The sequence below is a fragment of the Tachyglossus aculeatus genome, chromosome 22 (genome assembly GCF_015852505.1).
Source record: "Tachyglossus aculeatus isolate mTacAcu1 chromosome 22, mTacAcu1.pri, whole genome shotgun sequence".
Lineage (NCBI taxonomy): Eukaryota > Metazoa > Chordata > Mammalia > Monotremata > Tachyglossidae > Tachyglossus > Tachyglossus aculeatus.
The window spans coordinates 31,138,712-31,210,800 of record NC_052087.1 but is presented as its reverse complement, the minus strand read 5'-3'; the positions used below and the strand labels follow the sequence as shown (position 1 = coordinate 31,210,800).

At 42.7% G+C, this 72,089-nt stretch overlaps 3 protein-coding genes and 2 pseudogenes across 3 annotated transcripts; all 5 read right to left on the bottom strand.

Annotated features, from left to right (window-relative positions):
- Window positions 1-9,961: 9,961 nt before the first annotated feature.
- LOC119943886 (olfactory receptor 4C11-like) lies at window positions 9,962-10,918 on the bottom strand. The gene has a single exon (XM_038765071.1). The coding sequence runs from the start codon at window positions 10,901-10,903 to the stop codon at window positions 9,962-9,964; it is 942 nt and encodes a 313-aa protein (XP_038620999.1). The 5' UTR covers window positions 10,904-10,918.
- An 11,570-nt stretch (window positions 10,919-22,488) lies between these two features.
- Window positions 22,489-23,375, bottom strand: LOC119943285 (annotated as a pseudogene).
- An 11,048-nt stretch (window positions 23,376-34,423) lies between these two features.
- Window positions 34,424-35,350, bottom strand: LOC119943842 (olfactory receptor 4S2-like). Its single transcript, XM_038765020.1, has one exon. It carries the CDS (start codon window positions 35,348-35,350, stop codon window positions 34,424-34,426), a length of 927 nt encoding a protein of 308 aa, XP_038620948.1.
- Window positions 35,351-50,278: 14,928 nt separating this feature from the next.
- On the bottom strand, window positions 50,279-51,235 carry LOC119943880 (olfactory receptor 4C11-like). Its single transcript, XM_038765066.1, has one exon. It carries the CDS (start codon window positions 51,218-51,220, stop codon window positions 50,279-50,281), a length of 942 nt encoding a protein of 313 aa, XP_038620994.1. The 5' UTR covers window positions 51,221-51,235.
- An 11,941-nt stretch (window positions 51,236-63,176) lies between these two features.
- On the bottom strand, window positions 63,177-64,063 carry LOC119943286 (annotated as a pseudogene).
- Between the last annotated feature and the right edge of the window lie 8,026 nt (window positions 64,064-72,089).

Here is a 72,089-nt window from a genome sequence, read left to right as displayed (position 1 = left end):
TCCTTGCTGGTTCTGTCTCTCACCCTATCCCGACTGGTTTACTGCATCAGCCTCCTCTTTCATCGCCTACCTTCCTGTCTCTCCCCACTTAAGTCTACACTTCACTCTGCTGTCCAGATTATCTCTGTGCAGAAATGCTCTGGGCATCTTACTCCCCTCTGCAAAAACCTCCAGTGGCTGCCTGTCAACCTACAAATCAAGCAAAAACTCCTCACTCTCGTCTTCATGGCTCTCCACCAACTGGCCCCCTTCTAACTCACCTCCCTTCTCTCCTTCTACAGCCCAGCCCGCACCCTCTGCTCCTCTGCCACAAACCTCCTCACTGTACCTCCTTCTCTCCTGTCCCGCCGTCGACCCCCGGCCCACGTCCTTCCCCTGGCCTGGAATGCCCTCCCTCCACACATCTGGCAAACTAGCCTTCTTCCTCACTTCAAAGCCATACTGAGAGCTCATCTCCTCCAGGAGGCCTTCCCAGACTGAGCTCCCTTTTTCTTCTGCTCCTGCCCATTCCCCTGGCCCTACCTCCTTCCCCTTCCCACAGCACATGTATATATTTGTAGAGATTTATTACTCTATTTTACTTATACAAATTTACTATTCTATTCATTTTGTTAATGATGGGCACATGCTTTAATTCTATTTGTTCTGACAATTTTGACACTTACCTATATGTTTTGCTTGGTTGTCTTTCTCCCCCTTCTAGACTGTGAGCCCATTGTTGGGTAGGGACTGTCTCTATATGTTGCTGTCTTGTACTTCCCAAGTGCTTAGTACAGAGCTCTGCACATAGTAAGGGCCCAATAAATACAATTAAATGAATGAATAAAAGTATGTAACCCAGCATAAAATCAAGCCTGGATTTGACTGCTCCAATTTTTCCCCTTGTTATAAACTTTGGGTTATAAGTGGAGAATGTATTTCTAGGACCTCAACAGCCATTTCCATTATTTCAAACATACATCAGCAGACCTTGTGCTGAACCACATTCAACTGCAAAGAAATGAGCAGGGAGTGTGTCCACTATTCTGTTGTACTGTACTCTCCATAGCATTTAGTACAGTGCTCTGCACATAGTAAGTACTCAATAAAACCATCAATTGATTGATTGATTGTGTCTTTGGTTCTTGTATTCTCTGCCTCCCTCTAGGGCCTCATACTAAACTACAAGAGACCATTTTCAGAACCTATAAATACATTTCTTAAAGCCCCCATTTTAGCAAAGTTAGTTCTTTGAAAATCTCACCTGGAATCCTTGTTTCAAGGAATGGGTTTTCAGCTTTTCCACTGCTCCTTTCTGAGAATCTGAGGCTCTTTGGAAAACTGGAAAAGAAAGTTCTCTTAGCAAATGCAAGTGATATTCTGAGATCCTTTCCCCCCGATCTCAGAAAGAAGCAAACACTGTAGTTATATACTTGCCCCTCACTCTTAAAATCTAAGCTATAACAGCGTCTTGGGGAAAACATCCCCTCTGTTATCCCCAATCACCACAAACATATTTAAAGTGAATGATGTAAAGTGTTATGAACCTGGGAAATTTTGTCCCAAAGGAATCCCAGTCCCAGAGTTAGAAATGTTTCCCAAACAAGTCAATAATCTTGGTTTAGGTTGAACTAAATGTTAAGACCTGAAATTTTCAGGAAATGAAAAATTAGGCCTATTTTTTGCCAACTTCAGAAGTCAAAAATGCATGATTAAATAGATGCAAAATAATTGTTTACTTCTTCCCTAATGAATACTCTTCAATATATGTAACTCCCATTTTGTTGTAGTGTTCGGGAACCCAGGAGTTTTAAGCAAGCAAAGTGACATTTGTCATATTCGAGAATAAAGACCCCATCCTATCAGATTGTGAGTTTCCAATTCAGACTTCCACCAGGGATCAATGCTTCCATCGTAAAATCATACAAGTCTACAGGCAGAAGTGCTACAGAAAAAGATTTCACCACCATCTCAGTCCACATCCAATCCTACAGATGCCCAAAGCCTCATTAAATGACAATAATAATAACAATAATAATAATAATAATAACAACAACGGCATTTGTTAAGCACTTACTACATGCCAAACACTGTTCTAAACACTGGATTTGACAGATGTTAATCAGGTTGGACATGGTCCACATCCTACACAGGATTTCCAGTCTAAGTAGGAGGGAGAACAGGTATTTCATTCCCATTTTACAGTTGAGGAACCTGAGGCACAGACAAATTAAGTGACTTGCCTAACATCAAACAGAAGCAAGTGGCCCAAGCAAAATTAGAATCCAGGACCTCTGACTCCCAGGCCCTAACTCTTTCCCCTAGGCCATGCTACTGTGAGTTTAGTCCCATATTACTTTCTGCTCAGTTTACAATCTCCTAAATAACCTAAGACAGTGTTGATCCCAGTTGAAAAGTAATCAATGCACTGAGAGTTAGAAGAGAGCAAAGTAGCCTTGTGTAGTACTACATTATAATCCATCAGCTAAACAGAAAAAAGCAAATTGCTTAAAGACCCCTGCTTGGTAAGAGAGTAATTCAGTTCACTACACACCACAACAAAGAAGGCCTTATTTCAATGTTTGGTGTATCTCATAAAAGTATATCTGTTGCACGAAAATGGTGTAAAAATGTATAGTAGAGTTAAAACATATTCTATTGTACCTAAAATGTTCTAATGACTATCTAGGTGTGGTGGAAAGAATGGGGGTTGGAGTAGTTACTGGAAACAGTGTCAGAGGCAACCATCAGCAACTCCAGGACTTATGATTCCAGTTTCAAAAAATTCGGAGTCAGTGACTTTATGTAACAAAGCAGAAAATCAAGTCTGGATTTGATTGCTCGAATTCTTCCCCTTGTTATAAACTTTTGGGTTGTAAGTGGAGAATGTATTTCTAGACCACAGCAGCCATTTTCGTTATTTCAAACATACATCAACAGACCTTGTGCTGAACCGCATTCAACTGCAAAGAAATGAGCAGGGAGCATGTCCACTATTCTGTTGGACTGTACTCTCCCCAGCATTTAGTACAGTGCTCTGAACACAGTAAGTGCTCAGTAAAAATTACTGACTGATTGATTGATTGACTGTGTCTTTGGTTCTTGTAATCTTGCTTCCCTCTATGGCCTCATACTAAACTACAAAGAGACCATTTTCAAAACCTATAAATGCATTTTTTTAAAGTCCCCATTTTAGCAAAGTTAGTTCCTCGAAAATCTCACCTGGAAACCTTGTTTCAAGGAATGGGTTTTCAGCTTTTCCACTGCTCCTTTCTGAGATCATTCGGGGCTCTTTAGAAAGCTGGAAAAGAAAGTTCTCTCAGCAAATGCAAGTGATATTCTGAGATCCTTTTCTCCCTGATCTCAGAAAGAAGCAAACACTATAGTTATATACTTGCCCCTCACTGCTAAAGGTTAAGCTATGACAGCATCTTTGGGGAAAACATCACCTTTGTTATCCCCAATCACCACAGACATATTTCAAGTGGATGATATAAAGTGTTATGAACCTGGGGAATTTTGTCCCAAAAGAATCACAATCCCCCAGTTAGAAATGCTTCCCAAACAAGCCAATAATCTTGGCTTAGGTAGAAATAAATGTTGAAGACTGAAATTTTCAGGAAAGGAAAAATTAGGCCCATTCCCTGTCAACTTCACAAGCCTAAAATGCATGATTAAATGGATGGAAAATAATTGTTTTCTTCTTCCCAAATAAATGCCCTTCAACTTATATCACTCCCATCTTGTTGTAGTGTTCAGAACACAGGGGGTTTAAGGGCGGAAAGATGCTCTGCAGTTTACTACATAGTTTTCAAAATGAAGAAGCGATTCAGGCTGCAAACTGTCACAAAGCCAAAAAAACGTAATGACTATCAACATGCCTGATCGCCAGACATAAAATTACCAACTAGCCAAGCAGTAACAAAACTAATTCATCAACAGGACAGGGCAAGAATCAATCTGATGCATAGTTGGTCATCAATTATCATTACCTCCTATTCAGTGGAGCTTAGGGAACCCCAAAGAGGCCAAGAAAATTTCCTTTTGATCAGGAATTTCTCCTCTTGCATAGAAGAGAGAAAAAGAAGGTCCACCTTCTGAGAATTTCATGTTTCTTGTTTAGGACCATACTCCAGGAGCTTGACACTCAGAAGGGTTAGTCTAGGGGTTGAGGTCAGATACCCTATTCCCTATTTCTCATACCTAGGACTTGTGGTACAAGAAAGGTAGTTTGAAAAAGTGAATTCAAGAACAATAAACTCTTGTTTATTGGAGTCAGAGGTCATAGGTTCAAATCTCGGCTCCACCAATTGTCAGCTGTGTGACTCTTGTTTATTGTGGGCAGGGAATATGACTGTTTATTGTTATATTGTTCTCTCCCAAGCATCATGTGCAGTGCTATACATACATTAAGCTCTCAATAAACAGGATTAAAGGAAGGAATGAGGGAGGGAGGTAAGGAAGGAAGGAATGGAGGAAAGGAGAATAGGAGGAAAGGCGGGAGTGAGGAAGAGAAGGAAGGAGGAGGGAAGGGAAGGGAAGGAATGAGGGAGTGAGAGAAGGAAGGAAGGAATTTTCTACACTCTTGAAAATAGCCACTCAAATACTCACCCTGGGGGAGTAGAAAAAAATTATGACCTTCCCCAACAAATCCCTCATTTCCACTACTCTCTCTCCCTTCTGTGTCACCCTCACACTTGGATGTGTACCCTTTATTCACCTACCTTCTAGTTCCACAAGCACATAATTTACCTTAATGTCTATTTCTCCAACTAAAGTGTAAATTCCTGGTGGGCATGGGTTGTGTCTATCAACTCTGTTGTACTGTACTCTTATACAAGTGCTTAGTGCAGTGCTCTGCATGGGTGTTCATTCAATAAATTCCACTGTTTGATCAGAGATCATCTATGACAGGACACAGATAACCCATATTCATACAGATTCCATCTGATGAGATCTTTCCTGAAGAGATTAACCTGTTCCTTCACCAAAATCAGGCTAAGGTTTGATGTTCCCTGGACTCCTGGATCTGGATCCTGAGGCAGGGACAGAATCTGAGCTTGTATCTGTGCCTGTGCTTAGCTCAGTACTTAGCTCAGAGAAAGTGCTTTATAAATACCATAAGCCCAATAGTAAATTGGAGTCCTTTCAAAGATCATATTTTTGATACTGAGGAATCCTAGATTACATCCCGCTTTCATGTTGGCTACATCTCTCTCTCCATCAAACGGGATTAGTCTTGCAAAATCCCAGGTTTGGAGGTGGAAACTGATTTGGGAAGAGATCTGTTGCTTCAGATCAAGGCACTTTTTGTTTTGTTTTTGTTTATTTTATGGTATTTGTTAACATATATCAGGCACCGATCTAAGCGCTGGGGTAGATACAAGATAGTCAGGTGGACACAGTTCCTGTGCCATACAGGGCTCACAGACTTACTCTCCATTTTACAGATGAGGTAACTGAGGCACAGAGAAGTGAAGTGACTTGTCCAAGGTCATCTGGGAATAGAACCCAGGTCGCCTGATTCATAGGCTCATGCTCTTTCCAGGTTGCTCTACTTGGATTACTGATCCAGACAGAGCCCCAGATATCTGAACCCAACAAAATCAGAACTTCTATCAGCACAGATGGACAGAGCATAAGCCTGAAAAAGGATTGTTGTTCAGGATGATCTAGTGATCTCAAAAAATATGTTTTTGTAGGAATTTGCATTAATTGAGTTTACGAGAATTCACCCCTCACATCCAAGCCGTCACCAAAACCTGCTGGTCTCAGCTCCGCAACATTCCCAAGATCCACCCTTTCCTCTCCATCCAAACCACTACCCTGCTCGTTCAAGCTCTCATCCTTTCCCATATGGACTACTGCATCAGCCTTCTCTCTGATCTCCCATCCCCGTGTCTCTCTCCACTTCAATCCATACTTCATGCTGCTGCCCGGATTGTCTTTGTCCAGAAATGCTCTGGGCATGTTACTCCCCTCCTCAAAAATCTCCAGTGGCTACCAATGAATCTGTGCATCAGGCAGAAACTCCTCACCCTCGGCTTCAAGGCTGTCCAACACCTCGCCCCCTCCTACCTTACCTCCCTTCTCTTCTTCTACAGCCCACCCCGCACCCTCCGCTCCTCTGCCGCTAATCTCCTCATTGTGCCACATTCCCGCCTGTCCCGCTGTCGACGCCCGGCCCACGTCAACCCCCAGCCCTGGAATGCCCTCCCTCTGCACATTCGCCAAGCTAGCTCTCTTCCTCCCTTCAAGGCCCTACTGAGAGCTCACCTCCTCCAGGAAGCCTTCCCAGACTGAGCTCCCTCCTTCCTCTCCCCGTCACCTACCCCTTCCATACCCCCATCTTACCTCCTTCCCTTCCCCACAGCACCTGTATATATGTATATATGTTTGTACATGTTTATTACTCTATTTATTTATTTATTTTACTTGTACCTATCTATTCTATTTATTTTCTTTTGTTAATATGTTTGGTTTTGTTCTCTGTCTCCCCCTTCTAGACTGTGAGCCCATCGTTGGGTAGGGACTGTCTCTATACGTTGCCAACTCGTACTTCCCAAGCGCTTAGTACAGTGCTTTGCACACAGTAAGCGCTCAATAAATATGATTGATTGATTGATTGATTAAGAAACTGAATTTCAATTTTTGAGATTGCTGATGAATTTGACAATGGACCATTAGTTAGTTCCCATCAACAATGCATCATTCTACAAACAGTAGAGTAATCATTCAGATAATTGGCCAGGAAAATCCTGGCTTAAATGTCCTGTTTTTCCTCTCAAATGTTGTTTGGGTTACTGATTTAATCACTTTGCCAAACTCAAGGTGAAATAGAGAACAGTCACTTGGTGGATTCAAGCAGTTCAAAACAAAGCAATCCACTTTTCTATCCATGTCCCTGAACAGTTCAGACAAAACCTAAGTTTGGAGGGTTTCCATCTGAATTATCTCGATAACTCTGTGGACCTCTCTGAATAATACAAGAGAATTTATCTCTGACCTGAAAACACGAATTTATTTTGGTATGGCTCTACATGGAAAATTCAAAATCAAATTTACTAAACTTCCTACATTTCTCAAAAGAGTTTGTGATTTTGCACAAATGATTCAGTAATCAATAACAATATTAATTGAGCATCTAGAAATGCATGAATTATATTATTAAGCTCAGGAAGAAGACATAGATAATTTCAGACTCTGACTCTCCCTCTCAAAAGACTCAGAATCTAAACAAAGGAGTTAATGTATTTTAGTGTCTGTCTCTCCCTGTAGACAGTGAATTTGCTGTGGGCAAGAATTATGTCTACCAATGCTGTTGCACTGTACTTGCCCAAGTGCTTAGAATGATGCTCTGCATACAAGAAGCATTCAGTAAATGTCATTGATTGATTTATTGAAAGACACAGATGGAAAAAATGAAAAACCAAGACCAACAGTAAAAGATTACTTTTCATGCCTCATCATCTCACCACTCCTCTCTGAGCCACCCAGTCCCAAATGCCACAGTCTTTCCAATATTCTCTATGTTGAAAAGACAGAAATCATTCCTGGGGAGAGGAGGGAGAGGAGAATAACCAGCATTGTCTAGAGGAAAGAGCATGAGCCTGGGAGTCAGAAGGACCTGAATTCTAATGTTGCCTCCACCAGTTGTCTGCTATGTGACTTTGGGTAAGTTGCTTCACTTCTCTGTGTTTTAGTTTTCTCAGCTGTATAATGGGTATTAAGACTGTGAGCACCATGTGGGACATGGACTGTGTCCAACCTGATTAGCTGGGATCTACCCCAGCTCTTAGTACAGTGCCTGGAACATAGCAAGCACTTAACAAAGAGCATTTTAAAAAAGAAGAACCTTGGTATCTAGCTGAAGAGTGGCAGGTCCCTGGACTATCCCAGTGAACCCAGGAATTTTGGTAGTGGGGGAGTGCCAAGCCCCCTGTGGAAAAGCAATTTGAAAGACAAAATGTCACTGCAATGCAATTGATTTTATCAAATAAATTTGAATCTGGCTTATGCTGCTCTATTGCCCAGTGTAAATATAGTAGTTCTCATAGTTGCCAATTATAATGATCATATAGTGCCAGAGCATCAAGGAAGCCACCTAATAACATCTCAGTCCCAGCAAAGAACAAATTGGAAAGAAGCAGTCATCCATTGAATGACATGCTTCTCTTCTCATGGAACAAGCCTGAAAGAGAAGCAGTGTGGGGACCTGGGCTCCAATCCTGGGTCCATCAATCCCTGCTTTGTGAACTTGAACAAGTCACTCAACTTCTCTGGGCCTCTGTTATCTCATCCGTTAAACGGGGATTAAGACTGTGAGCCCTGTGTGGAACAGGGACTATGTCCAACCCAACTATCTTGTATCTACTCAGGTGCTTATTATAGTGTCTGGAAGGTAGTAACCACATAAAAAATACTATGTTTTTTTTTTAAGATCTTTCAACTAAGAAACAGAAGTCTACGAATGAGATACAGGTGAGAAACAATTATGTGGAAAGACAATACTACAGCATGTGGTGAGGTGATACAAATGAGCAGTTTCCCCTGACAAATCCAGGTTTGGACGTGACAAATAATGATTTTGGTAGCTTCAGAAATCAGGAAAATCGCCGAAGGTTGGACTCAGTTCCATGGCTGACAACTTCTTCTGAAGAGCAAGAGTGGAAAGAGGAGGAGGATTTTAGCAGATAAGCAAGAAGACTGGGTTTTGAGAATGGCAAGCACATTTAGAAGAACTAACGTGTCAAAAAGATGATGGACATTTTAAGCCCTACTCAAAAATTCTGGGTTCTTTTCAATACTGCTTATGAGGAGTCAGGACTTGTCGGAGACCCAGGTTGGGGGAACCTAAAAGTCAAGCCCCAAAGAGTTGTGCAGCTGGATATCACCACAGCTGAAACTCCATCAGCCCCCTTCCCTTCCCCCAGTATCTACGTTCAAGGTCATGAATGAAAATGCTAATTTCTATTTTAAAACCAATTAACAAAATTTCATGAACAAACCACAAAAGTGGCATTTATCGCATTCTAGATTAATTACCCCATCCTATCTGATTGTAACTTCCAACAGGAATCAACCCCACCAGCACAAAATCATAAAGGTCTACAGGCAAAAGAACTACCGGAGAAGAATTGCAGAAGAACTACTGGAGAAGCAGCGTGGCTCAGTGGAAAGAGCATGGGCTTTGGAGTCAGAGGTCATAGGTTCAAATCTCGGCTCCACCAATTGTCAGCTGTGTGACTTTGGGCAAGTCACTTAACTTCTCTGGGCCTCAGTTACCTCATCTGTAAAATGGGGATTAAGACTCTGAGCCCCTGTGGGACAATCTGATCACCTTGCAACCTCCCCAGCGCTTAGAACAGTGCTTTGCACATAGTAAGTGCTTAATAAATGTCATTATTATTATTATTATTATTATTTCCGAAAATGATTTCACATCCATCTCAACCCAAATCCAACAGATGCCCAAAGTGAAACGTAATTTTACCTGGAAAACATCAGCCCCATTTCCCACCTACACAGTTGAGTCCAGATAAGCCTAGCAATCTCACAAACTGTCCCTTTGAAGATGTCCCAGGAGGTCTTTCCTGGGTCAAAACATTTGGAGAAAGGATTGGAGCAAAGAACCCACATGACAGGTAACACTTCTCGCCATGGCATATTCATTCCAAATCCACTCAAACATTGGCAAACGTTATGTCAAACGAGTTTCACTTGGAACCATCAGTTTCATTTGGATTCACCATTCTACACAAAGGTTTCTATGTCATGGTCTTTTTACCAGTTCAGAAAATCATTATTTGTGTTTAACTTTGAATCCATTAAGTGACAATTTCCTTTTAATGATAAAGTTACTGGAGGAAACAAACACGCAGGAGCACCAAAAAGGCCCCTTCTCCAACCCCTTATTCTATCTGGTCCCTACCTGAAGTTCCCTCCCCCTTTAAAACACACCAAGGCACACCTCTTCCCATTTTCAAAATCTTCCTAATAACTCCCCAGGAATCAATTTTCGGTTCCATAGCTTTCCCATCGCAGTTTTCACCTCTGCGGTCCTCAGAGTGTAGATCAAAGGGTTTAACAAGGAAGTAACGATCGTATAAAAGACTGACACAAATTTATCCACAAAGAAGGTGGTCTGGGGCCGGGTGTATATGAATATGCAGGGACCAAAGCATAAGGTGGCCACAAGAATGTGGGAGCTGCAGGTGGAGAGGGCCTTACGTCTTCCTTCAGCCCCCTTAGACCTCAGAGAGGACAAGATGACCACATAGGATGCCATAAGCACTACAAAACACGAGGTACAGACGACCCCACTGTTGGAAACAAACAGCAGGTTCACCAAGTGAGTGTTGGAGCAGGCGAGTTTCATCAAGGGTTGCACATCACAGAAATAATGATCAATCACATTAGGACCACAGAATGATAGGCTCAGGGTGAGGAAAACCTGGGAGGAAGAATGCAAGAAAGACCCTACCCAAGCTAAGTCCACCAGAAATCCACACAGATGCTGATTCATGATGGTGGTGTAGAGGAGGGGCTTGCAGATGGCCACATACCGGTCGTAGGCCATCAAAATGAGGACCAGGATTCCCATGCAGCCAAAGAAATGGACTGCAAAGAGTTGTGTCATGCAGCCCCCAAAAGTGATGACCTTCTTGTCTGAGAGAGAGTCTACAATCAGTTTGGGGGCTGTGCTAGAGGATAGACAGGCATATGAAAATGACAAATAGGTCAGGAAATAGTACATAGGGGATTCAAGAGTCGGGCTAGTCTTGATGGTCACCACAATGAGGAAGTTTCCAAACAGGGTAGCCAAGTAAAATATCAAGAAGACAGCAAAGATGACCTTCTGCTTCTCTGGATCCTGGGTCAGCCCCAATAGAACAAATTCTGTAACATTGTTTGGGATAGCCATGAGGTCAGTGTCCACGGAGCACCCCTGGTGAAAACTGGTGTTCCTACAAAAAATAAGAAACAAATTCTCATGAGCTCTACCTTGTGGTTGAGGCAGGATCTTATTCCAGCAAGCAGAGACTGGTTCCCCACTATCCCGGAGAGATGGTGAACCTGAAGAGAACAGCATTGTCATGACTTTGAAAAGTGGAAGTTTTTCCTTGAGACTGTTTTCATTTTCATTCCAATCTGACTTTTCCATTGGAGAGTGTTTGGAGATAATAATAATAATGATAATGTTGGTATTTGTTAAGTGCTTACTATGTGCCAAGCACTGTTCTAAGCACTGGGTGGATACAAGGCAATTGAGTTGTTCCACCTAGGCATCACAGTCTTCATCCCCATTTTACAGATGATGCAACCCAGAGAAGTGAAGTGACTAGCCCAAGGTCACACAGCTGACAAGGGGTAGAGCCGGAATCAGAACCCACGATCTCCGACTCCCAAGTCTGGGCTCTTTCCACTGAGCCAAGACTTACCATGAGACATAAATCTAGTTATAGACATGACTAAATCTGCAGGCCACGGGTACAATCTCTTCTACACCTGCAGATCTGTTTCTTGGCAAATTGGTTCATGTTATTCTCTCAGTTCAAACCATTCTTGAGACTTTATTCATGCCCCCCCCCCCCCCCATTTTAATTTATGACTAATGAGCATGGCTTAATGATTAGAGCTTGGGCCTGGGCGTCAGAAGGACCTAGGCGCTAATCCCAGTTCAGCCACGTGTCTGCTGTGTGACCTTAGTCAAGTCATTCAACTTCTCTGTGTCTCAGTTACCTCACCTATAAACTGGGGATTAAGACTGTGAGTCCCATGTGGGACATGGACTGTGTCCAACCTAATTAGCTTGTCTCTACCCCAGCACTTACTACAGTGCCTGGCATTCCGTAAGCATTTAAATATCATTTGAAAAAAAACAGTAGGAAGGTTCTAACCCTGGCTTCACCACATACCTGTTGTATGACCTTGGGCAAGTCATTTAACTTCTCTTTGCCTCAGTTCCCTTATCTGCAAAATGAGGACTTAATACCTGTTCTCTCTCCTAGTTAGACTCTGAGCCTTATGTGGGACCAGATTAGCTTATATCTACCTTGGTACTTAGTACAGTACTTAGCACACAGTAAGCATTTAACAAATACCACAGTTGTTATTATTATTATTATTATTATTGTTATTATTATCACTATTATTAAGGCCACCTGTCTACTTGCTTTGTTCTATTGTTTGTCTCCCCCTTCTAGACTGTGAGCCAGTTGTTGGGTAGGGACCGTCTTGTTATGTTGCCAACTTGTACTACCCAAGCGCTTAGTGCAGTGCTCTGCACACAGTAAGTGCTCAATAAATATGATTGAATGAATGAATGAAGGCAGAAGAATGGATGAGATGAATGACCTGCAGAGATTTTTCATATTTTGATTCTACAACTCTACAATTTATTCTTCAGTTAGTATAACTCCTGAACACATTTTGATCATTCATTCAGTCAGTCAGTCGTATTTAGTCATTCAATCATATTTATTGAGTGTTTACTGTGTGCAGAGCACTGTACTAAGCACTTGGGAAGTACAAGTTGGCAACATATAGAGATGGTCCGGTCCCTACCCAACAGCGGGATCACAGTCTAAAAGGGGGAGACAGACAACAAAACAAAACATATTAACAAGATAAAATAAATAGAATAAATATGTGCAAATAAAATAACTAAATAAATAGAGTAATAAATACATACAAACATATATACATATATACAGGTGCTGTGGGGAGGGTAAGGAGGTAAGGTGGGGGGATGGGGAGGGGGAAAAGGGGGAGAAGAAGGAGGTGGCGCAGTCTGGGAACGCCTCCTGGAGGAGGTGAGCTCTCAGTAGGGCTTTGAGCTCTGAGTAGGGCTTTGATCAATTTGCTTTTGTATAATTATATCATTATCGGAATTGATATTTCCCCACCCATTCTGCTTGGGAAATTCTCTTAATTTCCCAGATTGCCATTCATCACCCAAACAACTGTTTACAGTACCTGTACTGAAAGAGCCCAAAAAGAACTGAAGGAAAAGATCTTATCAAAACTGAGTTCAGAAAGAGTTTCAAATGTGCTCTACTTATAAAATGAAAAAATAAAAAAAAAAATAGACAACCTGGAAAACTGACTTAGGGAATTAAAATCAGATCAGCCATACACCTAATGTAGAATTCTGTTTCCATTATTAACACCAAAGGAGGCTTAGAAATATAGTGTTAAGATTGCCTTCCTTGGCATCCATTCTTATGGTTACATTTCCCTCTAATGGAAACATCATGGATCCATCAATGATTGCTCTAATCAATCAATAGAACTTAGTGAGTACTTACTCTGTAGAGAGTCTGTACTGAGCACTTGGGAGAGTGCAATCAAGTTAGCAGACACAATCTCTGCCCTCAAGGAGTTTGCAATCTATTGGGGGAGACTGACACTAAAATAAATTACAAGTAGGGGGAAGCAAACCTCTCAGGGTAACACCTTGAGAGTTTCCAGTACTCTACCTGTCTTGACTGTGGGAGGGAGAGTTAAGCAGAGGTACATCCATCCCATTTCTAGTCTAGACAGTGGCTAGCGAGTGGAAGGCAAACTGCTACAAAACTCACCTGTCCTGGGCAGCAGTGGCATGGGAGACCGTCGAGGGTGAAGGCTCAGGTTTAAAGTGAAGAAGGAGGCAATGGTAAACTGCTTCCATATTTTTACCGAGAAAACTTTATGGATACACTACCAGAATAACGGCAGACAGAGGTGGGGAGTTCTGGGAGAGATGTGTCCATGGTGTCGCTATGAGTTGGACACGAATCGGCAGCATAAGACAGCAACAACAGGGGGAAGCCACACAGCTTGAAGACACGCATGTGATTGGTCAGATACACAAGAAGGAATATCCAAGTGCTTGGGTAAATTTGGAAGTGTTGAAGTGGCTGTTGGTGGAGAAGTAGGTTGAGGAGGTGAGAGATTCATCAGGGAAGGCCTCCTGGAGGAGAGATTTCAGATCTTTGAAGATGGGAAGAGCAGTGACATGCAATATATGAAAGGGGAGTGAGTTCTAGCCTAAAGGGAGATCATTAGCAAAATATCAGCAGTGAGAAGCTTATGCAATCTTAATCCTTCTTGAGCTTTCAAATACGCTGACTTTCCCTCTAATAATAATGATGGCATTTGTTAAGCGCTTATTAACTGTTCTAAGCGCTGAAGTAGACAGAAGTTAATCAGATCAGAAACAGTCCCTGTCCCACATGGAGCTCACAGTCTAAATATGCAGGACGACAGGTTAGAATCCTCAAATTGCAGTTGAGAAAACTGAGGCACAGAGAAGTTAAGTGAATTGTCTGAGGTCACACAGCAGAGCTGAGGTTAGAACCTAGGTCCTCTGTCTCCCAGGACAGTGTTCTTTCCACTCAGTCATGTTGCTCATCTGCTTCTCTAACAATGAGTAAACTCCTATCACCCATCATTTTTCTGGAACTTTCTGATTGCTTTTGGTACTTTCTGCCTGCACAACTTCCTTTAGTAACAAATTCCATATCCTTACAGCTGCTCTGTGCAGTTTCTGTTTTAAAAGCAAGTGATCATGCCTAAAATATTCTTCCGCTGTTTCAATTCCACTGTGCTCTCTACAGTTCAAAACCTCTGAATGATACAGAATGAGATTATAGATAAGAGTTCCAAATCTTACCTTAGACTCTGTCCTCACCAGTCTCCATGCACAAGAAACCCATGCAAGAAATATTCAGCAGTCAGACAAATAAAAATTCAGGGTGGTTTCCCAATTCTCATTGTGAAATAGAGAGAAGAAAAGAAAATTTCTGCTCTGAGAAGCAGCATGGCCTAGAGGAAAGAGCTCCAGGCCTGAGAGCCAAAAGGGACCTGGATTTAATTTTGATTCCACCAGTTGTCTGCTCTGTGACTTTGGGCAAGTCACACAACTTCTCTGTACCTCAGTTTCAATCAGTCCACTCTGTTCATTCTTTCATTGTATTCAATTGTATTTATTGCATAGCACTGTACTAAGCGCTTGGAAAATATAAATGAGCAATGAAGTACAGTATAGCAAGCACTGTATTAAACACTTGGGAGAGTACAATACAACAGAATTAGCAGACACGTTCCCTAACCATACCAAGCTCATTTATTAAATATGGATTCAATACCTGTGCTCTCTCCTGAGCCTCATGTGGGATTGGTACTGTATCATTGGTACTGTGTCTGATTTGATTCTCTTCTATCTCTTCTAGTGCTTAATACAGTGTCTGGCACATAGAAAGGACTTAACAAATGTCACAGGTATTATTGTTATTCTTATTGGTGGTGGTGGCAAAAAGCCTCTCAATAACTAGTCCTCTGCCACCTTGGAGAGGCTTGCAGATGGCGACATAGCAATCGTAACCCATGGCCACCGGGATGAATATCTCGGCACAGCCAAAGAAGTGAACACCAAAGAGCTGGACCATGCAGGAGTTGTAGGAGATAGTTTTTCTTTCTACCAGTAGGTCTGCTATCATCTTAGGAGCTACTGTGGAGGTGAAGCAGAGGTCCATGATGGACAAGGAACAGAGGAAAATGTACATAGGCTGCTGACTGAGATGGTTACTTCTGATGGTGATGAGGATAAGAAGATTGCCCAACAAGATGGTTAGGTAACAGAGTAAGAACAGCATGCAACAAGTTACCTTCCCCTCTTGGTATGGGAACAGAACCCTGAAGACAAACTCGGTGATGTTGTTTGAATTCTCCATCAGGATGACCAAGGTGATAAGTGTAGAGCAGATGGACATTTACCTGAATCAGCCAAATTGAGAAATATCAAGTATTACTAATTTTGAAGCACTAGCTCAGAACACAGGTCCTCGCTCTGAACAGAAATGGAGGGACTTCTGTACTATTAAGAATTCATTAAAATATAATGATAATGATGATCATGATGATTGTGAAGGTAGTGAGGAAGGCACTAGGAAGTTTCCAGTGCTATACTAAACATTAGCATAGACACGAGGTAATCAAATCAGACACAGCCCAGATTTGTACTAAGCGCTTAGTACAGTGCTCTGTACACAGTAAGGGCTCAATAAATATGATTGAATGAATGAATGAATTTGGGCAAGTCCCTTAGCTTCTCGGTGCCTCAATTTCTTCAATTGCACAATGGGGATAGAATACCTATACCCCCTTCCTCTTAGACTGTAAGCCTCCAGGGGATACAGGTATTTTATCCCCATTGTACAGATGAAGAAACTGAGGCACCGAGAAGTTAGGAAACTTGCCCAGGGTCTCACAGCCAGCAAATGGCAGAAATAGGACTAAAAGCCAGAGTCCTGGACTCCTTCTACTAATTAATACCTCATTCCTTAATATGTGCTGAGATCACTTCTCTAGGTGTAAACATCCTGGAAAAGCCATTGGATCCCCCACAATTCATGAAGTTCAAACACTCATTGCTTAGAACCTTCAAATTTACTATAAATATTTCAAGATATAAATTGAAGTTTATAACATTTCTCATCCCCACTATCACTAAGTATTTTCAGGATACATTTTTTACCAGGTAATTATACTGTAGAGGCAAGTAAAACAATTCTTGGTAGTTATACAGAGTTTCTCCTAGGATTTTCACATATGAGGAGATCTGAGGAGCAGGTTAGATGCCAGGGCCAAAAAGAAAGAGAGTTGAAGAGAGATGCATAAGCAGTCATAAAGACACAAAAATACAGAGACAGAGATAAAGGACGCATGACAGGAGAGAGTTGTCTGATAAACTTAAGTTCATCCTCAAAAGAGTCCAATTAGTAAGACTCTTCAAGTTGAGCCTTACATTAATACAAAAAAAAAAACTTCTTCAACAAGTGAAGAGCTGTGGGTAGAACATGCCAAAATGATCTGGGAAACAGAGTAAAGTATTGATCGGAGGAAAGAGAGAATGGAGGCTGGGAGATCTATGAGGAATCTGGTACAGTAGTTATGACAGGAGAAGACAAGTGCCTAGACCAATGTGGTGGCCATTTTGGTGAAGAGGAAGAGGCTGGATCTGGGAATGCTGTAATAGTAAAACCAAAGCATTTGGCAGCAGCCTGAATATTAGGGTTGAAAGAGAGGGAGAAGTTGAAGATATTGCTTATGTTGCATTGTTCTCACACAGAGAATTCATCCAAAAACATGATTTCAGCTACTACCTGGTAGCTCCAAACTATCTCTGTACCCCTGACCTCCCATACACTAGCCAGTCCCCCATCTCCTCCTGCTTCCACGTCATATTCATTTGTCCAAGTCTAAAATTGAATTTCTCAGCTTACCTTCCTCTTCTCTTCCAAACTGCCCATCTACAATCAATCAATCAATCAATCAATCAATCAATCAGAGGTATTTACTGAACACTTACTGTGGGTGAAAAAACTGTACTAAACGTTTAGGAAAGTACAGTAGAGTTGGTGAGCAGGATCCTTGACCTCGAGGAGTTAACAGTACAGTACAGGAAACAGACATTCAAATAATCTACAGGTAGGGGGTGCAACGGAATATAAGGATATGTGCAATAAGTGTGGGGGTGAAGATTGGATGAGGATCAAAGTGCTTAAACCTCCACTGACAACATCACTCTCCTCCCTGGACCTGAAAGTAACCCTTGGTACCTTCTTCAGTTTCAGCCCTTATGCCACGTTGTTTCCCAGGTTGTCTTCCTCTTTACTGTAAGCTCACTGTAGACAGGGAACATGTCTTCCAACTCTCTTACATTTTATACACCCAAACACAGGAAGTGGCCTATAAATACCATTGACTGATTGATTGATCGAGCTTCCTGAAGCAGAGCACTTTTCCCCTCTCCTCAAAACCCTCCAATGTTTGCCCACTTCTCCTTGCATCAGACAATAAACTCCTACCATTGGTGATCTCCATTTTACACATTGGCCCTTGTAACTTGCTACATTACAGGGTTTTTTGTTTAGTTTTCTTATTTATGGTATTTGTTAAGTACTTAACATATGCCATGCACTGTACTAAGCATTGGGGGAGATACAAGTTGATCAGGTTGGACACAGTCCATGTCCCACATGGGGCTCACAGTCTTAATCCCCATTTTACAGAAGAGATAACTGAGACACAGGGAAGTGAAGTGACTCACCCAAGGTCACCAAGCAGACAAGTGGTGGAGCTAGGATTAGAAGCCAGGTTCTCTCACTCCCAGGTCCGCACTCTATCAACAAATCTATGCTACTTGTCAATTGGTACTCTTTGCTCATCTAGAATCCTCGCCCTTCTCCCATCTATCAATCAGTTGTGTTTATTGAAAACCCCTAACTCTCGCTGTCGTTGTCCCCATAGCTTGAAACTTCTATCCTCCACAAATCCTTCAGAGCTCAACAATCTGCATGTTAATAGCCTGCCTAAAATCCCACCTTCTCCAAAACATAAACCTCACAGCCAACTCTAACACTTTTGCATTTATTTCTAAACCATCCTCAGCGTGATAGAAATCTTCTAACCCATCTTCAGCTTTTTAATGTGATATTCAAATATTTTGCTTTGATTCCCCAGTTTGTAAATATCATAATGCCTGTTTCCCTTAGAGGGGTGGCAGTTCCTGTGGACAAGGAATGTGTCTTCTGCTCCTGTCATACTTAAAGTGCTTAGCACTGTGCATTGTTCTCAGCAGGATCTCAGTAAACACCATTACTACTACAACTACTATTGCTACTACTACTACTCCTAAATGAGACACAGATATTTCAGACAACTTACAGTTTTTGAATCTGACAACTCCAAGTCGTTTACTTGGCTTCCCCAACTCTGTCCTGAAGGCAGGTTAAATCTTCTATTTCAGCATGAAAAACAGCACCAGAAAAAATGTCTGGACATTACAGCCATATTCATCACAAGACAAACATTTACATTGTTTGATCTCAACAACTGTCCCTTTAATTCAGGCAGTAAATCAGTAAGTGTTTATTGGGCACTTACTGTGTGCAGACCACTGTACTAATCTCTTGGGATAGTACAACAATTGGCCCTTGCATTTGATTTCCAGGCATTCCTTGTTGAGAGGCAGATCTTAGAGGGGAACAAAGGTTTGAGCCTTTTGAGCTAATGTTGGTCATACACTTACCTCTTCACTCCCAAAGCAGCAATGGCTACTCATAACAACAGTCAGTATGCCTCAGAACCCACAGAGTTTGGAGTTTCTGAGAAAGCCTGTTCTAAATGGATAGAGAGGAATATTTAAGTATTCCTTTAAGGGATCTTGGGAGTTATGCCCGAGGGTATTTCACACCTGTTTCTTCAGAAAAGTTGGATAAAGCATTGTACCGTGTATCAATTAGATACTGTATGGAACTAATCTTTGATTCACGGAGGATCTTAACTTAGCTTTTCAGCTTTCCTTACTCATTCTCCCAGTCCACTTCACATACACAGTAGTGATAATAGTATTTAAGTTCTTACTGTGTACTGAACTACTGTACAGTACTGAACTAAGTCCTAGGAGAGGTAGGAATTAGACAAGGTTCCTGTCCCTTTTGGGGCTCATAAAGCACCAATTGTATGCATCATGCTGTTTCATTAAACTTTCATAGACATTCCTTGATAAAAACATTAATATAACATTAATAATAATACCTGTGAGATGTGTTTAAACACTTACTACATGCCAGGCACTGTGGTAAGCACTTGCGTAGATTCAAGGTAATCATTCTCCTGAGGTATATTCAACTTTAATACTAATCTCAGTAAGTATAATTTGGAATGCAATGACATATATTGGTGATTATTATTTTGGAAATTACAAGTAATTTTTTAAGGTAAAAGTCTCTTAGAAAGAATCTTTCTAGTCAGTCTTCCCATTTCAAAGATGAGAAAATGGAATTACAGAGAAGTTAAATGTCATACTGAGCATGAAACAGTGGAGTTCTTTTCAATTTGGAATTAGAATGCAGGTTTCTGGCCCCAAAGGCCATGTTGTCACTATGCTCAGTACCTGTTCTCCAAAAAAAGTGGTTTGCTAATCTTGAACCTCATTGCACTTCAGTGGGTGGCCCCTCATTCTAGTATTTAATCACTGGTATTTTGTGAGTGCTCCCTCTGTGGCTTAGTGGAAAGAGCACGGGCTTCGGAGACCGAGGTCATGGGCTCTAGTCCTGCCTCCTCTGCTTGTCAGCTGTGTGACTTTGGGAAAGTCACTTCACTTCACTGTGTCTCAGTTACCTGATCTGTAAAATGGGGTTTAAGACTGTGAGCCCCACGTGAGACAACCTGATTACCTTGTATCTACGCTAGCGCTTAGAACAGTGCCTGGTACATAGTAAGCACTTAACAAATGTCATTACTATTATTATTATTAGTAGTAGTATTATTAGGCATGATCCCTGCCCTCAGATTGCTGATATTCTAGTGGAGGAGACTAAAATAAATCATGGTAGGGGGAACCAATGTAGTGCATTGGGACTTTTTTTACTGTTCAAACCTGTCATGATATGGGTGGAGCATCAGGCCTCACCAGTGATGATTCAATGACAGCATTTCAGGCTAACTTTCATGGGGTTGGGCATCATTCAAAAAAACTCTAAACCATCTCACCTCCACAACATCACCAAGATCCTCCCATTCCTCTCCATCCAAACATCTACCTTGCTGGTTCAATCTCCCATCCTATCCCGCCTGGATTACTGCATCAGCCTACTTTCTGATCTCCCATCCTCTGTGTCTCCCTGCTACACTTTATACTTCACTCTGCTGCCCAGATTAGCTTTCAACAGGAATGCTCTGGCCATGTCACTCCCCTCCTCAAAAATCTCCACTGGTTGCCAATCAACCTATGATTCAAGCAAAAATTCCTCACTATTGGCTTCAGACCTCTAGATCACCTTGCCCCCTCCTACTTCACCTCCCTTCTCTCCTTCTACAGCCCAGCCCATACACTCCACTCCTCTGCCACTAAACTCATCGCTGGGCCTCGTTCATGCCTGTCCCACCGTCAACCCCCGGCCCACGTCCTACCCCTGGCCTGGAGTGCCCTCCCTCCACACATCCACCAAACTAGCTCTCTTTCTCCCTTCAAAGCCCTAGTGAGAGCTCATGTCCTCCAGGAACCCTTCCCAGACTGAGCCCCCCTCTTAACTCTGCTCCTCTTCCCCTCACCATCAGCCCCACTCTCTCCCTCTGCCCTACCCCCTTACACTCCTGAAAGCACTTGTATATATTTGTACATATTTATTACTCTGTTTTATTAATGTTGCGTATATAGCTATAATTCTATTTATCTATTCTAATGGTATTGACACCTTTTTACTTCTTTTGTTTTGTTGTCAGCCTCCCCCTTCTAGACTGTGAGCCCATTGTTGGGTAGGAACTGTCTCTATCTGTTGCCAAATTGTACTTTCCAAGTGCTCAGTACAGTGCTCTGCACACAGTTAGAGCTCAATAAATATGATTAAATAAATGAATGAATGAATGAATGCTGTCAGAAGCCTGGGAACCCAGGAATTACCTGAACCTGCTAGGGGACAAAGTTTATCTGTTCTACTTTGCTTCAGAAATAGACACATGAAGTCTGGACACTATTTCTTTAATTCGTATTCTGAGACAGTCAGCAGTAATATCAAATATCGTCAGCAGTGAGAATCAGAAGGAGCAAGTGAGAAGAAGGAAAGGCAAAAAAGGAAGGCTGTTGATGAGTGACAGGAAAAATAAGGTGTGACCTGTGTTTCCTGTTGTTCCATTTTTCTCTCAACTTTCCAGTCTAATGAATTGGAAACCTCTGGAAGATTGCAGGACTAAGCTATCCCCCCGAGAGTCCTCTGGACCACTGGGACCAACTGTAGACTAGTTCTCTTGGCATGACCCTGGGTTACCATTCTGGCAACTCCAGAAATGATTCAGCCTCAAGACAAGAAAGCAGGTGCCTTAAGAGACCCATTGTTTAACCGAATGGCTACAAGCTGCGATGGGAAGATCTCCTTTTGGTACACTGCCATATCAGTTTAGGGAACACTGCAATGGTCCTCGCAGGGACAATAGAGCAGCAGTTAAAACCATTAAAATTCCTTCAGAAACAAAAAAAACACGTGCCCTGCAGATTGTAGGGAGTGGACAGGGTTGGTTTTTTTAGTGCTTATGTGTGCCAGAGACTGTTTTAAGCACTGGTCTATAAACAAGCTAATCTAGTTGGACACAGTCCATATCCCTCATGGGGCTCACAATCTTAATCCCCATTTTACAGAAGAGGTAACTGAGGCCCAGAGAAGTTAAGTGACTTGCCCAAGGTCCCACAGCAGACAAGTGGTGGATTCAGAATTAGAACCCAGGTCCTCCTAACTTAAAGGCTGGTGCTCTAGCCATTAGGCCATGCTGCTTTGGTGTGACCAAAGAGATTAGGGATGCTGAAGGATATTCTAGCTGGTGAGCCTGTTGTGGGCAGGGACTGTCTCTTTTTGTTGCTGAATTGTACTTGCCAAGTGCTTAATACAGTGCTCTGCACACAGTAAGCACTCAATAAACAGGATTGAATGAGGGAATGTGCCATGTGAATCAGAAGCAAGAAAACGTTTATTTCCCTCCAGAAATCACCCTCCTGCACCACACCTTCCTGATGGCAGTTTTCATCTCTGTGTTTCTCAGCGAGTAAATGAGAGGGTTGAACATGGGGACGATTATAGTGTAAAACAAAGCAAGCACTTTCTCCACCATGAAGGTGGTAGCTGGACGTACATATGGGAACTGCAGGTGGACCGCACTTTGTGCCAACTGTGAGGGAAGCATGTTCTTAGGGAAACTAATATGACTATGTAAGAAATAAGCAACACCACAAAGGTGAGCATGGCGATCATGCCTGTGTTAGCCACCACCTAGGGGCCTACAACATAGGTGTCAGTGTAGGTGAGTTTTGGCAGGGGGTTCACATCACAAAAATAGTGATCGATCTGATTGGGCCTACAGAAGGGCAACTGGGGGGTGAGGAGTAAATGAGCCATCGAATACATGAATGCCACGACACAGATGAGAATGAGCATGCTGTTACATGCCTGCCGGTTCATGATGACCGTTTAGTGCAGTGGCTTGCAGATGGCCACGAAACGATCATAAGCCATCCACACCAGGATGAAGATCTCAACACTGCCAAAGAAGTGAGAAGCAAAATGCTGGGTCTTACAGTTGGGGAAGGGAATGGTCCTCCTCCCCACCATCAAGTCAGCGATGAGTTTAGGGGAAATGGTAGAGGTGTAGCAAAGAACCACAAGGGACAGGTAACTGAGGAAGAAATACATCAACTGATTGATTAGGTGGCTGAACTGGATGGTGAGGGGAATGAGCAGATTTCCCATCACGATGCCAATATAAAGGAGCAGAAACAGCCCCAAACAGATAACCTGCACCATAGGATTTGGAGAAAGTCCCAAGAGAATAAATTCTGAAATATTGTTCTGGTTTTCCATGAAGTCAGCAAAGGCTCTTCCTGGAAGCTGTGACTTTGCCTGAAATGATAAAATACTGAAACACAATTAATAAGACAAAACATCCATATCTTCATGGTCTCTTTCTAGAGTTCTCTCAAATGAACCAAACCTGATCATACTTTTTGACTCTTGAAGTCTGCCCTTTTGTTTGTGATCTTTAAATCGGTCTCGAAGACATTGATAGGCATGGTTTTCTTCAGTCAGGCAAGCAACTTAGGAAGGAGTTTGAAGTAGAAATAAAGGAGCAGAATTTCCCAATCAAGCAGGATTGCTTCACCTGTTCACAGAAGACACTGTTAAAAAGAAAGAACAGATGTCTCTAGGCTCGGGACCCCTGGTTCGAGTCCCATATAACTAGGGCTTAATATATCGCCTAGCATTCAGTAAGTGCTCAATAAATACCATTGAATAATAACACTAATAATAATAATAATAATGGCATTTATTAAGTGCTTACTTTGTGCAAAGCACTGTTCTAAGCACTGGGGAAGTTACAAGGTGATCAGGTTGTTCCATGGGGGGCTCACAGTCTTAATCTCCATTTTCCAGAAGAGGTAACTGAGGCACAGAGAAGTGAAGTGACTTGCCCAAAGTTACACAGATGACAATGGGCAGAACCAGAATTTGAACCCATGACCTCTGACTCCAAAGCCCACGTTCTTTCCACTAAGCCATGCTGCTTCTCTAACAGAAGGCTCCAGACAGATATTCAGCTACAGATGGGGAAATGGACTACTCCAAAATTACATTTCGCCAGGCCATGGAGACTAAATGAAACAGGTTCCCTAAATTCTTAGACAACTGCTCAGTTAGTTCATCTGAACCAGGACTCCACAAAATGAAAATCAAGGGTAACAGTTGAGCCTTCAGGGACTCTTGACCTTTTCTTACTGTGTGAACATTGGGCAGAGTGAAAAATAATCATCCTTGGGAAAGGATTTGTGCCCAGGTAGTGATTACATATTAGGTAAACTCAGATCCTTTTGACATGGTATTCGTCTCTTTGCATACGAAGCATGAGTCGTCTGCACTTGCTGCCTCGAATTCCACAACTCCAACTCTCACCTAGACCCCCTCCAATCTGGCTTCTGTCCCTTACAGTCCACTGAAACTGCCCTTTCAAAGGTCACCAATGACCTCATTCATGCCAAATCCAATGGCTCCTACTCTATCCTAATCCTCCTCGACAGCTCAGCTGCCTTTTACACTGTGGACCACCCCCATCTCCTCAACACACTATAAAACCTTGGCTTCACAGACTCCGTCCTCTCCTGGTTCTCTTCTTATCTCTCCAGTCATTCATTCTCAGTCTCCTTTGTGGGCTCCTCCTCCTTCTCCCATCCATTTACTGTAGGAGTTCCTTATGGGTCAGTTCTTGGTCCCCTTCTGTTCTCTATCTACACTCACTCCCTTGGGGAACTCATTCGCTCTCATGGCTTCAACTATCATCTCTATGCTGATAACACCTCAATCTACATCTCTGCCCATGCTCTCTCACCCTCTCTCGAGGCTCGTATCTCCTCCTGGCTTCAGGACATCTCCATCTGGATGTCTGCCTGCCATCTAAAACTCAGTATGTACAAGACTGAACTCCTTACCTTCCCTCCCAAACCCTGTTCTCTCCCTGACTTTTCTGTCCCTGTGGATGGCACTACCATCCTTCCCATCTCACAAGCTCGCAACCTTGGTGTCATCCTCAACTCTGTTCTCTCGTTCACTCCACATATCCAATCCATCACCAAAACCTGCCGGTCTCACCTCCACAAAATGGCCAAGATCTGCTCCTTCCTCTCCTTGCTGGTTCAAACTCTCATCCTATCCCGACTGGATTACTGCATCAGTCTCCTCTCGCATCTCCCGTCCTCCTGACTCTCCCTGCTTCAGTCTATACTTCATTCTGCTGCCCAGAGTATCTTTGTACAGAAACGCTCTGGGCATGTTACTCCCCTCCTCAAAAAATCAACAGTGGCTGCCTGTCAACCTACGAATCAAGCAAAAACCCTTCACTCTTGGCTTCAAGGCTCTCCAACCCCTTGTCCCCTCCTACCTCACCTCCCTTCTCTCCTTCTACAGCCCTGCTCACACTGTCCACTCCTGTGCCGCTAACCTCCTTACTGTGCCTCACTCCTGCCTGTCCCGCCATCGATCCCTAGCCCACGTCCTTCCACTGGCCCAGAATGCCCTCCCTCCACACAATTGCCAAGCTAGCTCTCTTCCTCCCTTCAAAGCCCTACTGAAAGCTCACCTCCTCCAGTAGGCCTTCCCAGACTGAGCCCCCAATGTTCCTCTCCTCCTCCCCATCCCCCCGTCCTACCTCCTTCCCCTCCCCACAACACTTGTATATATTTGCAAAGATTTATTACTCTATTGATTTTACTTGTACATATTTACTATTCTATTTCTTTTGTTAATGATGTGCATACACTTATAATTCTATTTATTCTGAAGATTTTGACACCTGTCTACATATTTTGTTGCATTGTCTGTTTACCCCTTCTAGAGTGTGAGCCCGTTGTTGGGTAGGGGCCATCTTTATATGACTGGTCTCTATATCAAACACGTCCAAGACTGAACTCCTTATCTTCCCTCCCAAACCCTGCCCTCTCCCTGACTTTTCCATCACTGTTGATGGCAGTACCATCTTTCCCGTCTCACAAACCTGCAACCTCGGTGTCATCCTCGACTCCGCTCTCTTGTTCACCCCTCACATCCAATCCATCACCAAAACCTGCCGGTCTCACCTCCACAACGTTGCCAAGATCCGCCCTTTCCTCTCGATCCAAACCACTACCCTGCTCATTCAATCTCTCATCCTTTCCCGACTGGATTACTGCATCAGCCTACTCTCCGATCTCCCGTCCTCCTATCTCTCCCCACTTCAATCCATACTTCACGCCGCTGCCCGGAACATCTTTGTGCAGAAACACTCTGGGCATGTTACTCCCTTCCTCAAAAATCTCCAGTGGCTACCAATCAACCTATGCATCAGGCAAAAACTCCTCACCCTCGGCTTCAAGGCTCTCCATTGCTTTGCTCCCTCCTACCTCACCTCCCTTCTCTCCTTCTAAAGCCCAGCCCACACCCTCTGCTCCTCTGCTGCTATGCCTCATTCTCGCCTGTCCTGCCGTCGAACCCTGGCCCATGTCATCGCTCTGGCCTGGAATGCCCTCCCTCCACACATCTGCCAAGCTAGCTCTCTTCCTCCCTTCAAAGCCCAACTGAGAGCTCACCTCCTCCAGGAGGCCTTCCCGGACTGAGCCCCCTCCTTCCTCTCCCCCTGCTCCCCTTCCCCATCCCCCCATCTTACCTCCTTCCTCTCCCCACAGCACCTGTATATATCTATATATGTTTCTACATATTTATTACTCTATTCATTTTATTTGTACATATGTATCCTATTTATTTTATTTTGTTAATATGTTTTGTTTTGTTGTCTGTCTCTCGCTTCCAGACTGTGAGCCCGCTATTGGGTAATGACCATATCTATATGTTGCCAACTTATACTTCCCAAGTGCTTAGTACAGTGCTCTGCACACAGTAAGCGCTCAATAAATATGATTGAATGAATGAATGAATATATGTTGCTGCTTTGTACTTGCCAAGCACTTAGTACAGTGCTCTGCACACAGTAAGCGCTCAAAAAATATGACTGAATGAATTAATGAATGTCACACTGCTTCCTAGTCTAGAAGGGTTAGACAGACACTAAAATAATTTACAAATAAAGTACAGACAGTAGGAGGAAGGAGATTTGTGCATGAGTTCATAATTAATTAAATGAGATATGTAACCTATTAATATAAGTGGAGAAGCAGTGTAGCCTTGTAGAAAAAGCACTGGGCTGGGAGTCAGAGGACTTGGGTTCTAATCCCTCCATGGCCACTTTTCTGCTGTGTGGCCTTGGGCAAGTCATTTTACTTCTCAGTGCCTCAGTTCCCTCATCTCAGTTCCCCCTCCTACCTTGACTGTGACCTCCATGGTGGACCTGATAATCTTGTATCCCCCCAGCATTTAGTCCAGTGCATGGCTCATAGTAAGTGCTTAACAAACACCACAGTTATTATTTTATTACTATTATTATTATATGCTTCAAGCAGTTGTGAAAACTCCAATGTTTAGGCAATGCAGAATTTTAAATTACTTATTCATATCAGTATCTGTCTCCCCCTTTATACTGTAAGCTTGTTATGGCCAGGGAATGTGTCTGTTAATGCTGTTGTAATGTTCTCTCCCAAGCACTTAATACAGTGCTCTGCACATAATAAGTGCTCGATAATTAAATGATTGATTGATTGATTGCAGAAGTGTTGACATGGCAGTAGAGGAGGTTATAATCTGGCCATATTAGAAATAAATTGACAAAGCCTCTTGTAAGAAGTGTGAATTTGAAAGTGTTTTGCGGGTGGCGAAAGCTGCATTCTGTTGAATTTGAAGAAGGAGAGAGTTCCAGGCAACAGGAAGAGCATGATCAACAGGTCAGAGGTAGAATGATAATGAGACACAATGAGTAGTTCAATTTGAGAAGAATGAAGAGTGTGAGCTGGAGTGTAGAGGAAGAAGAGAGTGGATCAGTTGGTAGGAGACTGCTGACAGAATGCCTTAAAACCAGTGGTCAGGAGTTTCTGCTTGATGCAGGGAGTAATGGGCAACCTTTGGAGGTTTTTGAGGAGCAGGATGTGTGCAGTACAACATTTGAGAAAAACGATCCGAGCAGCAGAATGAAAAGTGAAATCGAGAGGGGGAGACTTTGGAGGGTGATCAGCAAGGAGACTGATGCATCAATGCAGGGGGATATGACAAGTTCCAGGACTAACATGGAGATCATTTCAATGGAGAGAATGGGCTGGATTTTGGAAATATTGTAGATGGAAAAATACAGTAGGATTTGATGACAGGCTGAATATCAAGGTTGAAAGGGAGGAGGCAAAGGTGAAATAGTGATCTTCCATAAATATTTAGTAGAGTAGTTTACTAATAGAATGGTAATAGACAACCACAATTTTAAATTCACATATTTCTGTATATTTTACGAGACCTAGGAATTAGAGGAACGTTGCAATGATTCCAGAACCGCAGAAACAGAGAGCAGAAAAGATAAAAGAAGCTAAATAATAATTCATTTAAGAAGCAGGATTCAGATTAAGTGACCTACATAGGAAAAGTAAATGGAGAGTATGTTTGGGTCTGGAATCATAGCCAGAAGCAAAGACTTCTTTATATGACAAAAATCCAAAGTAAAAGTGTTGCTAAAGGAAACAGATGTCTTTAAAGACTCCTTTCAGAGACACTGAGCATGTAAAATCCAAGCAAGTTACGGAACTGTTTTAAGAATAAAATGGAATACGGTAGCTTCGACCAAGATCATAGGATGAAAATAATTAAAGGAAAGTATAGGTGAAACAGAGGAGAAATTTCCTTACCAAGATGAAATTCCTTCATGAAGAGAGGTGCGGATGTCATCTCGTGGCTTATTTCCAAGCAGGTCTAATAATGAAACTGGAGCAATATGATGGGAAGAAATCCTGGCCCACTCTTGAGAAAAAAATACTGTGAAGAGCCAGGGTTGAAATGTCACATCTGTCCAATCTGCTGAAACCAATTTGTGGATTTTGTTTATTGTTCTTCACATCAGCACCCTTCCGAATGGCAAAAATCCATGAAAGCTGAAGGGTCAGTTTCAGGCCAGTATTCATTTACATATAGGTGCCCAGACTCACACACCTTACCTTACAGCCAGAGGTCAGATAGACTTTACTCTCATGGATTGTGGATAATTCAGTCTTTTTTGTTTTAGAAAGAAATGAATTTGATAACTGAACACAAATTTAATAGTATTGAAAACACCTGGCCCTCCAATTTCAAAGAATTCTATCCAGTCCACATCTCTTTCAAACCCAAGAAACAACAGAAGTCATTTCTTAGCTCTGGCTCAAGGTCTACTCCAAGCGATTCTCCTTCTTCACAGTTGACTACATGACTATGCGAGCTATTAAGTTGCCACAGGACCATTTAAAGACCATTAAAGGAGCCAGCGACTTATTCCCTAGGGGGACTTCCAATCGGCTTCAGAGGATCTCAGAGATGAGGAAGGAAGCCCCAAAACTAGTTGAGATCAATTATAAAAAAAAAAAATCAGGAACTTGACCAGTAATAATAATGGTGGTATTTATTAAAGACGTACTACATGCCTAAAACTTTGCCAAATGTTGGGGAGGATACAGGATAAACAGACTGGACAAAATCTCTCTTCCCCTTGAGACTCACATCTAAAGGAACTGGAGAACAAATATTTAGTCACCATTTTATGGATGAGGAAACTACAGTATAGAGAAGCTAAGTGCCCTCCCTCCCAACATCCGGCAAGCTAGCACTCTTCCTCCCTTCAAGGCCCTCCTGAGAGCTCACCTCCTCCAGGAGGCCTTCCCAGACTGAGCCCCCTCCTTCCTCCCCCCTCCATCCCCCCGCCTTACCTCCTTCCCTTTGCCACAGCACCTGTATATATGTATATATGTTTGTACATATTTATTACTCTATTTATTTATTTTACTTGTACATATCTATTCTATTTATTTTATTTTGTTAATATGTTTGGTTTTGTTCTCTGTCTCCCCCTTCTAGACTGTGAGCCCACTGTTGGGTAGGGTCTGTCTCTATATGTTGCCAACTTGTACTTCCCAAGTGCTTAGTACAGTGCTCTGCACACAGTAAGCACTCAATAAATACGATTGATTGATTGATTGATTGACTAGCCCAAGGTCACACAGCATGTATGTGGCAGATCTGGGATTAGACCCCAGTTCTCTGACTCCCAGGCCAAAGCTCTTTCCATTAGTCTATGCTGTTTCTCTGCATAGTGGATAGAGCACTGGCCTGGGAATCAGAAGGCCATGGGTTCTAATTCTGGCTACACCACTTGTCTGCTCTGTGACCTTGGACAAACAATTTCACTGCTCTGTACCTCAGTTACCTCATCTGTGAAATGGGGATTAAGACTGTGAGCCCCATGTGGAACAGGGACTGGGTCCAACATAATTTCATTGTATCCAGCCTGGCACTTATCAAAGTGCCTGTAACAAAGTTAAGTGCTTAACAAATACCACAAATATCATTTATTAGTATTATTATAATAATTATGATCATTTTCTGCCACTGATTTCTCATGACATACAAACTGGTGATGGGATTTAAAAATTGAGAAGAATACTTGAAAAAACATTTAGGTTTTCTGAAATAAGAAAAAAATCTCTATTTCTTATTTGACCGTAGTTGAAGGTCTGCTGTTCCTTGCTGTGATGGTCAGCCTGCTCTCCCTGCTCTAGCCAAAGGTAAAAATGATGCCTGTTAGTAGAGCTCAATACCTTCTCATGGAAGGACTGGGATATAGAAAATGTGAAGTGACCATAGAGTCCGGCATGATCCCTTGCTGACGCTCATGATCTCCTAGAGGTTACAGTCCCAGTTAGAGGACAACTTCCAGAGAGGACAGTGATCTCCCCTGTACTCCCTGACCACCAGCTTCAACCATTCATTCTCCAATGATTCCTTCCCCACTGCTTTCAAACATGTTCATGTCTCTCCTATCGGTAAAAAAACTCTCTTGACCCCATGGTTCCCTCCAGTTAGCATCCCATCTCCCTTCTACCAGTCCTCTCCAAACCAAACTCCTTGGGCGAGTTGTGTAGATCCTCTGCCACCACTTCCTCTCCTCCAATTACCCTCTCGACTCCATCCAATCTTACTTCTATTTCATTGATACTGACACAGTCTCTGTCCCACACGAGGCTCACAGTTTAAAGGAGAAGGAGAACAGGCATTTAATCCCCACTTTACAGATGAGGACACTTGGGCCCAGAGAAATGAAGAGACCTGTCCACAGTCAAACTGACGAGTGGCAGAGGATTCGAATCCAGGCCTCCTGACTATTCACTCTAATTCAGGGTCAGAATAAATGACTGAACCTCTCTCAGCTGACCCCTGTGCTTGAATTGCCTCCCAGTTACATCTCTCATATTTGCTGAGCCCTTACTGTGTGTAGAGCCCTGCACTAAGCACTTGAAAATAATTGTGGGTTTTGTTGAGCACTTACTGTGTACAAGGCACTGTACTAAGTGCTAGGGTGGATACAAGGAAATTGGGTTGGACAGTGTCCCTGTCCCACATGGGGCTCCCAATCTGAATCCCCATTTGGCAGATGAGGTAACCGAAGCACAGAGAAGTGATGTCATTTGCTCAAGGTTACACAGCAGACAAGTGGCGGAGGAGAATCAGAACCCAGGTCTGGCTGACTCTCAGGACTATGCTCATGCCCACACTAGGGGGGACAATAGGTAGTGAATCCCCATTTTGTAAGTAAGGTAACTGAGGCACAGAGAAGATGAGTGACTTGACCAAGATCACACAACAGACAAGTGGTGGAGCTGGGATTAGAATCCAGGCTCTGTGACTATCAGGCCCATGCTCTATCCATCAGGCCACACTGCTTCTTACATGGATTATCACCCCTTTTCTATGATATGGATATCTGAAAGATGCTCTCTTCCAAAGAAGTTCTCCTTCATATTCTAATCGCATTATCGAAGGTTCATGTAAAGGCATGTGAACTCTCTCTAGATGCTTTTCTGCACTGAACAATGGCAGGGTGCTCTATCTGAATGCTTGTAAAAGTGGAAGTGAAATTCCAGCATTGGGTTAGTTTGTCATTTTTATATTCTCCTTAGGAATAATAATAATAATAATGGCATTTGTTAAGCACTTACTATGTGCAAAGCATTGTTCTAAGCCCTGGGGGTTTACAAGATAAGCAGGTTGTCCCATGGGGGGCTCACAGTCTTTATCCCCATTTTACCGATGAGGTAACTGAGACATAGAGAAGTGTAGTGAATGCCCAAAGTCACACAGCTGACAAGTGGTGGAGCCACGATTAGAACCCATAACCCTGAGTCCCAAACCCAGGATCTTTCCACTGAGCCACGTTGCTTCTCCAACTGTTACAACTCTATGGATGCTTACATAACATGCATGTAACTCAAGTGGGTATTTATAAGCAGTATTATTCTGCATACATAGTAATAGCTGTTTACAAAAGCCAGTTGGAAAGATTATATACACAACCTAAATACTGTATACAATTTAACTCTATATAGGAATGATGGTGTTTGTCTTTATCGTAAGAAAATGGCCTAGTGGAAAGAGCATGGGCTTAGGAGTCTCAGGGCCGGGAAAATGATCTCAGCTCCACCCTTGTCTACTAAATGGTCTTGGGCAAGTCCCTTATTTTCTCAGTGCCTTAGTTCTTTTATTTGCAAAATGGGGACCCAGCAAGGTCACCCAGCAGAGTCACACATTACTCTGGTGGGTGGGCTATCCAGAATTCTTATTTTTTGCAGCTGATTGAATCATGATCGAGACATGTTCATTTGTTCTTTAGAGGAGACAGCATGGGATCACCAAGATCACCTAGTGGAAAGGGCATGGGGTGGAGAATCAGGAGTTCTGGGTTCTAGTTCTGTTACTGTTCTGCTGTGTGTCCTTGGGTAAATCACCTGAATGCTTGAGAGAAGCAGCGTGGCTCAGTGGAGAAGAGCTCGGGCTTTGGAGTCAGAGGTCATGGGTTCAAACCCCGGCTCCGCCAATTGTCAGCTGTGTGACTTTGGGCAAGTCACTTAACTTCTCTGGGCCTCAGTTACCTCATCTGTAAAATGGGGATTGAGACTGTGAGCCCCACGTGGGACAACCTGATCACCTTGTAACCTCCCCAGCGCTTAGAACAGTTCTTTGCACATAGTAAGCACCTAATAAATGTCATCATCATCATCACCTAATCTCTCTGTGCCTCAGTTTCCTCATCTGTAAATTAACTGCCTTTCAGACTGTGACACCCATCAGGGTCAGTCTGTTCACTTTGTAATGAATTACTTGCTCAACACATAGAATGTGATTAATTAATACCTTATTTAATCAATGCCATAAAGCAGGTCACTTCATTTTCTTTATTTTCCATTTTACCTTCCACTTGTCATTCGCCCCATATCACTGTTGTCTTGCACAACACTGTGTGCTCTTGGCTGGTTAGAAAACAAGAGGTCCCATGGCCTTAAACGATTTTAAGGCCAAATAATGAAAACCAAATGGAGAAACTAAAAAGAAATTGAATACCTATTGTGGTCCCTTTGCATCCCCTTTGAATTTGCTTTGAAGCTGTGGTAGTGGGGCAGTTCTGAGGATGTTTGCTGCATTTATTTTCTTTGTGCTTTTACTTTAGGGGTATGGGGAGTGCTAGAAAATAGTGAGGATGGAAAGAAGGAAGATTAGGGGTATTGCTAGAGAAGCAGTGTAATGTAGTGGATAGAGTACAGACCTTAGAGTCAGAAGAACTTGGGTTCTCATCCCAGTCCCTCTAAATTCTGCTGTGGGAACTTAGGTAACTCACCTCACTTCTTTGTGCCTGAGTTTCCTCACCTATAAATGGGGATTAAGACTGTGAGCGCCATGCGGGATAGGGACTGTGTCCAACCAAATCTCCTCATATCCACCCCAGCACTTAGTACAGTACCTGGCAGATAGTAAGTGCAGAACAAATCTCCCCCTCTCCCCCTCCCCAACTCCATCTTCCCGCCTTACCTCCTCCCCCTCCCCACAGCACCTGTATATATGTATATTTGTTTGTATGCATTTAATACTCTATTTATTTAATTTATTTTTACATATTTATTCTATTTACTTTATTTTGTAAATATGTTTTTTTTTGTTCTCTGTCTCCCCCTTCTAGACTGTGAGCCCACTGTTGGGTAGGGACCATCTCTATATGTTGCCAACTTGTACTTCTCAAGCACTTAGTACAGTGCTCTGAACACAGTAAGCGCTCAATAAATACAATTGAATGAATGAATGAATGAATGAACAAATATCACAGTTATCACTATTGCTAAGTATAGGCAGGACTTTGTAAGGTGAATTGAACTCTAGGACCCTAACAAATGTTTGAAGCCCAATTAGACCTTCAAAATGCAAACATGTGGCTTAGTACTTCATTTTTGCAAAACCACTTTCCTACTCCACAACTTCTTCATGGCATTCTTCACCACTGCATTCCTCAGAGTGTAGATCAGAGGATTTAACATGGGGGTGATGATGGTATAAAATATGGCAACCATTTTATCTACTGAAAAGGTGACATCTGGTCGCATGTATATAAAAGCACAGGGACCAAAGAAGATGATGACCACAACGATGTGAGAAACACAGGTAGAGAGAGCTTTTCGCCGTCCTTCTTTGCTCTGATGTCTCAGAGACCACAATATGATGGAATAAGAATAGAGCAGGATGAGAAAGGGCCCCAGAGTGATCGTCCCAGTATTGGCCATGTCTACAACACTGGCGACATAGGCGTTGGCACAGGCAAGTTTCAGCACGGGATGGACATCGCAAAAATAGTGATCGATCACATTGGGGCCACAGAAGGGCAGCTGGACAACCAGGGACAACTGAATGATGGAGTGGATGAAGCCCCCAACCCATGTGCCCACAAGCATTTTATTGCATACAGACCAGTTCATGATCTTCACATAATGGAGGGGTTTGCAGATGGCCACGTAACGGTCGTAGGCCATCACTGTCAGGAGGAAGATCTCGGTGGAACCAAAGAAATGAACACCAAAAAGTTGCATCATACACCCCTGAAAGGAGATGGTTTTCCTCTCAGAGATCAGGTCTTTGATCATCTTGGGGGCCATGAAGGAGGAGTAGCAAAGATCTATCAGAGACAAAAAGGTGAGGAAGAAGTACATGGGTGACCGGTAGAGTTTTCCGAAACAAATGGTCAGCATGATGAGGCTGTTTCCCACAAGGTTGATGACATAGAAGAGGAAAAATATCGCAAAACATGCCTTCTGCACTTCTACGTTCTGAGAAAATCCCAAGAGCTCAAATTCCGTGACATTGTTTATCATTTCCATGGATTTATCAAATGGCAAAGTGCATAGGAGGTGATTAATTTCCCTAGAATGGTACAACAGAAATGACATCAGTGATTGTAATGTAGATGGACTCACCGTTCCTGAGGGAAAAAAAACCACAGCTGTCAAGGGGACGGAATCCTGAATCTTTTTAGTATGCATTTTTGAGTTTCATTTACTAAAGGTTTACCAGAAGTAAAAGTTGCCTCCTGTTTAGAAAGGTCATCTTTGTACCTCTTCCATACTGTCAGGGCATCTGAGCCAAAGCCTCGGGCAGGAAAAGTAGGAGAGATAGTCAGAAGGACCTGGCTTCTAATCCTGGCTCTTTCACTTGTCTGCTGTGACCTTGGGGAAATCACATCACTTCTCTGGGCCTCAATTACCTCTTCTGCAAAATGGGGATTAAGTATCTGTTTTCCCCCCTATTTAGACTGTGAACCCCATATGGGATAGGGATTATGTCTAATCTGATTTTACCAATCATTTAGTGCAGTTCTTGGTACATAGTAAGTGCTTAACAAATATGAAATTATTATTGATAATTAAAATCTATTATATACTAAAATATCAATCAACATTACAACAGTATATATTTTGTATAATTAAAATATTAGTAGTATATAAATGCATCAATCTATTAATAACATGATATACTATAATGATATGCTGTTAATTAATAAAAAATAATTTGTTAATTGCTATTCATAATTATTATTACTGTCATTATTCCTAGCGCCAGGTCACATAGTTGGCAAGAGGTAGAACCTGGATTGAAACCCAGGCCATTTCTAGTAGGTCAACCTACTCAACTTAACTTTTCTGTGCCTCTGTTTCCTCAACTGCAAATTAGGGATCCCTCTTCTCCCTCTAAGCCTGAAAACCCCATGAGGGTTCAAGAACTGTGTCTGACCTGATCATCTTGTATCTATTTCAGAGCCTCGAATAGTCTTTGGCACATAGTAAGCACTTAACATATCCCAGAATTATTATCATTAATATTATTATTAGAGGGACGAACTTAATTCCTCTGTGCAAGAGCAGCTTTGTATGTGCCTGCTGCTCTCCTGGGTCAGTGGGGCCCACAGTTGTTCGGAGGATGCATCAGTAAGCTACATCGCTAGAGCACACCTGTGTGGAGGGAGACCAGGAATGCCACCTTGAAAGCCTTCTGCCTCAGGAACACGAAGGGAGCAGAGCCCAGTAGTAAGCAGGACAGGTTCAGGACTGCAGCCTGATCATGTGGTGTGATTAAGAGAGAAAAAGGAAGGTTTTTCTTCTTAGTGCACACAAGAGAGAATGAGCTCTTTTAGACACACAGGGCCAAATAGCCCTTCTGCATCATCTGATAGAATTGTCGTTTTGATAGAAAAAAAAATTAACGGTCATGTTGATCAAGAAAATGAAGATACTTGAATTTGAATACCAAGATTAATTAATCTTTCTATTGTACAAATGTACTCTTTCTATACTGTGCTCTCCCAAGAGCTTAGTACAGTGTTTTGCATGTAGTAAGCACTAAATGAATTCGATTGAATGAATGCAATGGGATATTATTATTAGTATTATCTTGTTAAGTGTTAGTTAAAGACCATTCTAAGCACTGGGATATATATGTGTTAATCAGATTAGATTCAGTCCCTGCCCCACCTGGGGCTCACAGTCTAAGTAGGAGGGAGAACAACTGTGGAATCCCCATTTAACAGATGAGGATACGGAGGCACAGATAATTTAAGTGACTTGCCCATGGTCAAACAACAGGCTACTGATGCAACCAGGATTAGAGCCCAGGTCCCCTGGCTCCCAGGAGCATGCCCTTTCAGCTAAACCGTGCCGCTTTCACATCCAACGCCTATGCCACTGAAACAGGGAAAACATTTAATCCCATATAGTCTCATAATCAGGAAACCTGGAGAAAATCACTACTGCTGCACTGTCTTGACATAATTCTAAGATAAAGGAATGTAAATTATATCTCAAGTGAGTCAAGTACTCATGGCTTGAAGATATTAACACAAAATGTTCCCTATATAGAATATTAACAAAAGAATCATAGCATAGAGAGGTTAAAGTCATGGTTCAGATTGTAAATCCCTAAACAAATACCATCAAAGCCAAACCCCTTTGATAAATTATCTGTAGAATATTCATCACTATTAATTTTCCAAATGTAGGTCACTTCTTTTCCTCTCTTTTAAAATCTGCAGTGGCTACTTTAACCCTTTCTTTCTCATTTGATACCGGGGGTAAGTTTCTCTGAAAATGAAATTTAACCTCCCTTCAATCTACTTCAATCTCATCAATCTAGACTTTTGACAGAATTAGATTCCTGTTTGCATTGTTATTTGGTGCTTCCTGATGGCAATGATGATGGCATTTATACTGGTGAAAAACAACTCCTGGGTCTATTGATTCTTCAGTGTTGTCTTTCCCCTGTGAGACTCAAACAGTGGTGGTGAATCCAGAAGAGATAAGACCCTGGGACCTCTTAATAGCCTGTTAGCTAAGGGCAGGGAATATATCAACCAATTCTGTTGCATTGTACCATCTCAAGCACTTAGTACAGTGTTCTGCACACAATAAACAATAAATATCAATAAATATCTTTGACTGAGCATTCACACTTTGTGATACTAATCTTCAGAGATTTATGGTGAAGAGAGATACCTATTATACCTCCTCAGAAGCCTTCCGCTGAGCCTGTTGACAATGAATCCATTGAAAATGAACCTTCTCCAAAATGTAACCTCGGATTCTGCCTCATAATCAACCCATTTGCACGATTTCAGACTTGCTTTGACTGGTTTCCTGGCCAGAAATTATTCAATCATTCATTCAATCGTATTTACTGAGTGCTTACAGTGTGCAGAGCACTGTACTAAGCACTGGGAAAGTACAAATCAACAACATATAGAGACGGTCCCTACCCAACAACAGGCTCACAGTCTAGAAGGGGGAGACAGATAACAAAATAAAACAAGACAGGTGTCAATACCATTGGAATAGATAAAGAGAATTATAGCTATATACACATCATAAATAAAATGAATAGAGCAATGAATATGTACAAATATACACAAATGCTGAGTGGAGGGGAACTGTGTAAGGCAGAGGGAGGGAGTTGGGGCGATGGGGAAGGGAGGAGGAGTAGAGGAAAAGGGAGGGCTCAGTCTGGGAAAAGGGTCCAGTCGCCCTCTCTCCAATCCAAATGTTTTAAAAAATCATTTGTGAAGCTGCAAAGAGTCAGGCAGCTGGGTCAGGATAGGCCTTCCCAAGGTTAGGTGACCCTGGAAAAGAAGAAGAGCCCCTAGCATATCCCTGAGGGAGAGGCCAGTGTACCAGGAATACCCTCACTGTTAATCTCCAAGGCATAGAGAGATAAAACATCATATTAGAAAACAATACATTTTTTTCACGGTATTGATAAAGCGCTTATTCTGTGTCAGGCACTGTTGTAATTCCTGAGGGTAGATACAAGGTAATCAGTTTGGACACAGTCCATGTCCCACAGTGGTGTTCACAGTCTTAATCCCCATTTACAGACAAGGTAACTGAGGCACAGAAAGTGAAGTGACTTGCCCACCCAGCAGACAAGTGGCAGAGCCGGGTCTAGAACCCAGCTCACCCTGATTCCCGGGGCCCATTCCCCATCCTCTAGCCCAAGCTGCTTCTCGACAAAGAGGCCTTCCCGGTTTATCTTCAGAAATGCACTTCCCAACTTTGTGATTTCTGGTGTTCAGCAAGAGAGACTCCCGGGCTTATTTTAGCTTCTGCTTTTCTAAGGGTTTGTTTCCACAATCGTGCGTCTGCTTGGGTATGTGCACTTCACTCAATTTACACACTTCAGTGAATGGCAACAGCGGAAATCCAGGTCCACAGCTGGGGGGGTGGGAGGGGTGGTTAATTAACTGTACAGAGGATGGAACTGAGGGTGCTGTAACCGAGCCTCCTCTGGAAACAGCACATGGATGAAGCTAATATTCGGGGAAAACCCAACCCCATGAATACAACCAATTCCCCCAGGACGACCCAAAAAAATCCATATGGCAAAAGACGGAATTAAAACCCTTGTCAGGTGGGAATGGCCCGGATATCAGGCTCCGTTTTGAGCAAGGTGTGAGGAACCCAGATTTAATTTGTTTTCCAGTGCTTGGGTCAAGCTTCACTCAGCTGTCTAGTGGACCATTCTCAGAGAGAATCTTAAAGAGCAGAGGAGGCCCTCTGGAAGACGGTAATCATTACAACAGGAATGGAGGACGGAGTAGAGTGGTTGGGAAACTGCAGATCGATTAAATGGATGACATCAGTGATGCTGAGACCTGGGTTCTAATTCTCACTTTGTGACCGGGCTGAGTGCAGTACGAGCATTTCGCAATGGTGAAAAATCAGTGATTTGGAAGCAAGTGGGAATTCCCTTCCTAAGACTGTCTAGGCATAAATGAAAGTGCTTTGTAAAGTGTTATTTGTTCACGCTATCTGCACAGCAGGGTGTGCTGCCAGGATCATTCTCCACAGGAAGTCAGAGTAGTTCGCAAGTCACATCCCAAGTTACCCCAGCTATGACTTTGTCAGATCAGATCGAGCTGAGTTCTGACCGCCACAGAAGACCATGCTAATCTATCAGATTCAGGCTGAAGGTAGTCAAGCGAAGCTCACACTTAAAAATGACAGACTCCTAGGTTAGGCAGACAACAAAGTCTGATAACTTTAAGCAGCAAGTAACTCAGTTCCTGGCACACTGTAGACTAACCTAACTTTGAACATGTTCCCTAGCCTCCCTCATTATGATAGTTGAGGTGTTCATTAAGCCTTATTAAGTGGCAAGCACTGTGCTAAGCTCTGGGGTAGAGACAAGATCACTGGATCAGACACAGACCCTGTCCCCCGCTGGGCTCACAATCCAATCTTCTGGCTATGAAAACTGGGAAAAGACAGCTTTCTGATGCTGGAAGGATTCATTTGATAATGTCTGTAAAGTGTTTTGACCTTCTTGGGGAAAACTGCTATACAATTGGTTATTATTGCATCCTGCTGCGGCTTCAGGGTTGCACAGTAAAAGAAGGAGAACAATATTGCTTGATGGGTTCTTATTAAGAATTTAAATAACCCTTTTAAAGCCATGAAATACCTCACAAGCATTCTAACTAACAGCTTGTGAGGCAGGTCTTATTAGCCTCATAACGTAGATGAGGAAACTGAGGCAGAGAAGTTGAGGGTAGTGGAGGGCAGAGAACTCAAATCAACTCAAGGAAAAGTTCTTTCTCCTGAAAGAAGAGGAGTTCAGGGGATAAAAGCCTGAGAATCCCTCAGCCCCCTCAAGGTGTTCTGCAGGGTGCTCTGGTGTGCGGACTCTTCAACAGAGAATTTAGATAATAATAATAATAATAATAATAATAATAATAATGGCATTTATTAAGCACTTACTATGTGCCAAGCACTGTTCTAAGCGCTGGGGAGGTTACAAGGTGATCAGATTGTCCCACGGTCTTCATCCTCATTGTACAGATGAGGGAACTGAGGCCCGAAAGAGATCGACAATTGGAAAAAAAAGGCAAAATCTCAATTCAAGCTGCTGTTTCCTTTTATGCCTTTGAAAAATATTGGGCAATTCCCTAGCCCTGCCCAGATTGAGTAACTTCCAAATCTGGCTAGATCTATCCCTGTGCCATCAGTAAGCACTGAAAGCCAAGAGGTGTGGGAGAAAGGTGCCAATATAAAATTCTCCAACGAAACCCCAGTCCATATACTATAGCTAACCTGAATGGGGTTCTGTTCTTGAGTTTCCTATAATGCAGAAGAAAAGAGAGGAAACTGGTATTTATCAAGAATGGGCCAAGTAAAAGTAGAGACAGGTTAAAAGTAACAGCAGGATGATAAAGTAAATTTGGCTTCTAATCCGGTTCTGAAGCACTGGTAATCTGCTGAGTCTCGGAAGACAACCAGTGCTTCCATTCCCTCATCTGTAATAATAATAATAGCACATTGGCATGGGAGTCAGAGGGTCAGGGGTTCTAATTCAGGCTCTGCCACTTCATTCAATCATATTTATTGAGCACTCACTGTGTACAGAGCACTGTACTAAGTACCACTTGTTTGCTGTGTGACTTCAGGCAGGTCACTTAACTTCTCTGGGCCTTGGTTCCTTCAGCTGTAAAAGTGGGGATTATGACTGTGAGCCCTATGTGGGACAGGGACTGTGTCCAGTCCCGTTTATCTTGTATCTACTCCAGTGCTTGGGACAGTGCCAGGCACATAGTGAGTGCTTAACAAATACCATAGTTATTATTATTTTCCTTCAGAGAAGTGGCAAAAGAAGGAAGAAAAAGCCAAGAGGTAGAAGGTGGGTATGGGAGCAGCCTGAAGGCCTGGGAAAGACTTACTCCTTGGGCCTGGATCTCTAGTTGATCCATTAGGTGCCTTTGACCACTCTCAATGCAGCTCGCTCCATGATTTCCACCCTCCGTCATATGTTGAGGCCTGTAGGCTAGTATGCTTGTATGACACTTTCTATTTTTTGTAAAATGAAAATCATATTTGTTCAGATTCACAAGAGTTTTGAGGCAAAGAATTGTGACCCAAGTCTCTACACCAAGTCAAAACCAGAACTAAGAGTTAGTATTTATAGACCCAACATTTTAAGCATTTTTTCACTCCGTTCTGAGCCTTACGGTCTCTTTTCAAAATGGTCTGAAAGGAAACAGAACAGAATAAAATGTGGGCTGTAACTCTTTAGAGACATTGGGTGCCCCTCTCTACCCTTCCACCAAGGAATCTACGTGGGGAAGCCGAACTGCTTTTCTTTAATGTAGAAATAAGAGGGAAGCGTTTTTGCTAGTGACTTTTAGCTTAAGATGGCAAATTTTGGTAATATTAATAAAAATAACAACAGCAATGAATGATACCAAGTGCTTGTTCTGAGCCAGGTGCTGGGGTTCATACTAGATAATCAGATTGGCCCTAGTCCCGGCCATAAATGGGGAATCCCAGTCTAAGAGGGAAGGAGAACAACAATTTAATCCTCATTTAACTGATGAGGAACTTGGAGCCACCAAGTGAAGTGACTTGCCAAGCTGCGTCTTGAACCAAAGCCTCTTGAGTCCCAGGCCCGTGCACTGCCTAGCAGCCCATGCTGCTTCTAGGTCACAGTGCTATTTTGAGGGTCACAGTGCAATTCATAGGCAAGAGAAGTGACCTGCCTGCTTCGCCCATGATATCGACTATAGTTCAGGGTCTTCTGAAACCTGTGCACGGTTCAAAGCTTGGATTTCTAAAATGAGAAATCCAGAATGCAGCATGATGCCAACGTGTCAAAGAGCTTGCCCCAAGGTTTTCAGATCTAGTATTTTGGTGCAGTGTATGGGATTAATATGGACGATGCGTATTCTCTGGAGATAACAACCAAATAAAAGTCTTAGTAAACTGCTTCCATCGTTACCTCAATGTGCTTCACCACCTTCTCATTCTGCACATTGCTCGTTTATTCCAAATGCTTCCCCCAGATTTCCAGCCCTTCTGTCTGCTTCCTTTTCATCTTGATTGGTATGGATTATACCTTCCATTTGAGTCATTTTAACTCCTGAAATGAATCCTGAACTATAACAATTTTCCCACAACTCCACTGTTCATTATCGTGCCATGATTCTCTGGCAAAGCAACTTAAAGTGCATCTTAGACATCTACATAGATTCAAACAGATCTCCCCTTTTGTATTGCTACTTGTGGCTGGTGAAAATCATGCCTCGTTAAAACGGCAGTAATAATTAAAATAATAACAACAATGGTATTTGTTAAGCACTTACTACATGCCAAACACTGTTCTAAACACTGGATTTGACAGACGTTAATCAGGTTGGACATGGTCCACGTCCTACACAGGGCTTCCAGTCTAAGTAGGAGGGAGAACAGGTATTTCATTCCCATTTTACAGTTGAGGAACCTGAGGCACAGACAAATTAAGTGACTTGCCTAAAGTCAAACAGAAGCAAGTGGCCCAAGCAAAATTAGAATCCAGGACCTCTGACTCCCAGGCACCAGCTCTTTCCCCTAGGCCATGCTACTGTGAGTTTAGTCCCATATTACTTTCTGCTAAGTTTACAATCTCCTAAATAACCTAAGACAGTGTTGATCTCAGTTGAAAAGTAAATCAATGCACTGAGAGTTAAAAGAGAGCAAAGTAGCCTTGTGTAGTACTACATTATAATCCTTCAGCTAAACACAAAAAAGCAAATTGCTTAAAGACCCCTGCTTGGTAAGAGAGTAATTCAGTTCACTACACACCACAACAAAGAAGACCTTATTTCAACGTTTGGTGTATCTCATAAAAGTATATCTGTTTCACGAAAATGGTGTAAAACTGAATAGTAGAGTTAAAACATATTCTATTGTACCTAAAATGTTCTAATGACTATCTAGGTGTGGTGGAAAGAATGGGAGTTGGAGTAGTTACTGGAAACAGTGTCAGAGGCAACCATCAGCAACTCCAGGACTCATGATTCCAGTTTCAAAAAATTCGGAGTCAGTGACTTTATGTAACAAAGCAGAAAATCAAGTCTGGATTTGATTGCTCGAATTCTTCCCCTTGTTATCAACTTTTGGGTTGTAAGTGGAGAATGTATTTCTAGACCTCAACAGCCATTTTTGTTATTTCAAAGATACATCAACAGACCTTGTGCTGAACCGCATTCAACTGCAAAGAAATGAGCAGGGAGCACGTCCACTATTCTGTTGGACTGTACTCTCCCCAGCATTTAGTACAGTGCTCTGAACATAGTAAGTGCTCAGTAAAAACTATTGATTGATTGAATGTGTCTTTGGTTCTTGTAATCTTGTAATCTTGCTTCCCTCTATGGCCTCATACTAAACTACAAAGAGACCATTTTCAAAACCTATAAATGCATTTTTTTAAAGTCCCCATTTTAGCAAAGTTAGTTCCTCAAAAATCTCACCTGGAAACCTTGTTTCAAGGAATGGGTTTTCAGCTTTTCCACTGCTCCTTTCTGAGATCATTCGGGGCTCTTTAGAAAGCTGGAAAAGAAAGTTCTCTCAGCAAATGCAAGTGATATTCTGAGATCCTTTTCCCCCTGATCTCAGAAAGAAGCAAACACTATAGTTATATACTTACCCCTCACTGCTAAAGGCTAAGCTATGACAGCATCTTTGGGGAAAACATCCCCTTTGTTATCCCCAATCACCACAGACATATTTCACGTGGATGATGTAAAGTTTTATGAACCTGGGGAATTCTGTCCCAAAAGAATCACAATCCCCCAGTTAGAAATGTTTCCCAGCAAGCCAATAATCTTGGCTTAGGTAGAAATAAATGTTAAAGACTGAAATTTTCAGGAAAGGAAAAATTAGTCCCATTCCCTGCCAACTTCACAAGCCCAAAATGCATGATTCAGTGGATGCAAAATAATTGTTTTCTTCTTCCCTAATAAATGCCCTTCAATTTATTTCACTCCCATCTTGTTGTAGTGTTCAGAACACAGGGGTTTTAAGGGAGGAAAGATGCTCTGCAGTTTTCTACATAGTTTTCAAAATGAAGAAGCGGTTCAGGCTGCAAACTGTCACAAAGCCAAAAAAAACCTAATGACTGAGTATCAACATGCCTGATCGCCCAACACAGAGTCACCAGCTAGCCAAGCAGTAACAAAACTTATTCATCAACAAGACAGGGCAAGAATCAATCTGACGCACAGTTGGTCATCAATTATCATTACCTCCTATTCAGTGGAGCTTAGGGAACCCCAAAGAGGCCAAGGAAATTTCCTTTTGATCAGGAATTTCTCGTCTTGCATAGAAGAGAGAAAAAGAAGGTCCACCTTCTGAGAATTTCACGTTTCTTGTTTAGGACCATCCTCCAGGATCTTGACACTCAGAAGGGTTAATTTGGGGTTGTGATCAGATACCCTATACCCAATTTCTCATACCTAGGGCTTGTGGTACAAGAAAGGTAGTTTGAAAAAGTGAATTCAAGAACAATAAACTCATTGTGGGCAGGGAATATGACTGTTTATTGTTATATTGTTCTCTCCCAAGCATCGAGTACAGTGCTATACATACATTCAGCTCTCAATAAATAGGACTGAAGGAAGGAATGGGGGAGGGAGGGAAGGAAGGAATGGAGGAAAGGAGAAAAGGAGGGAAGGAGGAAGGGAGGAAGAGAAGGAAGGAGGAAGGAAGGGAGAGAAGGAGGGAGTTAGCGAAGGAAGGAAGGAATTTTCAACACTCCTGAAAATAGCCACTCAAATACTCACCCTGGGGGAGTAGAAAAAAATTCTGACCTTCCCAAACAAATCCCTCATTTCCACTACTCACTCTCCCTTCTGTGCCACCCTCACACTTGGATGTGTACCCTTTATTCACCTACCTTCTAGTTCCACAAGCACATAATTTACCTTAAAGTCTATTTCTCCATCTAGAGTGTAAATTCCTGGTGGGCATGGGTTGTGTCTGTCAACTCTGTTGTACTGTACTCTCACCCAAGTGCTTAGAGCAGTGCTCTGCATGGGTGTGCACTCAATAAATGCCACTGTTTTATCAGAGATCATCTATGACAGGACCCAGATAACCCATATTCACTTCGATTCCATCTGATGAGATCTTTTCTGAAGAGATGAACCTGTTCCTTCACCAAACTCAGGCTAAGGTTCGATGTTCCCTGGACTCCTGGATCTGGATCCTGAGGCAGGGACAGAATCTGAGCTTGTATCTTTGCCTGTTCTTAGCTCAGTACTTAGCTCAGAGAAAGTGCTTTATAAATACCATAAACACAATAGTAAATTGGAGTCCTTTTAAAGATCATATTTTTGATACTGAGGGACTCTAGACTACATCCCACTTTCATGCTGGCTACATCTCTCTCTCTCCATCAGACAGGGATTAGTCTTGCAAAATCCCAGGTTTAGAGGTGGAAACTGATTTGGGAAGAGATCTGTTGCTTCAGATCAAGGCACTTTTTGTTTTGTTTTTGTTTATTTTATGGTATTTGTTAACTCCTATGTCAGGCACCGATCTAAGTGCTGGGGTAGATACAAGATAGTCAGGTGGACACAGTCCCTGTCCCATACAGGGCTCAAAGACTTACTCCCCATTTTACAGATGAGGTAACTGAGGCACAGAGAAGTGAAGTGACTTGTCCAAGGTCATCTGGGAATAGAGCCCAGGTCCCCTGATTCATAGGCTCATGCTCTTTCCAGGTTGTTGTTCTACTTAGAGATTACTGATCCAGACAGAGCCCCAGATCTCTGAATCCAACAAAATCAGAACTTCTATCGGCACAGATGGACAGAGCATAAGCCTGGTGCAGAACAAGGATTGTTGTTCAGGATAATCTAGTGATCTCTCAAAAAATATGTTTTTGTAGAAATTTGTATTAATTGAGTTTAAGAGAAACTGATTTCAGTTTTTGAGATTGCTGATGAATTTGACAATGGACCATTAGTTAATTCCCATCAACAATGCATCATTCTACAAACAGTAGAGTAATGATTCAGATAATTGGCTAGGAAAATCCCGGCTTAAATGTCCTGCTTTTCCTCTCAAATGATGTTTGGGTTACTGATTTACTCACTTTGCCAAACTCAAGGTGAAATAGAGAACAGTCACTTGGTGGATTCAAGCAGTTCAAAACAAAGCAATCCACTTTTCTATCCATGTACCTGAGCAGTTCAGACAAAACCTAAGTTTGGAGGGTTTCCATCTGAATTATCTCGATAACTCTGTGGACCTCTCTGAATATTACAAAAGAATTTATCTCTGACCTGAAAACACCAATTTATTTTGGTGTGGCTCACCTGGAAAATTCAAAATCAAATTTACCAAACTCCCCACACTTCTCAAAAGAGTTTGTGATTTTGCACAAACCATTCAGTAATCGATAACAATATTAATTAAGCATCTAGAAACGCATGAATTATAATATTAAGCTCCAGGAAGGAGACATAGATAATTTCAGACTCTGACCCTGCCTCTCAAAAGATTCAGAATTTAAACAAAGGAGTTAATGTATTTTAGTGTCTGTCTCACCCTGTAGACAGTGAACTCCCTGTGGGCAAGAATTATGTCTACCAATGTTGTTGCATTGTACTCTCCCAACTGCTTAGAACAATGCTCTGCATACAAGAAGCATTCATTAAATGTCATTGGTTGATTTATTGAAAGACACAGGTGGAAAAAATGAAAAACCAAGACCGACGGTAAAAGATTACTTTTCATGCCTCATCATCTCACCACTCCTCTCTGAGCCACCCAGTCCCAAATGCCACAGTCTTTCCAATATTCTCTATGTTGAAAAGACAGAAATCGTTCCTAGGGGAGAGGAGGGAGAGGAGAACAACCAGCATTGTCTAGAGGAAAGAGCATGAGCCTGGGAGTCAGAAGGACCTGAATTCTCATGTTGCCTCCACCAGTTGTCTGCTATGTGACTGGGTAAGTTGCTTCACTTCTCTGTGTTTTAGTTCTCTCAGCTGTATAATGGGTATGAAGACTGTGAGCACCATGTGGGACATGGACTGTGTCCAACCTGATTAGCTGGGATCTACCCCAGCTCTTAGTACAGTGCCTGGTACATAGCAAGCACTTAACAAAGACCATTTAAAAAAAGAAGAACTTTGGTATCTAGCTGAAGAGTGGCAGGTCCCTGGACTACCCCAATGAACCCAGGAATTTTGGTAGTGGGGGAGTGCCAAGCCCCCTGTGGAAAACAATTTGAAAGACAAAATGTCACTGTAATGCAATTGATTTTCTCAAATAAATTTGAATCTGGCTTATGCTGCCCTATTGTCCAATGTAAATATCATAGTTCTCATAGTTGCCAATTATAATGATCATATAGTGCCAGAGCATCAATGAACCCACCTACTAACATCTCAGTCCCAGCAAAGAATGGATTGGAATGAAGCAGTCATCCATTGAATGACAAGATTCTCTTCTCCTGGAACAAGTCTGAAAGAGAAGCAGTGTGGCCTAGTGGAAGACCACATACCTGGGAGTCAGAGGACCTTGGTTCCGATCCTGGCTCCATCAATCTCTGCAATGTGAACTTCAGCAAGTCACTTAACTTCTCTGGGCCTCTGTTATCTCATCCATTAAATGGGGATTAAGACTCTGAGCCCTGAGTGGAACAGGGACTATATCCAACCCAACTGTCTTGTATCTACTCAGGTGCTTATAATAGTGTCTGGAGGTACTAAGCACATAACAAATACTTAAGGTTTTTTTTTAAAATCTTTCAACTAAGGAGAAACATAGGTCTATGAAGGAGAAACAGGTGAGAAAGAATGATGTGGAAAGACAATATTACAGCATGTGGTGATGGTGATACAAATGAGCAGTTTCCCCTGACAAATCCAGGTTTAGATGTGACAAATAATGATTTTGGTAGCTTCAGAAATCAGGAAAATCCCCAAAGATTGGACTCAGTTCCATGGCTGACAACTTCTTCAGAAGAGCAAGAGTGGGAAGAGGAGGACGATTTTAGCAGATAAGCAAGCAGATTGGGTTTTGAGAATGGCAAGCACATTTAGAAGAACTAACATGTGAAAAAGATGATGGACATTTTAAGCCCTACTTAAAAATTCTGGGTTCTTTTCAACACTGCTTATGAGGAGTCGGGACCTGTCAGAGACCCGGGTTGGGAGAACCTAAAAGTCCAGCCCCCAGGAGTTGTGCAGCTGGATATCACCACAGCTGAAAATCCATCAGCCCCCTTCCCTTCCCCTAGTATCTATGTTCAGGGTCATGAATGGAAATGCTAATTTTTTATTTTAAAACTAATTAACAAAATTTCATGAACAAACCACAAGTGACATTTGTTGCGTTCTAGATTAATGACCCCATCCTATCTGATTGTAACTTCCACCGGGAATCAACCCCACCATTGCAAAATCATAAAGGTCTACAGGCAGAAGAACTACTGGAGAAGAATTGCAGAAGAACTACTGGAGAAGCAGCGTGGCTCAGTGGAAAGAGGACGGGCTTTGGAGTCAGAGGTCATGGGTTCAAATCTCAGCTCCGCCAATTGTCAGCTGTGTGACCTTGGGCAAGTCAATTAACTCCTCTGGGCCTCAGTTACCTCATCTGCAAAATGGGGATTAAGACTGTGAGCCACTGTGGGACATCTCTTCCCATCTTCAAAATCTTCCTAATAACTCCCCAGGAATCAATTTTCGGCTCCATAACTTTCCAATAGCAGTTTTCACCTCTGCAGTCCTCAGAGTGTAGATCAAAGGGTTTAACAAGGAAATAACTATTGTATAAAAGACTGACACAAATTTATCCACAATCTGATCACCTTGCAACCTCCCCAGCGCTTAGAACAGTGCTTTGCACATAGTAAGTGCTTAATAAATGTCATTATTATTATTATTATTATTATTTCCGAAAATGATTTCACAGCCATCTCAACCCAAATCCAACAGATGCCCAAAGTGAAAGGTAGTTTTACCTGGAAAACATCGGCCCCATTTCCCACCTACACAGGTGAGTCCAGATAAGCTTAGCGATCTCACAAACTGTCCCTTTGAAGATGTCCCAGGAGGTCTGTCCTGGGTCAAAACATTTGGAGAAAGGATTGGAGCAAAGAACCCACATGACAGGTAACACTTTTTGCCATGGCATATTCATTCCAAATCCACTCAAACATTGGCAAAAGTTGTCAAACCAGTTTCACTTGGAACCATCAGTTTCATTTGGATTCACCATTCTACGCAAAGGTTTCTAAGTCATGGTCTTTTTACCAGTTCAGAAAATCATAATTTGTTTAATTTTGAATCCGTTAAATGACAATTTCCTTTTAATGATAAAGTTACTGGCAGAAACAAACACGCAGGAGCACCAAAAGGGCACCTTCTCCAACCCCTTCTTCAATCTGGTCCCTTCCTGAAGCTCCCTCCCCCTTTAAAACACACCAAGGCACACCTCTTCCCATCTTCAAAATCTTCCTAATAACTCCCCAGGAATCAATTTTCGGCTCCATACCTTTTCCATCGCAGTTTTCACCTCCGCGGTCCTCAGAGTGTAGATCAAAGGGTTTAACAAGGAAGTAACTATCGTATAAAAGACTGACACAAATTTATCCACAGAGAAGGTGGTCTGGGGCCGGGTGTATATGAATATACAGGGACCAAAGCATAAGGTGGCCACAAGAATGTGGGAGCTGCAGGTGGAGAGGGCTTTACATCTTCCTTCAGCCCCCTTAGACCTCAGAGAGGACAAGATGACCACATAGGATGCCATAAGCACTACAAAACACGAGGTACAGACGACCCCACTATTGGAAACAAACAGCAGGTTCACCAAGTGAGTGTCGGAGCAGGCAAGTTTCATCAAGGGTTGCACATCACAGAAATAATGATCAATCACACTGGGACCACAGAATGATAGGTTCAGGGTGAGGAAAACCTGGGAGGAAGAATGCAAGAAAGACCCTACCCAGGCTAAGTCCACCAGAATGCCACACAGATGCTGATTCATGATGGTGGTGTAGAGGAGGGGCTTGCAGATGGCCACGTACCGGTCGTAGGCCATCAGAATGAGGACCAGGATTCCCATGCAGCCGAAGAAATGGACTGCAAAGAGTTGTGTCACGCAGCCCCCAAAAGTGATGACCTTCTTGTCTGAGAGAGAGTCTACAATCAGTTTGGGGGCTGTGCTAGAGGATAGACAGGCATCTGAAAATGACAAATAGGTTAGGAAATAGTACATAGGGGATTCAAGAATCGGGCTAGTCTTGATGGTCACCGCAATGAGGAAGTTTCCAAACAGGGTAGCCAAGTAAAATATCAAGAAAACAGCAAAGATGACCTTCTGCTTCTCTGGATCCTGGGTCAGTCCCAATAGAACAAATTCTGTAACACTGTTTGGGGTAGCCATGAGGTCAGTGTCCACGGAGCACCCCTGGTGAAAACTGGTGTTCCTACAAAAAATAAGAAATAAATTCTCATGAGCTCTACCTTGTGGCTGAGGCAGGATCTTATTCCAGCAAACAGGGACTGGTTCTCCACTATCCCGGAGAGATGGTGAACCTGAAGAGAACAGCATTGTCATAACTTTGAAAAGTGAAAGTTTTTCCTTGAGAATGTCTTTATTTTCATTCCAATCTGACTTTTCCATTGGACAGTGTTTGGAGATAATAATAATAATGATAATGTTGGTATTTGGTAAGCGCTTACTATGTGCCAAGCACTGTTCTAAGCACTGGAGTGGATACAAGGCAATCAGGTTGCCCCACCTAGGGATCACAGTCCTCATCCCCATTTTCCAGATGAGGTAACCCAGAGAAGTGAAATGACTAGCCCAAGGTCACACAGCTGACAAGGGGTGGAGCCAGAATCTGAACCCACGATCTCTGACTCCCAAGTCCAGGCTCTTTTCACTGAGCCAAGACTTACCGCATGACATAAATCTAGTTATAGACATGACTAAATCTGCAGGCCATGGGTACAATCTCTTCTACACCTGCAGATCTGTTCCTTGGCAAATTGGTTCATGTCCTTCTCTCAGTTCACACCATTCTTGAGACTTTATTCATGCCACCCCCTTTTTAATTTATGACTAATGAGCATGGACTAATGGTTAAAGCTTGGGCCTGGGAGTCAGAAGGACCCAGGCGCTAATCCCAGTTCTGCCCCGTGTCTGCTGTGTGATCTTGATCAAGTCATTCAACTTCTCTGTGTCTCAGTTACCTCACCTACAAACTGGGGATTAAGACTGTGAGCCCCATATGGGACATGGACTGTGTCCAACCTAATTAGCTTGTATCTACCCCAGCACTTACTACAGTGCCTGGCATTCAGGAAGCACTTAATTATCATTTGAAAAACACAGTAGGAAGGTTCTAACCCTGGCTTCACCACATACCTGCTGTATGACCTTGGGCAATTCATTTAACTTCTTTTTGCCTCAGTTCCCTTATCTGCAAAATGAGGACTTAATACCTGTTCTCTCTCCTACTTAGACTGTGAGCCTCATGTGGGACCTGATTAGCCTATATCTAACTCGGTACATAGTACAGTACTTAGCACACAGTAAGCATTTAACAAATACCACAGTTATTATTATTATTGTTATTATTATTATTATTGTTATTATTATCATTATTATTAAGGCCACCTGTCTACTCGCTTTGTTTTATTGCTTGTCTCCCCCTGCTAGACTGTGAGCCCATTGTTGGGTAGGGATCGTCTCTTTATGTTGCCAACTTGTAATACCCAAGTGCTTAGTGCAGTGTTCTGCACACAGTAAGCACTCAATAAATACAAATGAATAAATGAATGAAGGCAGAAGAATGGATGAGATGAATGACCTGCAGAGAATTTTCATATTTTGATTCTACAACTCTACAACTTATTCCTCAGTTAGTATAACTGCTGAACACATTTTGATCATTCATTCATTCAGTCAGTCGTATTTAGTCATTCAATCATATTTATTGAGAGCTTACTGTGTGCAGAGCACTGTACTAAGCGCTTGGGAAGTACAAGTTGGCAACATATAGAGATGGTCCCTACCCAACAGCGGGCTCACAGTCTAGAAGGGGGAGACAGACAACAAAACAAAACATATTAACAAGATAAAATAAATACAATAAATATGTACAAATAAAATAAATAACTAAATAAATAGAGTAATAAATGCATACAAACATGTATACATATATATATAGGTGCTTTGGGGAGGGTAAGGATGTAAGGTCGGGGGATGGGGAGGGGGAGGAGGGGGAAAGGAAGGAGAGGGCTCAGTCTGGGAAGGCCTCCTGGAGGAGGTGAGCTCTCAGTAGGGCTTTGAGCTCTCAGTAGGGCTTTAATCAATTTGCTTTTGTATAATTATATCATTATCTGAATTGATATTTCCCCACCCATTTTGCTTGGGAACTTCCCTTAATTTCCCAGATTGCCATTCATCACCCAAACAACTGTTTACAGTACCTGTACTGAAAGAGCCCAAAAAGAACCGAAGGAGAAGAGCTTATCAAAACTGAGTTCAGAAAGGTTTTCAAATGTGCTCTACTTAGAAAATGAAAAAAAAAATACTAGACAACCTGGAAAACTGACTTAGGGAAGTAAGATCAGATCAGCCATACACCTAATGTAGAATTATGTTTCCATTATTAACACCAAACGAGGCTTAGAAATATAGTGTTAAGATTGCCTTCCTTGGCATCCATCCTTATGGTTACATTTCCCTCTAATGGAAACATATCATGCATCATCAATGATTGCTGTAATCAATCAATAGAACTTTATTTAGTGAGTACTTTGTAGAGAGTCTGTACTGAGCACTTGGGAGAGTGCAATCGAGTTAGTAGACACAATCTCTGACCTCAAGGAGTTTGCAATCTATTGGGGGAGACTGACACTAAAATAAATTACAAGTAGGGGGAAGCAAACCTCTCAGGGTCACACCTTGAGAGTTTCCAGTACTCTACCTATCTCGACCATGGGAAGGAGAGTTAAGCAGAGGTACATCCATCCCATTTCTAGTCTAGACAGTGGCTAGCGAGTGGAAGGCAAACTGCTACAAGTCAAAACTCAACTGTGTTGGGCAGCAGTGGCATGGCAGACAGTCGAGGGTGGAGACCCAGGTTTAAAGCGAGGAAGGAGGCAATGGTAAACTGCTTCCATATTTTTACCAAGAAAACTTTATGGATACACTACCAGAATGACGGCAGACGGAGCTGGGGCGTTCTGTGAGAGATGTGTCCATGGCTTCGTTATGGGTTGGACATGAATCAGCAGCATAAGACAGCAACAACAAGGGGAAGCAACACAGCTTGAAGACATGCATGTGATTGGTCAGATACACAAGGAGGAATATCCAAGTGCTTAGGTAAATGTGGAAGTGTTGAAGTGGCTGTTGCTGGAGAAGTAGGTTGAGAAGGTGAGAGATTCATCAGGGAAGGCCTCCTGGAGAAGAGATTTCAGATTTCTGAAGATGGGAAGAGCAGTGACATGCAATATATGAAAGGGGAGTGAGTTCTAGCCAAAAGGGAGATCATTAGCCAAATATCAGCAGTGAGTAGCATGTGCAATCTTAATCCTTCTTGAGCTTTCAAATACCCTGACTTTCCCTCTAATAATAATGATGGCATTTGTTAAGCGCTTATTAACTGTTCTAAGTGCTGGAGTAGATATACGTTAATCAGATCAGACACAGTCCCTGTCCCAAATGGAGCTCACAGTCTAAGTACGCGGGACGACAGGTTAGAATCCTCAAATTGCAGTTGAGAAAACTGAGGCACAGAGAAGTGAATTGTCTGAGGTCACACAGCAGAGCTGAGGTTAGAACCCAGGTCCTCTGTCTCCCAGGACAGTGCTCTTTCCACTCGGTCACGTTGCTCATCTGCTTCTCTAACAATGAGTAAACTCCTATCACCCATCATTTTTCCGGAACTTTCTGATTGCTTTTGGTACTCTCTGCCTGCACAACTTCCTTTAGTAACAAATTCCATATCCTTACAGCTGCTCTGTGCAGTTTCTGTTTTAAGAGCAACTGATCATGCCTAAAATATTCTTCCACTGTTTCAATTCCACTGTGCTCTCTACAGTTCAAAACCTCTGAATGATACAAAATGGGATTATAGATAAGAGTTCCAAATCTTACCTTAGACTTTGTCCTCTCCAGTCTCCATGCACAAGAAACCCATGCAAGAAATATTCAGCAGTCAGACAAATAAAAATTCAGGGTGGTTTCCCAATTCTCAGTGTGAAATAGAGAAGAAAAGAAATTTTCTGCTCTGAGAAGCAGTATGGCCTAGAGGAAAGAGCTCCAGGCCTGAGAGCCGAAGGGGACCTGGATTTAATTTTGATTTCACCAGTTGTCTGCTCTGTGACTTTGGGCAAGTCACACAACTTCTCTGTACCTCAATCAGTCCACTCTGTTCATTCTTTCTTTGTATTCAATTGTATTTATTGCACAGCACTGTACTAAGCGCTTGGAAAATATAAATGATTAATGAAGTACAGTATAGCAAGCACTGTATTAAACACTTGGGAGAGTACAATACAACAGAATTAGCAGACACGTTCCCTAACCATAACAAGCTCATTTATTAAATATGGATTCAATACCTGTGCTCTCTCCTGAGCCTCATGTGGGATTGGTACTGTATCATTGGTACTGTGTCTGATTTGATTCTCTTCTATCTCTTCTAGTGCTTAATACAGTGTCTGGCACATAGAAAGGACTTAACAAATACCACAGGTATTATTGTTATTCTCATTGGTGGTGGTGGCAAAAAGCCCTCTCAATAACTAGTCTTCTGCCACCTTGGACAGGCTTGCAGATGGAGACATAGCGATCATAACCCATGGCCACCAGGATGAATATCTCGGCACAGCCAAAGAAGTGAACACCAAAGAGCTGGACCATGCAGGAGTTGTAGGAGATAGTTTTTCTTTCTACCAGTAGGTCCGCTATCATCTTAGGAGCTACTGTGGAGGTGAAGCAGAGGTCCATGATGGACAAGGAACTGAGGAAAACATACATAGGCTGCTGACTGAGATGGTTACTTCTGATGGTGATGAGGATAAGAAGATTGCCCAAGAAGATGGTTAGGTAACAGAGTAAGAACAGCATGAAACGAGTTACCTTCCCCACTTGGTATGGGAACAGAACCCTGAAGACAAACTCGGTGATGTTGTTTGAATTCTCCATCAGGACGACCAAGGTGATGAGTGTAGAGCAGATGGATATTTACCTGAATCAGCCAAATTGAGAAATATCAAGTATTACTAATTTTGAAGCACTAGCTCAGAACACAGGTACTCGCTCTGAACAGAAACGGAGGGACTTCTGTACTATTAAGAATTCATTAAAATATAATGATAATGATGATCATGATGATTGTGAAGGTAGTGAGGAAGGCACTAGGAAGTTTCCAGTGCTATACTAAACATTAGCATAGACACGAGGTAATCAAATCAGACATAGCCCAGATTTGTACTAAGCACTTAGTACAGTGCTCTGTACACAGTAAGGGCTCAATAAATATGATTGAATGAATGAATGAATTTGGGCAAGTCCCTTAGCTTCTCGGTGCCTCAATTTCTTCAACTGCACAATGGGGATAGAATACCTATACCCCCTTCCTCTTAGACTGTAACCCTCCAGGGGATACAGGTATTTTATCTCAATTGTACAGATGAAGAAACTGAGGCACCGAGAAGTTAGGAAACTTGCCCAGGGTCTCACAGCCAGCAAATGGCAGAACTAGGACTAAAAGCCAGAGTTCTGGACTCCTTCTACTAATTAATACCTCATCCCTTAATATGTACTGAGAGCATTTCTCTAAGCGTAAACATCCTGGAAAAGCCATTGGATCCCCCACAATTCATGAAGTTCAAATACTCATTGCTTAGAACCTTCAAATTTACTATAAATATTTCAAGATATAAATTGAAGTTTATAACATTTCTCATCCCCACTATCACTATTTTCAGGATGCATTTGTTTCACCAGGTAATTATACTGTAGAGGCAAGTTAAATAATTCTTGGTAGTTATACAGAGTTTCTCCTAGGATTTTCACATATGAGGAGGTCTGAGGAGCAGGTTAGATGCCAGGGCCAAAAAGAAAGAGAGTTAAAGAGAAATGCATAAGCAGTCAAAAAGACAGAAAAATACAGAGACAGAGATAAAGGAGGCATGATGACAGGAGAGAGTTGCTTGATAAACTTAAGTTCATCCTCAAAAGAGTCTAATTAGTAAGACTCTTCAAGTTGAGCCTTACATTAATACCAAAAAAAACTTTTTCAACAAGTGAAGTGCTGTGGGTAGAACATGCCAAAATGACCTGGAAAACAGAGTAAAGTATTGATCAGAGGAAAGAGAGAATGGAGGCTGGGAGATCCATGAGGAATCTGGTACAGTAGTTATGTCAGGAGAAGACAAGTGCCTAGACCAATGTGGTGGCCATTTCGGTGAAGAGGAAGAGGCTGGATCTGGGAATGCTGTAATAGTAAAACCAAAGCATTTGGCAGCAGCCTGAATATTGGGGTTGAAAGAGAGGGAGGAGTTGAAGATATTGCTTATGTTGCATTGTTCTCACACAGAGAATTCATCCAAAAACATGATTTCAGCTACTACCTGGTAGCTCCAAACTATCTCTGTACCCCTGACCATACACTAACCAGTCCCCCATCTCCTCCTGCCTCCACATCATATTCATTTGTCCAAGTCTAAAATTGAATTTCTCAGCTTCCCTTATAATCCTCTTCTCTTCCAAACTGCCCATCTACAATCAATCAATCAATCAATCAATCAGAGGTATTTACTGAACACTTACTGCGGGTGAAAAAACTGTACTAAATGTTTAGGAAAGTACAATAGAGTTGGTGAGCAGGATCTTTGACCTCGAGGAGTTAACAGTACAGTACGGGACAGTAATCTACAGTAGGGGTTGCAACAGAATATGATGATATGTGCAATAAGTGTGGGGGTGAAGATTGGATGAGGATCAAAGTGCTTAAACCTCTACTGACAACCTCACTCTCCTCCCTGGATCTGAAAGTAACCCTTGGTGCCTTCTTCAGTTTCAGCCCTTATGACACATTGTTTCTCTTCCTCTTTACTGTAAGCTCACTGTACACAGGGAACATGTTCCAACTCTCTTACATTTTATACACCCAAACACAGGAAGTGGCCTATAAATACCATTGATTGATTGATTGATCGAGCTTCCTGAAGCAGAGCACTTTTCCCCTCTCCTCAAAACCCTCCAATGTTTGCCCACCTCTCCTTGCATCAGACAATAAACTCCTACCATTGGTGATCTCCATTATACACATTGGCCCTTGTAACTTGCTACACTACAGGGTTTTTTGTTTCATTTTCTTATTTATGGTATTTGATAAGTACTTAACATATGCCATGCACTGTACTAAGCACTGGGGGAGATACAAGTTAATCAGGTTTGACACAGTCCATGTCCCACATGGGGCTCACAGTCTTAATCCCCATTTTACAGAAGAGATAACTGAGACAAAGGGAAGTGAAGTGACTTACCCAAGGTCACAAAGCAGACAAGTGGTGGAGCTAGGATTAGAAGCCAGGTTCTCTCACTCCCAGGTACGTACTCTATCCACAAAGCTGTGCTGCTTGTCAATTGGTACTCTTTGCTCATCTAGAATCCTCGCCCTTCTCCCATCTATCATTCAATTGTGTTTACTGAAAACCCCTAACTCTCGCTGTCCTTGTCCCCATAGCTTGAAACTTCTGTCCTCCACAAATCCTTCAGAACTCAACAATCTGCATGTTAATAGCCTGCCTAAAATCCCACCTTCTCCAAAACATAAACCTCACAGCCAACTCTAACACTTTTGCATTTATTTCTAAACCATCCTCAGCGTGATAGAAATCTTCTAACCCATCTTCAGCTTTTTAATGTGATATTCAAATATTTTGCTTTGATTCCCCAGTTTGTAAATATCATAATGCCTGTTTCCCTTAGAGGTGTGGCAGTTCCTGTGCACAAGGAATGTGTCTTCTGCTCCTGTCATAATTAAAGTGCTTAGCACTGTGCATTGTTCTCAGCAGGATCTCAGTATACACCATTACTACTACTCCTAAATGAGACACAGATATTTCAGAAAATTTACAGTTTTTGAATCTGCCAACTCCAAGTCGTTTACTTGGCTTCCCCAACTCTGTCCTGAAGGCAGGTTAAATCTTCTATTTCAGCATGAAAAAAAGCACCAGAAAAAATGTCTGGACATTACAGCCATATTCATCACAAGACAAACATTTACATTGTTTGATCTCAACAACTGTCCCTTTAATTCAGGTAGTAAATCAATAAGTATTTATTGGGCACTTACTGTGTGCAGACCACTGTACTAATCTCTTGGGATAGTACAACAATTGGCCCTCACATTTGATTTCCAGGCATTCCTTGTTGAGAGGCAGATTTTAGACGGGAACAAAGGTTTGAGCCTTTTGAGCTAATGTTGGTCATGCACTTACCTCTTCACTCCCAAAGCAGCAATGGCTACTCATAACAACAGTCAGTATGCCTCAGAACCCACAGACTTTGGAGTTTCTGAGAGAGCCTGCGCTAAATGGATAGAGAGGAATATTTAAGTATTCCTTTAAGGGATCTTGGGAGTTATGCCCGAGGGTATTTCACACCTGTTTATTCAGAAAAGTTGGATAAACCATTGTACCGCGTATCAATTAGATACTGTATGGAACTAATCTTTGATTCACTGAGGATCTTAACTCAGCTTTTCAGCATTCTTTACTCATTCTCCCAGTCCACTTCACATGCACAGTAGTGATAATAGTATTTAGGTTCTTACTGTGTACTGAACTGCTGTACAGTACTGAACTAAGTGCTAGGAGAGGTAGGAATTAGACAAGGTTCCTGTCCCTTTTGGGGCTCATGAAGCACCAATTGTATGCATCATGCTGTTTCATTAAACTTTCATAGACATTCCTTGATAAAAACATTAATATAACATTAATAATAATACCTGTGAGATGTGTTTAAACACTTACTACATGCCAGGCACTGTGGTAAGCACTTGCGTAGATTCAAGGTAATCATTCTCCTGAGGTATTTTCAACTTTAATACTGATCTCAGTAAGTATAATTTGGAATGCAATGACATATATTGGTGATTATTACTTTGGAAATTACAAGTAATTTTTTAAGGTAAAAGTCTCTTAGAAAGAATCTTTCTAGTTAATCTTCCCATTTCAAAGATGAGAAAATGGAATTACAGAGAAGTTAAATGTCATACTGAGCATGAAACAGTGGAGTTCTGTTCAATTTGGAATTAGAATGCAGGTTTCTGGCCCCAAAGGCCATGTTGTCACTATGCTCAGTACCTGTTCTCCAAAAAAAGTGGTATGCTAATCTTGAACCTCATTGCACTTCAGTGGGTGGCCCCTCATTCTAGTATTTAATCACTGGTATGTTGTGAGTGCTCCCTCTGTGGCTTAGTGGAAAGAGCACGGGCTTCGGAGACCAAGGTCGTGGGCTCTAGTCCTGCCTCCTCTGCTTGTCCGGCGTGGCTCGGTGGAAAGAGCCCGGGCTTTGGAGTCAGAGGTCATGGGTTCGAATCCCGGCTCCGCCAGTTGTCTGCTGTGTGACCTTGGGCTAGTCACTTCTCTGAGCCTCAGTTCCCTCATCTGTAAAATGGGGATCAAGACTGTGAGTCCCACGGGGGACAAACTGATCACTCTGTAGCGCCCCCTCCAGCGCTTAGAACAGTGCTTCGCACATAGTAAGCGCTTAACAAATGCCAACATTATTATTATGAAGCAGCGTGGCTCAGTGGGAAAGAGCCCGGGCTTTGGAGTCAGAGGTCATGGGTTCAAACCCCAGCTCCGCCAATTGTCAGCTGTGTGACTTTGGGCAAGTCACTTTACTTCTCTGGGCCTCAGTTCCCTCATCTGGAAAATGGGGATTAAAGACTGTGAGCCCCACGTGGGACAACCTGACCACCTTGTAACCTCCCCAGTACTAAGAGAAGCAGCGTGGCTCAGTGGAAAGAGCACGGGCTTTGGAGTCAGAGGTCATGGGTTCAAACCCCGGCTCTGCCAATTGTCAGCTGTGTGACTTTGGGAAAGTCACTTCACTTCACTGTGTCTCAGTTACCTGATCTGTAAAATGGGGTTTAAGACTGTGAGCCCCACGTGGGACAACCTGATTACCTTGTATCTACGCTAGCGCTTAGAACAGTGCTTGGTACATAGTAAGCACTTAACAAATGTCATTACTATTATTATTATTAGTAGTAGTATTATTAGGCATGATCCCTGCCCTCAGATTGCTGACATTCTAGTGGAGGAGACTAAAATAAATCACGGTAGGGGGAAGCAATGTAGTGCATTGGGACTTTTTTTACTGTTCAAACCTGTCATGATATGGGTGGAGCATCAGGCCTCACCAGTGATGATTCAATGACAGCATTTCAGGCTAACTTTCATGGGGTTGGGCATCATTCAGAAAAACTCTAAACCATCTCACCTCCACAACATCACCAAGATCCTCCCATTCCTCTCCATCCAAACATCTACCTTGCTGGTTCACTCTCCCATCCTATCCCGCCTGGATTACTACATCAGCCTCCTTTCTGATCTCCCATTCTCTGTGTCTCCCTGCTTCACTTTATACTTCACTCTGCTGCCCAGATTATCTTTCAACAGGAATGCTCTGGCCATGTCACTCGCCTCCTCAAAAATCTCCACTGGTTGCCAATCAACTAATGATGTAAGCAAAATCTCCTCACTATTGGCTTCAGATCTGTAGATCACCTTGCCCCCTCCTACTTCACCTCCCTTCTCTCCTTCTACAGCCCAGCCCATACACTCCACTCCTCTGCCACTAAACTCATCACTGGGCCTCGTTCATGCCTGTCCCACGGTCGACCCCCGGCCCACGTCCTACCCCTGGCCTGGAGTGCCCTCCCTCCACACATCCACCAAACAAGCTCTCTTCCTCCCTTCAAAGCCCTATTGAGAGCTCTAGTCCTCCAGGAACCCTTCCCAGACTGAGCCCCCCTCTTAACTCTGCTCCTCCTCCCCTCCCCATCAGCCCCACTCTCTCCCTCTGCCCTACCCCCTTACACTCCCGAAAGCACTTGTATATATTTGTACATATTTATTACTCTGTTTTATTAATGTTGCGTATATAGCTATAATTCTATTTATCTATTCTAATGGTATTGACACCTTTCTACTTGGTTTGTTTTGTTGTCGGCCTCCCCCTTCTAGACTGTGAGCCCATTGTTGGGTAGGAACTGTCTCTATCTGTTGCCAAATTGTACTTTCCAAGTGCTCAGTACAGTGCTCTGCACACAGTAAGAGCTCAATAAATACGATTAAATAAATGAATGAATGAACGAATGAATGAACGCTGTCAGAAGCCTGGGAACCCAGGAATTACCTGAACCTGCTAGGGGACAAAGTTTATCTGTTCTACTTTACTTCAGAAATAGACACATGAAGTCTGGACACTTTTTTTTAATTCGTATTCTGAGACAGTCAGCAGTAATATCAAATATCATCACCATGAGAATCAGAAGGAGCAAATGAGAAGAAGGAAAGGCAAAAAAGGAAGGCTGTTGATGAGGGACAGGAAAAATAAGGTGTGACCTGTGTTTTCTGTTGTTTCATCTTTCTCTCAACTTTCCAGTCTGATGAATTGGAAACCTCAGGAAGATTGCAGGACTACGCTATGCCCCCGAGAGTCCTCTGGACCACTGGGACCAACTGTGGACTAGTTCTCTTGGCATGACCCTGGGTTACTGTTCTGGCAACTCCAGAAATGATTCAGCCTCAAGACAAGAAAGCAGGTGCCCTAAGAGACCCATTGTTTAACTGAATGGCTACAGGCTGCGATGGGAAGATCTCGTTTTGATATGCTGCCATATCAGCTTAGGGAACCCTGCAATGGTCCTCACAGGGACAATAGAGCAGCAGTTAAAACCATTAAAATTCCTTCAGAAACAAAAAAACACGCTAAGCTGGTTGGACACAGTCCGTGTCCCTCATGCGGCTCACAATCTTAATCCCCTTTTTACAGAAGAGGTAACTGAGGCCCAGAGAAGTTAAGTGACTTGCCCAAGGTCCCACGGCAGACAAGTGGTGGATTCAGAATTAGAACCCAGGTCCTCCTAACTTAAAGGCTGGTGCTTTAGCCATTAGGCCATGCTGCTTTGGTGTGACCAAAGAGATTAGGGATGCTGAAGGATATTCTAGCTGGTGAGCTCGTTGTGGGCAGGGACTGTCTCTCTTTGTTGCTGAATTACTCCGCACACAGTAAGCACTCAATAAACAGGATTGAATGAGGGAACGTGCCATGTGAATCAGAAGCAAGAAAACGTTTATTTCCCTCCAGAAATCACCCTCCTGAACCACACCTTCCTGATGGCAGTTTTCATCTCTGTGTTTCTCAGCGAGTAAATGAGAGGGTTGAACATGGGGACGATTATAGTGTAAAACAAAGCAAGCACTTTATCCGCCATGGAGGTGGTAGCTGGACGTACATATGGGAACTGCAGGTGGACCGCGCTTCGCACCAACTGTGAGGGAAGCATGTTCTTAGGGAAACTAATATGACTATGTAAGAAATAGGCAACACCACAAAGGTGAGCATGGCGATCATTCCTGTGTTAGCCACCACCAAGGGGCCTACAACATAGGTGTCAGTGCAGGTGAGTTTTGGCAGGGGGTTCACATCACAAAAATAGTGATCGATCTGATTGGGCCTACAGAAGGGCAACTGGAGGGTGAGGAGTAAATGAGCCATCGAATACACGAATGCCACGACACAGGTGAGAATGAGCATGCTGTTACATGCCTACTGGTTCATGATGACCGTTTAGTGCAGTGGCTTGCAAATGGCCACAAAATGATCATAAGCCATCCACACCAGGATTAAGATCTCAACACCGCCAAAGAAGTGAGAAGCAAAATGCTGGGTCATACAGTTGGGGAAGGGAATGGTCCTCCTCCCCACCATCAAGTCAGCGATGAGTTTAGGGGAAACGGCAGAGGTGTAGCAAAGAACCACAGGGGACAGGTAACTAAGGAAGAAATACATCAACTGATTGATTAGGTGGCTGAACTGGATGGTGAGGGGAATGAGCAGATTTCCCATCACGATGCTAATATAAAGGAGCAGAAACAGCCCCAAACAGATAACCTGCACCATAGGATTTGGAGAAAGTCCCAAGAGAATAAATTCTGAAATATTGTTCTGGTTTTCCATGAAGTCAGCAAAGGCTCTTCCTGGAAGCTGTGACTTTGCCTGATATGATAAAATACTGAAACACAATTAATAAGACAAAACATCCATATCTTCATGGTCTCTTTCTAGAGTTCTCTCAAATGAACCAAACCCGATCATACTTTTTGACTCTTGAAGTCTGCCCTTTTGTTTGTGATCTTTAAATCGGTCTCGAAGACATTGATAGGCATGGTTTTCTTCAGTCAGGCAAGCAACTTAGGAAGGAGTTTGAAGTAGAAATAAAGGAGCAGAATTTCCCAATCAAGCAGGATTGCTTCACCTGTTCACCGAAGACACTGATAAAAAGAAAGAACAGATGTCTCTAGGCTCGGTACCCCTGGTTCGAGTCCCATATAACTAGTGCTTAATATATCGCCTAGCATTCAGTAAGTGCTCAATAAATGCCATTGAATAATAAAACTAATAATAATAATAATGATAATAATGGCATTTATTAAGTGATTACTTTGTGCAAAGCACTGTTCTAAGTACTGGGTAGGTTACAAGGTGATCAGGTTGTTCCATGGGGGGCTCACAGTCTTAATCTCCATTTTCCAGATGAGGTAACTGAGGCACAGAGAAGTGAAGTGACTTGCCCAAAGTTACACAGCTGACAATGGGCAGAACCAGAATTTGAACCCATGACCTCTGACTCCAAAGCCCATGCTCTTTCCACTGAGCCATGCTGCTTCTCTAACAGAAGGCTCCAGACAGATATTCAGCCACAGATGGGGAAATGGACTACTCCAAAATTACACTTTGCCAGGCCATGGAGACTAAATGAAACAGTTTCCCTAAATTCTTAGACAACTGCTCAGTTAGTTCTTCCGAACCAGGACTCCACAAAATGAAAATCAAGGGTAACAGTTGAGCCTTCAGGGACTCTTGACCTTTTCTTACTGTGTGAACATTGGGCAGAGTGAAAAATAATCATCCTTGGGAAAGGATTTGTGCCCAGGTAGTGATTACATATTAGCTAAATTCAGATCCTTTTGACATGGTTTTCATCTCTTTGCATATGAAGCATGAGTCGTCTGCACTTGCTGCCTCGAATTCCACAACTCCAACTCTCACCTAGACCCCCTCCAATCTGGCTTCTGCCCCTACATTCCACTGAAACTGCCCTTTCAAAGGTCACCAATGACCTCATTCATGCCAAATCCCATGGCTCCTACTCTATCCTAATCCTCCTCGACCTCTCAGCTGCCTTTGACACTGTGGACCACCTCCATCTCCTCAACACACTATAAAACCTTGGCTTCACAGACTCAGTCCTCTCCTGGTTCTCTTCTTATCTCTCCAGTCATTCATTCTCAGTCTCCTTTGCGGGCTCCTCCTCCTTCTCCCATCTATTTACTGTAGGAGTTCCTTATGGGTCAGTTCTTGGTCCCCTTCTGTTCTCTATCTACACTCACTCCCTTGGTGAACTCATTCGCTCTCATGGCTTCAACTATCATCTCTATGCTGATAACACCCCAATCTACATCTCTGCCCATGCTCTCTCTTCCTCCCTCCAGACTCATATCTCCTCCTGGCTTCAGGACATCTCCATCTGGATGTCTGCCTGCCATCTAAAGCTCAGTATGTACAATACTGAACTCCTCATCTTCCCTCCCAAACCCTGTTCTCTCCCTGACTTTTCTGTCCCTGTGGATGGCACTACCATCCTTCCCGTCTCACAAGCCCGCAACCTTGGTGTCATCCTCAACTCTGCTCTCTCGTTCACCCCACACATCCAATCCATCACCAAAACCTGCCGGTCTCACCTCCACAAAATGGCCAAGATCTTCTCCTTCCTCTCCTTGCTGGTTCAAACTCTCATCCTATCCCGACTGGATTACTGCATCAGTCTCCACTCTCTCATCTCCCATCCTCCTGACTCTTCCTGCTTCAGTCTATACTTCACTCTGCTGCCCAGAGTATCTTTGTACAGAAACGCTCTGGGCATGTTACTCCCCTCCTCAAAAAATCAACAGTGGCTGCCTGTCAACCTACGAATCAAGCAAAAACCCCTCACTCTCGGCTTCAAGGCTCTCCATCCCCTTGCCCCCTCCTACCTCACCTCCCTTCTCTCCTTCTAAAGCCCTGCCCACACTGTCCACTCCTGTGCCGCTAACCTCCTCACTGTGCCTCACTCCTGCCTGTCCCGCCGTCGATCCCTAGCCCACGTCCTTCCACTGGCCCGGAATGCCCTCCCTCCACACATCTGCCAAGCTAGCTCTCTTCCTCCCTTCAAAGCCCTACTGAAAGCTCACCTCCTCCAGTAGGCCTTCCCAGACTGAGCCCCCTTTTTCCTCTCCTCCTCCCCATCCCCCCATCCTACCTCCTTCCCCTCCCCACAACACTTGTATATATTTGCAAAGATTTATTACTCTATTGATTTTACTTGTACATATTTACTATTCTATTTATTTTGTTAATGATGTGCATACACTTATAATTCTATTTATTCTGAAGATTTTGACACCTGTCTACATATTTTGTTTCATTGTCTGTTTACCCCTTCTAGAGTGTGAGCCCGTTGTTGGGTAGGAACCATCTTTATATGACTGGTCTCTATATCAAACACGTCCAAGACTGAACTCCTTATCTTCCCTCCCAAACCCTGCCCTCTCCCTGACTTTTCCGTCACTGTTGATGGCAGTACCATCTTTCCCGTCTCACAAACCTGCAACCTCGGTGTCATCCTCGACTCCGCTCTCTTGTTCACCCCTCACATCCAATCCATCACCAAAACCTGCCGGTCTCACCTCCACAACATTGCCAAGATCCACCCTTTCCTCTCGATCCAAACCACTACCCTGCTCGTTCAATCTCTCATCCTTTCCCGACTGGATTACTGCATCAGCCTACTCTCCGATCTCCCGTCCTCCTATCTCTCCCCACTTCAATCCATACTTCACACCGCTGCCCGGAACATCTTTGTGCAGAAACACTCTGGGCATGTTACTCCCCTCCTCAAAAATCTCCAGTGGCTACCAATCAACCTATGCATCAGGCAAAAACTCCTCACCCTCGGCTTCAAGGCTCTCCATTGCTTTGCTCCCTCCTACCTCACCTCCCTTCTCTCCTTCTAAAGCCCAGCCCACACCCTCTGCTCCTCTGCCGCTATGCCTCATTCTCGACTGTCCCGCCGTCGAACCCCAGCCCATGTCATCCCTCTGGCCTGGAATGCCCTCCCTCCACAAATCCGCCAAGCTAGCTCTCTTCCTCCCTTCAAAGCCCAACTGAGAGCTCACCTCCTCCAGGAGGCCTTCCCAGACTGAGCCCCCTCCTTCCTCTCCCCCTGCTCCCCTTCCCCATCCCCCCGGCCTTACCTCCTTCCCCTCCAAACAGCACCTGTATATATCTATATATGTTTGTACATATTTATTACTCTATTTTATTTGTACATATGTATTCTATTTATTTTATTTTGTTAATATGTTTTGTTTTGTTGTCTGTCTCCCGCTTCTAGACTGTGAGCCCGCTGTTGGGTAGTGACCATATCTATATGTTGCCAACTTGTACTTCCCAAGTGCTTAGTACAGTGCTCTGCACACAGTAAGTGCTCAATAAATATGATTGAATAAATGAATGAATATGTTGCTGCCTTGTACTTGCCAAGCACTTAGTACAGTGCTCTGCACACAGTAAGCGCTCAAAAAATATGATTGAATGAATTAATGAATGTCACACTGCTTCCTAGTCTAGAAGCATTAGACAGACACTAAAATAATTTACAAATAAAGTACGGACAGTAGGAGGAAGGAGATTTGTACATGAGTTCATAATTAATTAAATGGGGTATGTAACCTATTAATATGAGTGGAGAAGCAGTGTGGCCTTGTAGAAAAAGCACTGGGCTGGGAGTCAGAGGACTTGGGTTCTAATCCCTCCGTGGCCACTTTTCTGCTGTGTGACCTTGGGCAAGTCATGTTACTTCTCAGTGCCTCAGTTCCCTCATCTCAGTTCCCCCTCCTACCTTGACCTCCATGGTGGACCTGATAATCTTGTATCCCCCAGCATTTAGTTCAGTGCTTGGCTCATAGTAAGTGCTTAACAAACACCACAGTTATTATTTTATTACTATTATTATTATATGCTTCAAGCAGTTGTGAAAACTCCAATGTTTAGGCAATGCAGAATTTTAAATTACTTATTCATATCCGTATCTGTCTCCCCCTTTATACTGTAAGCTTGTTATGGGTAGGGACTGTGTCTGTTAATGCTGTTGTAATGTTCCCTCCCAAGCACTTAATACAGTGCTCTGCACATAATAAGTGCTCGATAATTAAATGATTGATTGATTGCAGAAGTGTTGACATGGCAGTAGAGGAGGTTATAATCTGGAGATATTAGAAATAAATTGACAAAGCCTCTTGCAATAAGTGCGAATTCGAAAGTGTTTTGCGGGTGGGGAAAGCTGCATTCTGTTGAATTTGAAGAAGGAGAGAGTTCCAGGCAACGGGAAGAGCATGATCAACAGGTCAGAGGTAGAATGATAATGAGACACAATGAGTAGTTCAATTTGAGAAGAATGAAGAGTGTGAGCTGGAGTGTAGAGGGAGAAGAGAGTGGATCAGTTGGTAGGAGACTGCAGAAAGAATGCCTTAAAACCAGTGGTCAGGAGTTTCTCCTTGATGCAGGGAGTAATGGGCAACCTTTGGAGGTTTTTGAGGAGCAAGATGTGTGCAGTACAACATTTGAGAAAAATGATCCAGGCAGCAGAATGAAAAGTGAACTCGAGAGGGGGAGACTTTGGACGGTGATCAGCAAAGAGACTGATGCATCAATGCAGGGGAATATGACAAGTGCCAGGACTAACATGGAAATCATTTCAATGGAGAGAACGGGCTGGATTTTGGAAATATTGTAGATGGAAAAATACAGTAGGATTTGATGACAGGCTGAATATCAAGGTTGAAAGGGAGGAGGCAAAGGTGGAATAGTGATCTTCCATAAATATTTAGTAGAGTAGTTTACTAATAGAATGGTAATAGACAACCACAATTTTAAATTTATATATTTCTGCATATTTTACGAGACCTAGGAATTAGAGGAACGTTGCAATGATTACAGAACTGCAGAAATAGAGAGCAGAAAAGATAAAAGAAGCTAAATAATAATTCATTTAAGAAGGAGGATTCAGATTAAGTGACCTACATAGGAAAAGTGACTGGAGAGTGTGTTTGGGTCTGGAATCATAGCCAGAAGCAAAGACTTCTTTATATGACAAAAATCCAAAATAAAAGTGTTGCTAAAGGAAACAGATGTCTTTAAAGATTCCTTTCAGAGACACTGAGCATGTAAAATCCAAGCAAGTTATGCAACTGTTTTAAGAATAAAATGGCATATGGTAGCTTCGACCAAGATCATAGGATGAAAATAATTAAAGGAAAATATAGGTGAAACGGAGGAGAAATTTCCTTACCAAGATGAAATTCCTTCATGAAGAGGGGTGTGGATGTCATCTCGTGGCTTATTTCCAAGCAGGTCTAATAATGAAACTGGAGCAATATGATGGGAAGAAATCCTGGCCCACTCTTGAGCAAAAAATACTGTGAAGAGCCAGGGTTGAAATGTCACATCTGTCCAATATGCTGAAACCAATTTGTGGATCTTGTTTATTGTTCTTCACATCAGCATCCTTCCGAATGGCAAAAATCCATGAAAGCTGAAGGGGCAGTTTCAGGCCAGTATTCATTCACATATCGGTGCCCAGAATCACACACCTTACCTTGCAGCCAGAGGTCAGATAGACTGTACTCTCACAGATTGTGTATCGTTCAGCTTTTTTCTTTTAGAAAGAAGTGAATGTGATAATTGAACATAAATTTAATAGTATTGAAAACACCTGGCCCTGCAATTTCAAAGAATTCTATCCAGTCCACATCTCTTTCAAACCCAAGAAACAACAGAAGTCATTTCTTAGCTCTGGCTCAAGGTCTACTCCAAGCAATTCTCCTTCTTCACAGTTGACTGCATGACTACGCGAGCTATTAAGTTGCCACAGGACCATTTAAAGACCATTAAAGGAGCCAGCGACTTATTCCCTAGAGGGACTTCCAAGCAGCTTCAGAGGATCACAGAGACAAGGAAGGAAGCCCCAAAACTCGTTGCGATCAATTATAAAAAAAAAAAAAATCAGGAACTTGACCAGTAATAATAATGGTGGTATTTTTAAAAGACGTACTACATGCCTAAAACTTTGCCAAATGTTGGGGAGGATACAGGATAATCAGACTAGACAAAATCTCTCTTCCCCTTGAGACTCACATCTAAAGGAATTGGAGAACAAATATTTAGTCACCATTTTACAGATGAGGAAACTACAGTATAGAGAAGCTAAGTGCCCTCCCTCCCAACATCCGCCAAGCTAGCACTCTTCCTCCCTTCAAGGCCCTACTGAGAGCTCACCTCCTCCAGGAGACCTTCTCAGACTGAGTCCCCTCCTTCCTCTCCCTCTCCATCCGCCCGTCTTACCTCCTTCCCTTCGTCACAGCACCGGTATATATGTAAATATGTTTGTACATGTTTATTACTCTATTTATTTATTTATTTTACTTGTACATATCTATTCTATTTATTTTATTTTGTTAATATGTTTGGTTTTGTTCTCTGTCTCCCTCTTCTAGACTGTGAGCCCACTGTTGGATAGGGTCTGTCTCTATATGTTGCCAACTTGTACTTCCCAAGTGCTTAGTACAGTGCTCTGCACACAGTAAGCGCTCAATAAATATGATTGATTGATTGATTGATTGATTGACTAGCCCAAGGTCACACAGCATGTATGTGGCAGATATGGGATTAGACCCCAGTTCTCTGACTCCCAGGCCAAAGCTCTTTCCATTAGGCTATGCTGTTTCTCTGCATAGTGGATAGAGCACTGGCCTGGGAATCAGAAGATCATGGGTTCTAATTCTGGCTACACCACTTGTCTGCTCTGTGACCTTGGACAAGCAATTTCACTGCTCTGTACCTCAGTTCCCTCATCTGTAAAATGGGGATTAAGACTGTGAGCCCCATGTGGAACAGGGACTGGGTCCAACATAATTTCATTGTATCCAGCCCGACACTTATGAAAGTGCCTGGAACAAAGTTAGGTGCTTAACAAATACCACAAATATCATTTATTAGTATTATTATAATAATTATGATCATTTTCTGCCACTGATTTCTCATGACATACAAACTGGTGATGGGATTTAAAAATTGAGAAGAATACTTGAAAAAACATTTAGGTTTTCTGAAATGAGAAAAGAATCTCTATTTCTTATTTGACCGTAGTTGGAGGTCTGCTGTTCCTTGCTGTGATGGTCAGCCTGCTCTGCCTGCTCTAGCCAAAGGTAAAAATGATGCCTGTTAGTAGAGCTCAATACCTTCTCATGGAAGGACTGGGAGATAGGAAATGTGAAGTGACCATAGAGTCCGGCATGATTCCTTGCTGACGCTCATGATCTCCTAGAGGTTACAGTCTCAGTGAGAGGACAACTTCCAGAGAGGACAGTGATCTCCCCTGCACTCCCTGACCACCAGCTTCAACCATTCATTCTCCAATGATTCCTTCCCCACTGCTTTCAAACATGTTCATGTCTCTCCTATCGGTAAAAAAACTCTCTTGACCTCACAGTTCCCTCCAGTTAGCATCCCATCTCCCTTCTACCAGTCCTCTCCAAACCAAACTCCTTGGGCGAGTTGTGTAGATCCTCTGCTGCCAATTCCTCTCCTCCAATTACCCCCTAGACTCCATCCAATCCGACTTGTACCTATTTCATTGATACTGACACAGTCTCTGTCCCACACGAGGCTCACATTTTAAAGGGGAAGGAGAACAGGCATTTAATCCCCACTTTACAGATGAGGACACTTGGGCCCAGAGAAATGAAGAGACCTGTCCACAGTCAAACTGACGAGTGGCAGAGGATTCGAATCCAGGCCTCCTGACTATTCACTCTAATTCAGGGTCAGAATAAATGACTGAACCTCTCTCAGCTGACCCCTGTGCTTGAATTGCCTCCCAGTTACA

Bases quoted from the DNA above. Each gene is read 5' to 3' on its own strand.
- LOC119943842 (XM_038765020.1), bottom strand. From the start codon at position 35,350: ATGGAAATGATAAACAATGTCACGGAATTTGAGCTCTTGGGATTTTCT.
- LOC119943880 (XM_038765066.1), bottom strand. From the start codon at position 51,220: ATGGCTACCCCAAACAGTGTTACAGAATTTGTTCTATTGGGACTGACC.
- LOC119943886 (XM_038765071.1), bottom strand. From the start codon at position 10,903: ATGGCTATCCCAAACAATGTTACAGAATTTGTTCTATTGGGGCTGACC.